The sequence below is a fragment of the Sus scrofa genome, chromosome 9, assembly GCF_054392235.1.
Source record: "Sus scrofa isolate SSC_HxYL_T2T_F1_AM1 chromosome 9, Sscrofa_HxYL_maternal_Yorkshire_Landrace_v2.0, whole genome shotgun sequence".
Lineage (NCBI taxonomy): Eukaryota > Metazoa > Chordata > Mammalia > Artiodactyla > Suidae > Sus > Sus scrofa.
Genome location: NC_139391.1, coordinates 72176606 through 72246721, shown reverse-complemented (window position 1 = coordinate 72246721; position 70116 = coordinate 72176606). Strand labels below are relative to the sequence as shown.

At 49.1% G+C, this 70116-nt stretch overlaps 3 protein-coding genes across 5 annotated transcripts; 2 read left to right on the top strand and 1 right to left on the bottom strand.

Moving 5' to 3' along the window:
• The first annotated feature begins 3992 nt into the window (after positions 1-3992).
• On the top strand, positions 3993-25585 carry PIGR (polymeric immunoglobulin receptor). 2 transcript variants are annotated; one of them, XM_021102216.2, is made up of 11 exons: positions 3993-4186; positions 13592-13686; positions 14884-15228; positions 16154-16795; positions 18527-18859; positions 19403-19726; positions 21055-21235; positions 21603-21724; positions 22318-22449; positions 22590-22648; positions 23991-25585. In XM_021102216.2, exons 2-11 carry the CDS (start codon positions 13644-13646, stop codon positions 24084-24086), a joined length of 2277 nt encoding a protein of 758 aa, XP_020957875.1. In that variant the 5' UTR covers positions 3993-4186; positions 13592-13643; the 3' UTR covers positions 24087-25585.
• A 6748-nt stretch (positions 25586-32333) lies between these two features.
• Positions 32334-46711, top strand: FCMR (Fc mu receptor). Of its 2 annotated transcripts, none has more exons than XM_084976909.1 (8): positions 32334-32457; positions 38142-38374; positions 39214-39348; positions 40606-40828; positions 42431-42567; positions 42928-43086; positions 43381-43439; positions 45681-46711. In XM_084976909.1, exons 2-8 carry the CDS (start codon positions 38248-38250, stop codon positions 45855-45857), a joined length of 1017 nt encoding a protein of 338 aa, XP_084833035.1. In that variant the 5' UTR covers positions 32334-32457; positions 38142-38247; the 3' UTR covers positions 45858-46711. The 2 variants fall into 2 exon arrangements, with proteins under 2 accessions (XP_084833035.1, XP_003130501.1); XM_003130453.6 differs by having other exon boundaries at positions 38142-38477.
• Positions 46712-47967: 1256 nt separating this feature from the next.
• IL24 (interleukin 24) lies at positions 47968-55134 on the bottom strand. The gene is made up of 6 exons (XM_021063319.2): positions 55067-55134; positions 52578-52728; positions 50904-50966; positions 49861-50019; positions 49037-49111; positions 47968-48142 (listed from the first exon to the last, which is right to left on the bottom strand). The coding sequence occupies exons 1-6, from the start codon at positions 55132-55134 to the stop codon at positions 48059-48061; spliced, it is 600 nt and encodes a 199-aa protein (XP_020918978.2). The 3' UTR covers positions 47968-48058.
• Positions 55135-70116: the final 14982 nt, after the last annotated feature.

Here is a 70116-nt window from a genome sequence, read left to right as displayed (position 1 = left end):
AGAGCCAAGCCACCTCTGCAAACTATGCCTCAGCTTGCAGCAACACTGGATCCTTGAACCCACCAAGTGAGCCCAGGGATTGAACCCACATCCTCGTGGTACTAGTCAGGTTCTTAACACGCCGAGCAACAACGGGAACTCCCTGTTTTTCTTTTTATGGCCAAACCTGTGGCATATGGAAGTTCCTGGGCCAGGGGTCAAATCTGAGCTGCAGCTGAAGCCTACGCCATAGCCATGGCAATGCCAGACCCTTAGGCTACTGAGAAAGGCCAGAGATTGAAACCACATCTTCACAGAGACTATATCGGGTCCTTAACCCACTGGGCCACATTTCTGTTGTTTTAAGCTACCAAGGTTGTGGTAATTTGTTACAGCAGTCATGGAAACGGATGCAGTACTCAATCAAAACACAGAATCCTAGAACTGGAAAAGCCTTGCTGACCATTTGGTCCAGCCTCCCATCTAACAGATGAAATAACTGCAGCCCCAAAGGGGGCAGTGACTTGGCGAAGGTGGCTCAGCAAGTTAGAGCTGGAGCCAGGGGGCTGGTGTTCTGACCCTAAACCAGGGCTCTGCTCTTCCCCACACGGATGCATGCTGAGTCCCAGAGTCGTGAAAGTCAAATGAAAAGCTGTTCTTATTACTGTGTTCTTCTTGCATGATTATTTCAAGAGGGAGGGGAGATTTTAAGCAGGGGAAGTGATGTCAGTTTGGAAAGGTAATTCCTGCCGTTAATCATCATTGCTATTGAGTTGGGCATTTGGCCTCTCTTGGCCAGTCTCTCTTCCTCCAGCCTGGGATGCAGGTGGCTTTGGTTTGGGGCCAGTGGATTCTGGAAGGGAAACCACGGTGAGCAAGGAGAAGCTGGGGGACCACAGTCACACCACTAGCATGTGGCTGAGCCCCAAACAGTCCCGGCTTCTTGGCTCTTCCCTGGTTTCTACATCTCATTTCCCCTTTCCCTAAGCTGGAACACTAGGCCAGGTGGGTTTTGGTTATGCGCGCGCGTGCGTGCGTGTGTGTGTGTGTGTGTGTGTGTGTATTTGGCATGGTCTGCAAAGACAGTTTGTTTTTGTTTTTGTCTTTGTTTTTTGTCTTTTTAGGGCTGCACCTGCAGCATATGGAAGTTCCTGGGCTAGGGATCAATTTGGAACTGTAGCTACTGGCCTATACCACAGCCACCGCAAGCCTGATCCGAGCCGCATCTGCGACCTATGCCACAGTTTGTGGCAACGCCAGGTCCTTAACCCTCTGAGTGAGGCTAAGGATCAAACCTGAGTCCTCATGGATACTAGCCGCTATCATTACCGCTGAGCCACAACGGGAACTCCGTGGTCTGCAAAGATAGTTTTTTGTGTCTGCAAAGATTGTGTGTGTGTGTGTGTTTATCTGGCATGGTCTACAAAGATAGTTTTGGGGACTCCTGGGAACACGTACCAGGACACGACCTAGGAAACTACCGACCGTCTCAGACTACGGGAATGGGGAAGGAGACCAGGGCATCCAAGGCAGCATGAGGGGCAGCTGTTTCATGGACAAGCTTCCCTCCCTCCCTGAGAGCCTACACTTAGCAAGGTTCTGTCCTGGTACTCAGAGTGTCTCCCCTTACTCTCACTCCAGCCCAGACTAGACACAGCTGTCCCTGCTTTGGGGGAAGTGAGCTAATGAGAAATAAGAAAACAAGGAGTTCCCATTTTGACTCAGTGGGTTAAGAACCTAACTAGAATCCATGAGGATGTGGGTTCAATCCCTGGCCTTGTTTGGTGGGTTAAGGATTTGGCTTTGCCACAAGCAGATGAGGCTCTGATTCAGCCCCTAGCCCAGGAACTTCCATATGCCACAGGTGTGATGAAAGAAAGAAAAAAAGAAAGAGAAAGAGAGAAAGAGAGAGAGAGAGAGAGAGAGAGAGAGAAAGAGAGAAAGAGAGAGAGAAAGAAAGAAAGAAAGAAAGAAAGAAAGAAAGAAAGAAAAAGAAAGAAAGAAAGAAAGAAAGAAAGAAAGAAAGGCTTGACAATTGAATATCTTGACAATTGAATCCCATAGGAGAGAAATAAGAAGGAAAAGCTTTGAAAGGCACTCTCATCAAGCAGAACTGGGGTTATACACTCATTGTCCCCAAACCATTTCTGTCTCCCATCACATCTGCCACTTCATATTGACCTTGAAACTAGGGTGTGGATAGTGATTGCTGAAGGGAAAGAAAGATGACTGAGCTATCGCCGTGTCTCTGTGGCTTCCCACCCCACCACCATGGGGCTGTAATCGAGAAAGGAGATTGACAATGATGGCAAGGTTCAGACGTATTTGGAGAGGCCAGAGCCTAGGGGGCCTGTGCCTTGCTGGTCCTGCATGGAGCTCTGATGGCCAGCTCTCTTACCAATGTCCATTGCAGCCCCAGTTACATGGGAACGATCAAGCACAGACGACCACAAGGTGTGTTAGGGGAGAAGTCATCTCTGCTGCTCAGATAAGCAGACTTGCCGTCATGTATCCATAAGAAGGGCGAGGAAGGGCTGAGGGGGCCTTGGAGGTCCCACCAAAGGAGCCCAGACATAGGGACAAGAACACAGAGGGGACCACAGACCTCTCAGAATGGGCAGGGATAAAGGCCACCCACCAGCTGGTCACATTCGACCTCAGGGGACAGCAGCAGGAGACCAACACAGAACCATGACAAAGCAGAACCAACACAGGGCCCTCCTTCCTGCTGCATCCACAGTACCATGGGCCTAAGCTACTCCCTGACCCAGGCCCACTTAGTCCAGGCTTCACAGAAACACCAGAGAAGAGAAGGGAGGCAGAAAAGGAAAGAAAATCCAGAACGAGACGAGGTTTTAAATTGGGAGTAAAGTGACCAAGATATCATTGAATTGGACCGACTCCGCCCAGAAGCGACCAAGCAATTTTTTTCTTACGTGAGATGGTGAGTATAGGGTCTAAAATTAAGTTCCGTAACAAAAAATACAGTTTCTTTCTTGCCATTCAAACCGGTGATTGCGAGCTGATAGCCCCCGGCCTCCCCCGTGACCGAGTGGTTTACTAAAATAAGACCAAGGCGCTGGTCGCCTTGTGTTTTTCCGGGCCTCTATTTCCCCTTTCCTCCTTCCCCTTCTGGGGTTCAGCCTGTAGGACGCTGTAAAGAGAGCCTGGGCCAGCCCTCCATAGGTAGGACAGGGCAGGGTTCTGTGTGGGGGCACTGTGAAGGGTGGGGGACGCATGTGTGTTTTGAGGAGTGGGCTTCACTTGGGCGACACAGGACTGCTAAGATCATTTTGGGAAATCCGGGGGACCTAATTGGGTCAGGTCTGAGAACCCACCAACGGAGGCAGGGATGGAGGTTTCTAGCCCAGCTCAGCAGGTCAGCATCTTCTTTGCCACGTGCCAAGCCCAGGTCCCAGCAAGACTCTGAGGTTTGCCATTTTCACGGGGGCTCAGGGGCGGCCAGAGTCTCCAGTTCCTCTAACAAATGAGGAAGGGAGAGCACAGCCCCCCAGTCCCTGGGAGCGCCGAGGCTGGCAAAGGGGCTCTACAGAAAATGCATAAGTTGTGGACTTAATTCCAGCTGAGTAGCCCAGGGAGCCAGGGGCATGTTCCCTGTTGAATGGGGACTTGATGCTGAGGACCGAGAGCCGTTCCTGTTACTTATGCCCCATCAAAAGCATATCAATTTCACACCGTGCTCTGGGCCAGGTGGTTCACATGTAATATCAGGTTCTATCCTCAGCATGTAGGTTTGGTGTTATGCTCCCTCTTTTCCAGCCAAAAACAAAACAAAACAAAACCAACCCACAAAGGTCTGACTTGCCTAGGATCTTGCAGCTAGAAAGCGACAGAACAGGCTCTTCGTGCTTGATACCATGTCTCCGCATCCTGCAGCGGCAATGATGGAGGATTCCCGGGTAACAGAGCCTCCCCAAGGTCAAGGGGAAGCAAATGGAGCCAGCCAGGAAAGCCAAAAGGAAAGGAAAGCAAGAGATCTGTGGGAGTCACGTGCCACTGGCCAGCCGCCATGCCCCGGGAGAGTGTCCCTTTAAGAGCCCAGGTGTGGGTCAAGCACAGCACAGTTTCGGTTTTGGCAGCAGCATCCAGTGTCCTGCCCGAGGCTTCTAGAAAGGCAGGGGTTGCCGACTGGTCAACAGGCTGTGCCCCGAAACCGAGTCGACGGAATAGAAGGAAGTAGCTAAAAGTAAGTGTGGCTGCTCTGGGATCCCCGAAAGGATGCCTTCTGAGAAGGACCCGGGATGGTGACTCAGGCAGTGACTCCTGGTCTACAGAGAGTGGGGTGAGGAGGACGCGGCCGCTGCCTCCGTGCCCGAGGATGTGGAGTCGAGGTGCACATCCCAGAGGGATGAGTAAGGCTGAACGGAGGTGGGGGAGAGCTCAGCAGATGGGAAGCAGAAATGTCTGGGGGTCAGCGGGTCAGTCTGCGTCATTCGGCTCTAAGCGTGGTCTCGGAATTCCCTACCGACTCCTCCACAGTTTAACTGGGACCTTAGGCAAGTCACCTAATCGTGCTCTGAGCCTCAGTTTCCCAATGTGTAAAATGGGAACACAAATAATGCTTATCTCTTAGGGTTGACATGAGATTCAAATGAGAAAATATGTGTGAGGTTGCTTCGAAACCTCTGGGGTGAAATAACAGTGGTTTGGTGTTTTTCAGTTCAGTTCAGGACTTAGGGAGCCCCCAACAGATCCCGGAAAGGTAATGCGTATGCACTTACCCAGGTACATGGTGCAAGGCAGGTACCCATCTAGTCCTTGAAGCTTTCCACCTCCAGCTTGCTGATAAAAGCACATGCAGCCCCTTTGTCTGGGCTTTGAAGAAGCTCTGAGAGCCTTTCCAGTTTCAACCTTTCCAGCTTTGCTCCTGCAGATTCCCACCACACCTGGGCATGATGTCTGCCACTGTATTATCCTGCTCCTATTAAGGTGGGAAAAATGAGGTCCTTCCTGGGAAAATGAGAAAGGCTGGCAGAGCTCCCTCCCAGGCACAGGCAGCATCCCTGGTCCTGATGCTCCTCCTGGCTCTGCAGCCAGGAGGCCTCAGATGTAGGCTCTCCCTGGTGCAAGCCAATTGCATCCCCCCAGGCCAGCCTCCCACAATAGCGCCGCTGCCATGCAAGCGCCATCCTCCCCACCCCACTTCCCTTTGTGCACCTACCCCGGAGCCACCTCAGCTGCTGGCACTGTTTGGCACCACAGCCTCAGTCATCACTCTCCCCTTCCACTAGGGGAATTGCTGGTCCCCGAACATCTGGAGAGAAGATGTGCCAGATCGTGGGTTATGGTTAGAAGGTGGCTCTCTTGTCTGCCCACAGCCAGCTCTGAAACTCTTCCATCCATCCTTCTCCCTGACCCTGGATGTGGTGATGTAGACAAGAGAACGAAAGAGCATCAAAGCAGGATCCAGGAGAGCAACTAGCTGTACGCTCATTGCCTGCACCTCTAGACTCTGTGGCTTTATTTTACAAACAGTGTGATAGCAGCAGCTTCCAGATAGTAAACCCACTGAACCTGGGCATTCACAACTTCGTCTCCTTCCCACCTGAAACAAACCTGGGAGGTAGGCAGAGGAGGTATCAAAATCCCATTTTACAGCTGGAGAAATGAAGACTCTGTGAGTTAATGTGAGCGGCATAAGGTCACGCAGGAAGTACAAGTGATGGCATTTTGGTACAACCATCTTGATATGGTCATGGGGATATTTTGATATCACCTAAATAAACAAAATACCCAACTTTTTTAAAAGTAGCATTATTCATGCATGTGCTCAGCAGAGAGTATCCTCCAATTTCATCTATGTCTCAGCCCCTCTCTGGGTGGGCTGGGGCCAGAATCCCAAAGTCCCTGGCATGGACAGTGTGCACAGTGATGCAGTAGAAAGAAGCTTTGGAGGCCATACGTCTGATTACAGGAATCAAAGGTGACGTGACGAACACAGGATAAGTGCTAAATAAATAGAAGCCATTATTATTTGTCAGGAAGAAACTTCTCTGTTGGCACCAACTTCTGGGTACAAGCAGAGTCTCTTCACAGGAACTATTTTTCCTGTGAAAAGCAGAGAAGAGAGAACTGGATTAACTTCTCTAAGAATGTATTTCCTGGAGTTCCCATTCTGGCTCAGTGGGTTAAGAACTCAACTGGTATCCAAAAGGATGTGGGGTCGATTTCTGGCCTCATTGGGTTAAGGATCCATCGTTGCCACAAGCTGTAACATAGCTCGAAGAGGTGGCTCGGATCCGGCGTTGCTGTGGCTATGGCGCAGGCCTGCACCTGCAGCTCCGACTCGACCCCTAGCCTGGGAACTTCCATATGCTGTGGGTGTGGCCCTAAAAAGACCAAAAAAAAAGGAGTTCCTGTTGTGGCTCTGTGGTTAGCGAATCCGACTGAGAACCATGAGGTTGCGGTTTCTATCCCTGGCCTTGCTCAGTGGGTTAAGGATCTGGTGTTGCTGTGAGCTGTGGTGTGGGTTGCAGACGCGGCTTGGATCCCGCGTTGCTGTGGCTCTGGCGTAGGCCAGTGGCTACAGCTCCAGTTTGACCCCTAGCCTGGGAACTTCCATATGCCACGGGAGCGGCCCAAAAAATGGAGAAAAGACAAAACAACAACAACAACAACAAAAAGACAAAAAAAAGAAAGAAAGAAAAAAGAAAAGAAAAATATTTCCTGCTCCCTCCCCTCCTGGCTGCTTCCTCTCCACTTTAAGACACTTTGCAGTCCAGCATAGTAACTAAGAGCTTGGCCTCCTGAGCAAGAGTACGTGAATTTGAATCCCATCCCAGCTGTGTAACTTTTAGCAAATGTCTTCCTTCTCTGGGCCATAACTGTCTCATCTGTGAAATGGGTTTGCCCATTTTATTCTACCTCCTAGGGTGGCTGTGAGGATTAACACATGGAAAGCACTTGAAAAGGACTCAGCAGGCTCTAGTTATAATGATGATCCCTTGCTTCTAACCTAGTCCATGGCACATGTGTCCTCTTTCATGCCATGTTGGCCCAATCTGAGCAACTCACCCCACCCCCATCTTCAAAGGATGCTGAGCAAACAGACGTCCATTCTTCTCTCATTCTAAGACAGGAAAAAGAGAAGACCGTGTTGACTTTAGAGAGGATATGGGCAAGGAACTAACAGTTTTTAAAGCCCAACACCCAACTGAGGGCTTGATATATGATTTCATTTAATCCTTAGGGCAGCTCACTCTATTAGGTACAATAATCTCTGGTTTACAGATGAGGGGTTGGGGCTCAGCAAGGTTAAACAGCCTGCCCCAAATCATGCAGCCTCCAAGCGAGACAGCCGATGGCCAAGCTGAGGAGTCCGGGCTCTGTGCTACTCTCCAAGTACATGGCAACCGTGAAAGTCAAGTGCACAGATCCCCACCTTCCTGTGCTTAAGTGTAATTGTAAGGTCTTACAGTGGAAGTGCCCTTTGTCCTATCCAAAGTGCTTCCATATGCATGATCCTATTATCCCCCCACCATAGTCCCCTACTCAACAGTAGCCCTTCAATCTAGAAGAGTCAGGGACCATGATGCCCATTTTACAGATGGGAGAGTTGAGTTACCATATTTTTCCCAAGTGGTAGAGCTCTTCTAACAGCTTGTGACCTCTGGGTTCCCTCCCATCCTCCAGGCTCCTCTTCACACTACTGTCCCTTGAGTACCTGTAACCAAGAAGGCATTGGGCAAAGTGAAAGAAATCTGCCCCGTCTTTGCCCTTCTTAGGGAGGGAATGAGGACGTAACCATTTCCAATCCCATCAATCTTTGCTGAGCAGCTGGTCCTTGCCAAGCACACTCTCTGGAGATGGAGAGATGGATCTCCATTGGCCTTGGCTTCCAGGGGCTTGCCGTCTGGTAGAGTGGATGAGATAAACACCTGCATAGCAAGGTAGAATGGCATGGAGTCAATAACAGGGACTCTTGTCTTTGTTGAAAGGCCATCTAAGGAGTTCCCTAGTGGCTCAGTGGGTTAAGGATCCGAAGTGGTCACTACCGTGACCCAGGTTCAATGCCTGGCTGGGGTTCCTCCATATGCCTCAAGTACAGCAAAAAAAAAAAAAAAAAAAAAAAAAAAAGAAAGAAAGAAAGAAAGAAAAAAGAAAGGCCATCTGAAAGTCCACAAAGCTAAAAAAAAAAAGGGTGGGGAGAAATTCCCATTGTGGCTCAGTGGTAACAAACTCGACTAGTGTCCATGAGGATGTAGGTTCGATCCCTGGCCCCGCTTAGTGGGTTAAGGATCTGGCATTGCCATGATCTGTGATGTAAGTTGCAACTGCGGCTCGGATCCCAAGTTGCTGTGGCTGTGGTGTAGGCAGGCTGCTGCAGCTCCAATATGACCCCTAGCCTGGGAACTTCCATATACTGCAAGTGTGGACTTAAAAAAAGACAAAAAAAGAAGAAAGAAAAGAAAAGAAAATCCATGAAGCTTATTTCCCAAGCTTTATGGAACATGTATTCCCAATGCTTAATTTCTGCTGAAGTCTTGCATCCACAATTTTGACAGGGATGAGACCAGAAAGTCTTGGATCTTTCTAGCTCATACATTCTTTGGACCCCATGACTGCTCTCTCTCCATCTCCTTGCTCTCTGCAGCTCCAATTCCTTTTTTCCCACATTACCTCTAAAGACACTCCCACACTCCAGGGCTTAACTATGCTACATAACCTCTCCTAAGCTCCCACCTATCATTACAAGTCAAAGCCCCCTCCAAACAACACAGATTTCTCTCCCTCCCCTGGTGATGCTATGGCTTCCAGGTTTGTGCTTGGCCCCTACACCCATGGGAGATGAGAATGATAATCCCACATGGACCCCGGCAGTGCCTCTCTTGGCTGTTCAGTCCAGGCCAAGGAAAACTCCATCCCCAGCCAGGCCACACTCTCCCCAATCCTCTGAGCCCCACGCTTCCTGCTCCCTCAAGTTCACATTCACCAGAAGTGGTCAGAAAACTGCCTGCTTGACTTCAATTCTCCGTATTCCTGCTCTCTTTCTCCTCTAAAGCCCTGGGGACAGTGAGGGCCCCAACTGACCCTCTGCTGTGTACCAAACAGGTGAAGAGCCCAGAGTTGCTGGGGGCCACGTGCTCCCCAGCAGCCAAGACAGCACCTGGTCCAGGAGATCCCACTCCCTCCAAAAAAGGAGAAACCCTATTAGATGGACAAAGGTGTGATTCCAAACCACGAGAGCTGAAGATCAGTCACTCTAACTGAAGGGGCGCTAGCTAGATTAATTTCATAAAGAGATAGACTCTATTCTTCAGCACAGGCTACACCCTGCCCCAGTCCACAATTGTGTAGACCTGCGTTATGAATACATCAGGGGCAGTAACTCGGTAAAACGAGAAAGATCTAGAGTATCCCAGCCCCACTAGTGAAAGCACAACTCCTATTTCAAGGGCCACAAAATGTGCCCTCATGTGTGATATACTAACCTCCGTATATCCTGAAAGAACAGGCCTCTCTGTGCATCCAAGAAGTGATTATCAGGTAGCAATCTGATCCCACACTTCCGTGAGTCTTGGGGCCGAGAATAGCTCTAGCCGTTAGATTTCCCATCTGCAACATGAAGAGATTGCCTGGAAGAGATTGTCTTTGGGTTGCTGTGATGATGGATGAAGTCGTATAAGAAAGGAAGCTAGCAAAGCCTCTGGTACATAATAGGTACCCATAACATGCTTTTCCCTCCCTCTTTCCTTAAGCAATTCCTTGCAATTCAGCTTCAGCCACCATAAAACTGGGGCCTCCCTGAGACCTGACTCTCTCAGGTTTGGGAAAAAGTCTGGTTTGGAGAAGAAGGCAGTTCTAACGATTCTCAAAGCCCAGGGTCCTTTCAGCTGCAAGCAGAGACATTGGGCTTCAAATTTAGCCTTTTTTTTTTTTTTTTTTTGTCTTTTTGTCTTTTTAGGGCCGCACCCTCAGTATATGGAGGTTCCCAGGCTAGGGGTCCAATTGGAGCTGTAGCTGCATTGGCCTATGCCATAGCCATGCAACGCGGGATCCATGCTGAGTCTGCGACCTACACCACAGCTCACGGCAACGCCAGATCCGTAACCCACTGAACGAGGCCAGGGATTGAACCCGTGTCCTCATGGATGCTAGTCAGGTTTGTTAACTGCTGAGCCACGATGGGAACTCCTCAAGTTCAACTTTGAGCAGATTTCCTGCCCCTGAGAGTGTGAATACCATCGCCTGCCCATCATCTCCCCCGGACTGGACTATGCACTTCCTTGCCTCCGTCGTCAGCTTCTGCCAGATTTGCACTTCTAGCTGCGCAGGCCCGCCACTCTCACCCCTACTGTGAGGCTCAACAAAGGGTAGTGGGTACGCATGTGTGTCCTCCCTCGAGGTGGGCCCTCACAGCTATCCAAGCATGTCACAAATGAGAAGAGCCTGGGCCGGAGGTCAGGACCCCCATTTTGGAGAATCTGGCATCTGACTCTGTAACCAGGGACAAATGGCTTTTACCAATCCAGAGGAGGGGCTGCAGCCCCTAGCTCAGCCTGGGGTAGGTCCCACTGCAGTCTCCCAGAAGTATTAGGGAGCTTGCTGGTCTCGGGTGAGAACAGGGACCAGGACCACAGAGCCGCTCTTGGTTTGGGCTTCTCGAAGCACGTGGCACTGGGTCCTCCCACCTGAACCGCACCCGAGGTAGCGCACATGGCAGGTGGTAGGGACCCTGGGACTGTGCAGTGAGCCCATCCCAAGTGTCCTAAGAAGAGAGACTTCCCACCTCCCAGACCCCTGGTCCCACCTTGAGGTCACACCCATGGCCACCTGCAGTGCCCACTCAGGTGGTCCTCCACCCAGCATCCCCTGAGACCATCTGGGCTGGAGCTGACAATGGCATTTGGCTAAGGCCTGGCTCCAGAGGTTAATCATTGGCCGGGTATGAAAAGTCCAGGGCAATTAACCAGAATCAAGAGCGCCTCAAGCTGCCACCCAACACCCATATCTGTCCCCACCTCCCTAACCCACTCCGTTACTCTTCCAAAGAACTGAAGAAACAAAATACCTTTATCTATACAAGGAAATAAAAATGTTCTTTGCTGGGAAATCCCCCCCCACCCCCGGAAAAGAAATAACCAAGATAAACAGTTCTGTTGCCTTTGGCTCAAGCCATTGAAGGGCGTCTCTGGGAGCAGGAGCGCAGCCAAGGCAGTGAGGGGAGCTGGGGAGAGGGTTCCCCAAGCTCCCTGCTGCCTAGAGCGTCTTTATCTTTATGGATGCTCATTCCTGCCGGGCGCTTGTGAACAGTTTTCTCCTTTCACACTTTCATTGTCAAGTCCATTCTGAAGCTGGAAGCCTGTCAAAGTCCGTGGGAAGGAGGAGTCTCATCTTTCCTCCTCTCTCCTCCTCTCACCTGCAGCCTGGGTCCTGAGAACTGCTGTGGTCAGGCTGAGCCCTGGGCCTTCGACACCCGCCCCCAACCCCCCCCCCCCCCCCCCGCCACCCCCGCCACCACCAGCCCTGGGCTATGTCCACAGATGTGACAAGGTCCAGGAACGCTGCCCCCGTCTTAGTGGCTTTCCTTTGGATTCTCCATCTTCCTCTGCCCGACCTCACCTGGCAGAATAACAGAGGCTGTAATACCTACAATTTTAAACTTGACGTCATAACTGAGTCTCTGGGAAATGATGGGCGCATCACTCAGTATCTCAAGATCTTGATTTTCTTATCCTGGAAATGATTGTAATTATACCTGTTCTGTCTTATGTAAAGGGAAGCTATAAAGCTCCAGGGAAATAGTGTTAAGTGACAATGATTTGACAAGGGAAGGGGGCCCTTGAAATAACAGGAAACAGCATGAGGGATGAGCACCCCACTATATTTGAGGTGCAATACGGTGCAGTGAGAGAGGCTCAGAGCTTGGACACTGGTGTCAGACAAAGCTGGATTCAGGTCTTGCCCACCTCTTTCACCCCCCCACCCCAGCTATCCCCACACCTTATCTCTGTGTAATCTTGAGGAAAGCACATAACCTGTAAGCTTTCATTTCCTCTTATATAAAATGTGGATAAGAATACCCACCTCCGGGAACAGACTGTGGTTGCCAAGGGGAAGAGGGCTGGGGAAGAATGGAGTGGGAAGCTGGTTTAGAAGAAGTAAACTATTATACACAGAAGGGATAAAAAAAACAAGGTTCTACTATATAGCACAGAGAACTATACACAGTGTCCTGTGATAAGACAGAAGGGGAAAGCATATTTTAAAAAGAATGTATACATAGGAGTTCCCGTCGTGGCTCAATGGTTAACAAACCCAACTAGTATTCATGAGGACATGGGTTTGATCCCTGGCTTCGCTCAGTGGGTTAAGGATCCGGTGTTGCCGTGAGCTGTGGTGAGGTCATAGACGCAGCTCGGATCCCATGTGGCTGTGGCTGTGGTGTAGGCTGGCAGCCACAGCTCCGATTGAACCCCTAGCCTGGGAACCTCCATATGCCGTAGTGAGGCCCTAAAAAAACAAAAGACAAAAAAATAAAATAAATAGAATAAAAAGAATGTATATATACATATATATGTATATATGTGTATAACTGAATCACTTTGCTGTGCAGCTGAAGTTAGCACAATACTATAAACCAACTATACTTCAATTTAAAAAAAACCTCGTCACAAGAACTAAATAAAACAAAAAAACAAATAATACACTTTAAAATTAAAAAAGAATACCCACCTCCTCAATTGAAATTTTTTTCTTCTTTTAAGTTTCCTTGACGTGTAGTTGATTTACAAAGTTGTGATCATTTCTGCTGTACAGCAAAGTGATTCAGTTATACATGTACACACATCCATTCCCTTTCAGATTCTCTTCCCACAGAGATCATCACAGAATATTGGGTAGAGGTCTCTGTGCTATAGAGCAGGTCCTCATTGGCTAATCATTCCATATACTTCGGTGTGCATATGCCAGTCCCAAACCCCCAGTCCCTCTCCATCCCCACCTGTCCCTTTTGGTAACCATAGGTTTAAAAAGAATATCCAGCTCCCTCCTCAATAAAAAAAAAAATTTTTTTGAAGAATACCCACCTCCTAGAGGTGGTATCAAGTTTAAATGAAACAATACAAATACCGTAATTTAACAGTGCCTGGAACATGGTACAAGAACAGTGGAAAGTGGCTATGACCTTTGTGGTTACATTTACGATTTTAATCTGCACTAGCCCCCCTCTATGCATCTCAATTTATACATGTGATGCGCCATACAATACACCAACCCCCTCCACCTCCCAGGGATGTAGGGAGGGCTGCTGAAACAAAGAATCGGGCCACTTCTTGGTAGTCACCAATTATCCAGCAAGTTATTCCTGATCTTATGGATCCTGCCCAGGATTGTGCCTTCCGGTCAGGGGTACCGAGGAAATGACACCTGTGCCTTTCTCAAAGGAACTTGCCTCTTAGTTGCAAAGATAAAAATCTACTTACAATGATTAAGGAACAGAAAGCATTGTGGGATGATGGGACTTTGAACTGTAATGGGAAAGGTGGAGCCATGAATTCCGTTACTGGTGATACAAAATCAAACAGGACCTCCAAGGTCAATCAGTCTTGGAAGACAAGGCATTTCATCACCTCGTGCTATTGTCTTTCAGCAACCACGCAAGAAGGTGGTCTGGGCGGCACAGCCTTGAGGAGCCACAAGCCATGACACGCTTCTTCTACGCCTGCCTGCTGGCTATCTTCCCAGGTACGTCCACCAGGTCCCAGCCCAACCCACATCTAGGACCCGGTTCCCTGGAGACCCTGAAATCAGGTCCATCCCCAAGAATCTCCCTCACAAAGCTTGCACTCCTTCGAGGAGCAGCCACACAGAGAAGCCACATCTGAAAATGGATGGGTGAGCGAGCCCTGGGAACCAGGAACAGAGATGGAATTCCCTCATTATTTCTTTTTTTTTTTTTTTTTTTTTTGTCTTTTTGCCTTTTCTAGGGCCGCTCCCTCGGCATATGGAGGTTCCCAGGCTAGGGGTCAAATCGGAGCTGTAGCTGCCGGTCTACACCAGAGCCACAGCAACATAGGATCCAAGCAGCGTCTGTGACCTACACCATAGCTCATGGCAATGCTGGATCCTTCACCCACTGAGCAAGGCCAGGGATTGAACCCGCAACCCCATGGTTCCCAGTCATAACCACTGAGCCATGACGGGAACTCCGGCATTTCCTCATTTCAAAATGAGGGGTCTGGTGAAGGTTCTCCACTGGGAATAAAGAAAAAAAGACCTTGACCTTGAATGAAGCATCACTATGAGTTGTTTCGGAGTTTGGGGGAAATGACTTATCCTTGTGGCTCTCGAAAATTTTATCTGGAAAAAAGAGAATCTATAAAGCATTTTTAGAAATATAAGGAACTAACAGGGAAAAAATGCAATAGTGTAGCACTCCCAAGGATGGCTTTTTTATATATGTAGACAAGGGGTATCATTAAATACATTTGCCACTCCGTTGTCCTTAAGATGGTTATCATTGATGAATTACAATTCGAATTTAATAATTGTTTAGGGAGTTCTCGTTGTCGTTCAGTGGGTTAAGGACTTGATATTGTCTCACTGAGGATGCGGGTTTGGTCCCTTAACTCACTCAGTGGGTTAAGACCAGCATTGCCATAAGCTGCGGGGTAGGTCACAGATGCAGCTTGGATCTGGTGTTGCCATGGCTGCGGCATCGGCCTTAGCGACAGCTCTGATTCAAACCCTAGCCTGGGAACTTGATATGCTATAGGTGCAGCCACAGAAAATCATCATAATAATGACAACTGTTTCATAATTGTGCAATTTAGCAAGTATAGCTGTAGTACATGATAGTTAATCCAGAGAAGGCACATGTGTTAGGAGGAAAATTTCATCTCCTCCCACAGTCTCAGAAAGCCTCTGTTTCTGTCCCCACAGTGGTCTCCATGAAGAGTCCCATATTCGGTCCCCAGGATGTGAGCAGCGTGGAAGGCAGCTCGGTGTCCATCAGATGCTACTACCCAGCCACCTCCGTCAACCGGCATTCTCGGAAGTACTGGTGCCGAATAGGAGCCAAGGGCCGCTGCACAACCCTCATCTCCTCGGAGGGCTACATCTCCAAGGACTACAAGGGCAGAGCCAACCTCACCAACTTCCCAGAGAACGGCACCTTCGTGATGGACATTGGCCACCTGACCCGCGGTGACTCTGGGCTCTACAAGTGTGGTCTGGGCATTAGCAGCCGAGGCCTGTCTTTTGATGTGAGCCTGGAGGTCAGCCAAGGTGAGCATCCTGGCTCCTTAAATTTCCACGGAAAAGTGAGAGGGAGTCACCTCAGGTGCAACAGGAAGGCATGGGGCAGGATTTCCTGAGGAAAGGATGTCCTGGCATCGGGTAGGAAAGCTTTTGGGTCCACCTGCAGGGAAGGACTTTGCATAACAGAACAGGGGAGCAAGAGAGATGGGACCTACTTGGGAAGACCTTTCTAGGTCTTCAAGGCCTGAAACACTTCAGTGTTTTACTGAGACTCTAGCTTAGAAGAGCATCAGTGCAATTTCCCTCGTTGTGCTTGTTTCAGGGGACAAAAAGTCCATAAGCAGGGCAAGATTCATGGGGATCCTTGAATGGATCCCTTCAGATCAAGAACTCGGATCACCAGGAGGCTTCTTTTAAAGTGTATTTTTTTGGAGTTCCCACTGTGGCACAGTGGGTTAAGGATTTGGCATTGCCATAGCCGTGGTGTAGATTGTAGTTGTGGCTCGGATTCCATCCCTGGCCTGGAACTTCCATATGTTGTAGGTGCAGCCAAAACAAAACAAACAAACAAAAAAGATGTAATTTTTTAAAGATTTTTAGGAATCATTCCTACAGTTGGCTAAAATGTATTTTTTTAACCTGAGATCAATTGGCCCATCAACACTCTAAGCATAAATTAAATGATCAATTCTTGCCCCAAAACCACAAGATTGGATGTCATAAGTGACACAGGTGTGAGTATCAAGAGAGAACAGAGGAGGAAGCCTCCGGAAGGCTTCGTGGAGGAGGCAGCAGTAAAGCTGGGCCTTGGAAGACATATTCAGACAGTGTCCCGCTGGGGAAGAGGGCACACCAGGTGACAGGCATACCCAGTCCCTCATTGGGAACGTTGAGGAGTCCTATGTTGCAAGAAAGTAAAATCACAATTTGTCCCCTGCCCCTCATCCTGCAGGTCCTGGACAGATAGGTGATGTCCACGTCTACACAGCAGACCTGGGCAGCACAGTAACCATCAACTGCCCTTTCAAGTCTGAGAATGCTCAGAAGCCGAAATCCGTGTACAAGAAACTGGGCCAGATCCGCGTCCTGGTCATCGACTCCAATGGGTATTTGAACAACAACTTTACCAACAGAGCACATCTCAGTATTCAGGGTACCAACCAATTAGTATTCAGCTTTGTCATCAACCGAATCCAGCTCCGCGATGCTGGGATATACATCTGCCAGGCTGGGGATGAAGAGAGCAGCGCTGACCTCCAAGTGCTGAAGCCCGAGCCTGAGCTGATTTATGGAGACCTGAGGGGCTCGGTGACATTTGACTGCGCCCTGGGCCAGGAGATGGCAAATGTGGCCAAATTTCTGTGCCAGCTAAAAAATGGGAAAACCTGCAATGTGGTCATCAACACCCTGGGGAAGAAGGCTCAGGACTTTGAGGGCAGGATCCTGCTCACTCCCAAGGAAAACAGCCACTTCAGCGTGCACATCACCGGGCTGCGGAAAGAGGACGCAGGACACTACCTGTGCGGAGCCCACCCTGACGGTGAGCCTAAGGAAGGCTGGCCGGTCCAGGCTTGGCAGCTCTTCATCAATGAAGGTGAGACCAGAGGGAAGAGAGGGAAGAGGTGGACCATCTGGCAGGTGAGCGCCTCACTCACTCCCTGTGATGCTATTTAACATCCATCAATTAGTTGACAACATCTGCTCCCTGACAAGCCCTGAGTAGGATGCTCTGTGAGCAGCTTTATGCGGGAGTGATAAGATGTAGCCTCTGCCTTTGCTATCTCCTAACTCTTCTTCTCTGTTCTCAAAGGCTTTTTTTTTTTTTTGGTCTTTTCGCCTTTTCTTGGGCCGCTCCTGCGGCATATGGAGGTTCCCAGACTAGGGGTCCAATCAGAGCTGTAGCCACTGGCCTATGCCAGAGCCACAGCAACGCAGGATCCGAGTCACATCTGCAACCCACACCACAACTCACAGCAACTCCGGATAATTAACCCACTGAGCAAGGGCAGGAATTGAACCCGCAACCTCATGGTTCCCAATCAGATCCGTTAACCACTGTGCCAGGACGGGAACTCCTCTCAAAGGATTTTTTTTTTTTTTGTCTTTTGTCTTTTGTCTTTTGTCTGTTGTTGTTGTTGTTGCTATTTCTTGGGCCGCTCCTGCGGCATATGGAGGTTCCCAGGCTAGGGGTTGAATCGGAGTTGTAGCCACTGGCCTACGCCAGAGCCACAGCAACGCAGGATCCGAGCCGCGTCTGCAACCTACACCACAGCTCACGGCAACACCGGATCGTTAACCCACTGAGCAAGGGCAGGAATCGAACCTGCAACCTCATGGTTCCCAGTCGGATTCGTTAACCACTGTGCCAGGACGGGAACTCCTCTCAAAGGATTTTGATGGCTGACCTGACCAGTAGGAATAAGGCAAGTGAAGCTCTTGATCGAATCCAGACCTGTAGATTGTCTGGGTTTCATTGGGCCACGGCGAGGACTTATCGTGGCTCTCCCTGAGAGGCAGGATGGCCCCTCATCCTTGACACTCAGATGGAAGAAAGACTGCCTTACATTGGTCTCAAAGCTTTCCCTGGAAGCCAGGGCTCCAGCCTCTAAATTTCCCCCTCCAACCTCTCTTAGGATTATTTGTTATTCAGCACAAATACATCCCGGCTCCTTCTCACCCTGGCATACCCTGCAGAGTGGGACCCTCATGAGAAGTTGCAAACCAGTCCTTGCATTTCATGGTCACTGCCTTTGTGACGTTCCCTCACATCATTTCTGCATCAGCTCAGCCCCTCACCACCTCCCTGAGCATCCACTGTGGCCCAGGGTTCTTCCAGAACCTCGGCTTTCACTTCTTGGAGAATAGCTTTGCATCTCTTGGATGCCTTGGGGTCCTCAACAATTAAAATTATCTCTGCTACATAGTGAATATGTTAAAACATATTTTCTTAATATGGAGAAAAAAAACCCATCAGATCATTTTTGTGGAACCATCTAATAAAACCAACAAAAACTTCCCTAGGGGGAGATTTTGTAAGAAGCCTGAGGAGAAAGGCGGATAGTCTCTCTTTAAATGCCTCACATTCTCTGCTCAGAACTAGGTGGGAAAGGGAACCAGGTGGCCAGACCAGTGGGGAAGGTCCCTGCTGTCTGCATGAATGGCTCTGACTCTGGTCTCTGGGACACCTGGAAAGTCCTTTTTGTTTTCTGAGGAGGGTGGGGTGACGGGTCTAAACCCCACTCCCCCTGCCCCCAGCTGAGCCCAGGGGGAAAAGCCTGCCAGCCCACGCTGCATTCGTCCATCCCATCCCTGTCTGTGCTTCTAGATACTATGATTCCCCCAAGATCCTCCGTGGTGAGAGGTGTGGTGGGAGGCTCCGTGGCCGTGACCTGCCCCTACAACCCGAAGGAAACAAACAGCCTGAAGTACTGGTGTCGCTGGGAAGAGAATGAAAACGGCCGCTGCCCGCAGCTGGTGGAAAGCAGCGGGCTAGTGAACGAGCAATACGAGGGCCGGCTCGCGCTGTACGAGGAGCCAGGCAATGGCACCTTCACGGTCATACTCAACCAGCTCACCAACCGGGACGCCGGCTTCTACTGGTGTTTGACCAACGAGGACTCTCGCTGGAGGTCCACCGTAGAGCTCAAGATTGTTGAAGGTAAGAGCTGAACTGGGACACGAGGGAGGGCATCAGCCCCTAGGACACCTCCAGTCAGCAGCAGCATCACCCCCACCCCCAGCTCAACCACTCTTCCTCCCACCTACCCCACCTCCATGCTGCTGGGATGGGCCTCCACCGAGAGCCCACCTGGTCACACCTGTAACAAGTGCCCTTCTCTGCGCATGCCCCACACGTAGCACTTGCTGTTGGCAAGAGCATCAGTTTTGGTCTATGTGGCATCCGCTGGAGCAGTGTGCGGCTCGTTGCATTGAGTCAAGGAGAGGAGATGCCAGCCAGGAAAGCAAACTGAAGTCATTGGCAAGGTCTATGGTCTGTGATAGACAGGACTGACTCACAGTTGTTGGCAGCAATTCATTCCATAGGCACATAAAGACGGTACCTATGTGTTCAGGGTGGTGTATTTATTTACCACACTGTCCAAAGAGAATTCAGGCTGTGGACACAGACCCCCATCCCAATCCTTTCCCTGCAGTGTCTGCTGACATCTCTGCCCTATTTCCCCCTCCCTCTCTGCTCCAGGAGAACCGAACCTCAAGCTACCCGAGAATGTCACCGCTTGGGTGGGAGAGACCCTCAAGCTCTCCTGCCACTTCCCATGCAAATTCTACTCCTACCAGAAGTACTGGTGTAAGTGGAGCAACACCGGCTGCAGGGCCCTGCCCAGCCAGGACGAAGGCCAGAGCCAGGCCTTTGTGAACTGTGACAAGAAGAGCCAGATCATCTCCCTGAACCTGAACCCTGTCAGAAAGGAGGATGAAGGCTGGTACTGGTGCGGGGTGAAGGACGGACTCCACTATGGAGAGACTGGGGCTGTCTACGTGGCAGTGGAACAGAAGGCAAAGGGTGAGTCTCCCAGGGCCTGGCCCACGTCCCCAGAGACCCCAGAGAAAGAGCATCTCCATCTGAGTGGCCCCTAGGTTTGGCTATAAAAGGTGGGCTTAGGGGGGAGATTTGGATCCCAGCCAGTCTCCTTTAGCCCCCAAAAGGACATCCCAGGAGTTTGGTGGCTTCACAGCCAAGGATCTGGAATAGTCACTGCCATGTCACTGCTGTGGGAGACATAGACACGGAAGTCAGCAAGGAATTGGAGTTCCCGTCGTGGCTCCGTGATTAACAAATCCGACTAGGAATCATGGGGTTGCGGGTTTGATCCCTAGCCTTGCTCAGTGGGTTAAGGATTCAGCGTTGCCGTGAGCTATGATGTAGGCCGCAAGACGCGGCTTGCATCCTGCATTGCTGTGGCTGTGGTGTAGGCTGGCAGCTGTAGCTCCGATTAAACCCCTAGCCTGGGAACCTCTGTATGCCACGGGAGCGGCCCTAGAAAAGGCAAAAAAAAAAAAAAAAAAGAAGTCAGCAAGGAATAGATCTCTGGCCTCAGAACTTCCGCATGCCACAGGCACAGCCCAAAAAAGAGTATCCTAAACAAACACACGAACTAATTAAAAAAAAAAAAAATAGTAGATTTGTCATTTAACCTCAGTTTCGGGACAAGCCCCATAGTTGCCCCTTCAGGCCATTTTGAAACCCTTTTTTAATGTAGAGACCTTCTCCTATATTGAGAAATGTCCATGTCACTATCATATGTATCATATTCTACCAAAGTCTGCTCAAAACAGGGCCAAATGGTTTTCATGTATAAGCCCAGATAAAGAAAAGTAGGGCAACCTCTTATATTGTTTGCATTTAAGCCACTTTTTAAAATATCACATACCATGTTCTATCCCTGATGAGGGTATCTTTAGTCCCTCTAGAAGTTTCGCTTATGTCAGCATCCAGCTGGTCGGGCTCACTGACATAGCCCATTGCCAAGCTACCACCAGGGGGCAGCACTGTGGCGCCTAGCCCTGCAGCCAGAAGGCCTTGGGCAGGGCTTCAAAGTTATGAAAAAGCTCCCTGTCTTCAAATGATGGGTCCGCCTTCTTGCAGAGCTGGATCTATGACACGGATCCTTGTAGAAAGAAGTGAATTCGGTATGAATGGGACAGAGACCATCTGTGACAAACTAGAGAAGAACTCCTCTCTTTCTAGTGTCCTCAGAGACCCTATCCTAACAGCCTTGAGATCTCACCCTGACCCTGGGATTCCTAAGGAAGTCCCACATCTCTGGCACAACCTCAGGGACAAAAAATATAGAGAAGGAACCATAATCCAGCCCCCTCTGCTCTCTCCAGGGTCGGGAGATGCCCGTCTAGCAAATGCTGCTCCGGCTCCTGCTGAAGACGCAATAGAGCCAAGGGCCAGGGAGACTGAGAACGAGGTCCTCCTGGATCCCAGCCTCATTGCAGAGGACAGAGCAGTGAAGGATGGTGAAGGCCCAGCTAGTGGGAGTGGAGTACCTGCAGCCCCTGGCAGGTGAGATTTGGGGCTCCCTGCCTGGAGAACAGTCCAAAAGCCAAGGACCTGAGACTGGGCCACCAGGTCCAAGGTGAGCCTGTCCACCTCTGGACAGTGGGCTGTGCTCACTGCCCCGGCTGGGGCTCTCTGCCCTTCTCCACTGCCCAGGGTGGTGTTTACCATTCAGATCAATTTCCCCCTGGGATGCAGAGAAAGCCCAGTCCTTGCCTTTCTCAAGTCTGGGAGGGCTTCTTAGAAGAATGGAACTCAGGGCTGTAGCAGGAGGAGGGGGAGTGGATTCACCCAGGAGGAAGCCAACCTGCCAACCCCTCCTGGGACCCCTGGTTTCTCTGGCAGTGACTGACTAACTTCATCCCTCCTCCAGCTCTGTGGGCCAAGGCGGGGGCTCCAAAGCGGTCGTCTCCACCCTGGTGCCCCTGGCGCTGGTGATGCTTGTGGGGGCTGTGACCATTGGGGTGCTCAGAGCCCGGCACAGGAAGAATGTCGGTGAGTCCCTGGGAGCTCCCTGACCCCCTCCTCCACCCCTGAGTCTCCGGTCCTGGCTCAGGGGCCCTTAGGGGAACTGGCACAGTCCTTTCTCTTTTATAGGCTCAAAGGAAGGGTCCGGGAAAGCGAGATGGGGAACCATAAACCCCCATGTGCCTCAAATGTACATTACATGCTGTCCAAATGCCGGAAGCCCATCAATTATTCAGGGTCTAAGTTCAAAGGCAGGGCTGCCAGGAAAAAGGGGTGCTGGGACCCCTGGTGTGAGAACCACTCAGCTGTGTGACTCCGGCTGTCCTCGTTTCATACCTCTAGACAGGGATAATAATAACCAAATCCAAGGGCTGATGTGGGGACAAAACAAGATTCTTCGCATTGACAGGTCGCAGCGTGACAAAGGTCAGGGATTGTGGAGTCTAGATTGTCCGTGATGAAAGGGGCCTGATGGGGAGACTCAGCTGTTTCATTCCGCCTTGGGTGGTCTCAGAGGCGAGCAGCAGGGACCCTGCCCCGGGGGCTCTCCTGTGGGGCTCCCCCGCAGGGATGGGCAGCCCCTCCCTAGTGTCACATCATCTCCTCTTTCTCCCGGCCAGACCGGATTTCAATCAGAAGCTACAGGACAGACATCAGCATGTCAGACTTTGAGAACTCCCGGGATTTTGGAGCTCATGACAACGCGGGAGCCACTCTAGACACCCAGGAGACATCTCTTGGAGGGAAAGATAGTATGTACCTTTCTTGAGGGAATGCCCAGTCCCCGGGCGGCAAGAGTTAGCCCAGACTCTGCATCCAGGTGCAGGGGGTGGTGTGGGGGGGAATAGGAGGCCAAAGAAGGCTGATCCACCCTCCTCTGCTCTTCATACAGGGTTCACCACCACTACCGAGAATACCATGGAGGACAAAGAACCCAAGAGGGCGAAAAGGGTAAGAGTGTGAGAGGGAGAAGGATGCCTTACATGGATGATGAGGAATCGCAGCATGAGAGCCTGCAGTTAGACATCAGGAAAACCAGTCTCAGAGTGGAGGCTGGTGCCAGAGCAGGGAAGAGTGTGTAAAAAGTTTTCAGCAGGGGAGTTGCCGTCGTGGCTCAGTGAGTTAAGAACCCAAGAGTGTCCTTGAGGATGCGGGTTCAATCCCTAGCCTCACTCGGTGGGTTAAGGATCTGGTGTTGCCCATGGCCATGAGCTGCAGTACAGGTTGCAGATGCAGCTTGGAGCTGGCGTTGCTGTGGCTGTGGTGTAGGCCGGCAGCTGCAGTTCAGTATGACCCCTGGCCGAGGATTTTCCATATACTGCAGATGTGGCCCTAAAAAAGAAAAAAAAAAGTTTTCAGGAGGACTATTTAGGGCGAGGCATGATCTTTTTTGTTGTGGTGCTGTGTAGCATAGGCTGGGGCAGGGGGTGAACTGCGTTTCTAGGTTATAAATAAACAGGCAGGAGAGAGGGAGACAGGGGTGGTAGGGGAGGGCGGGGGGGGGGGCGGGGGAAGAAAGGCAAATGCATTAAAGATTCAGCTGCAGGGTAGGCAAGTCAAACAGCAAACACCGGGGACTGGGTGGGGGCTCTTCCCTGCCACCGCGGGACCCACAGACTCAGGTCACCACCCTTGCTCGATGGTTTGCAGGGACCAGATTCTCCCCTGGTGGGCCTGGAAGACATTTGCTCGTGGGGGGCAATGCCAGCTCCTGGAGGTCCCTTCCGCCCCCACCTGGCAGTGTCACATTACGTGAGCTCCTACCAGAGGCAACGCCTGCCTTTGGGTGATATGTTACCCTCTCCTTCTGCTTCCCTGATGTCAAGGCACTAATGCTCATTATCATGTCTACCCGCCCTGGAGGCAGCAGAGACCCCAGCATTTGGAACAATTAGGGGACGGGTCAGTCCCGGGGACAGCTTTCCCCTGCCAGCCTTGCATTGTGTCTCTGAGCTACTAGAGGAAGGAAAATGTAAGCCTCTGTGCCTCATGTCAGCCCAGGGCACCTTGGCCGTGACTGTGGGCAGGGCTTCCGGGGACAGGCCCCGGGGCCACAGAGGTGGTTCCACTCCATGTGTTGGAAGGCGGTAGTGAGACGGGGGAGATATTTTTAGAAGCTGCAACTTTCCATTTCTCACAGTCCGTCCCTCTCAGTGAGGGGGTCCACACAGGCTTGGGTTTGTAGGCTGAGATGATGAATTTAGGAGGCTTGGTGCAGCCCCCACCCCACACTCCAGCCCCTACACCCTGAGCCCGAGCCCCAAACACTGACACCTCTCCTGTTGCCCCCTAGTCATCCAAGGAGGAAGCCGACAAGGCCTTCACCACCTTCCTGCTCCAGGCCAACAGCATTATCGCCGCTACCCAGAACGGCCCCAGAGAAGCCTAGACAGAGCGCTGGCTGCCCCGTCCCTGAGCATGTGGCAATCACCTTCAGAATCACGTTGATCCTCAGGGCCCTCAGCTCCGGGGGCTCCCCTGCCTGCACGCACACACCCCACCTAGGCTTTTGCTACCTGTCCTCAGAGGGTGTGTCGGTCCCTTCTCGGTGGCATCCAAGCCGGCTTACTTGTTCCTGTTGGGGCTGAGGTGACATGAGGAATTTCCACATGCGGCTTATTTCTAACGAGAGAACGAAGGTGTGGAAGGAGATTAAGATCCTAGCGAGGCGTCTCAGAAGAAAGAAAAAAAGGGGACCAGGGTGGATGGGGAGACGATTTCAGAAAGGAAGGCCATTCTGGGCTTCTCTGCACCCTTATTTGGAGATGTCAGTGGGATTCTCTCTTCCACTCCATCCCTGCATCTCTCCATCTCCCCTCGCTTGCATCTTCTCTTCTTCTTTCCCTCTGAAACACCTGTGTGTGTGTGGAGTTCCCATCATGGCACAGTGGAAATGACTCTGACTAGGAACCCTGAGGTTGCAGGTTCAATCCCCGGCCTCGATCAGTGGGTAAAGGTTCTGGCGTTGCCGTGAGTTGTAGTATGGGTTGCAGATGTGGCTTGGACCCTGCATTGCTGTGGCCGTGGTGTAGGCCAGCAGTTGTAGCTCCGATTGGACCCCTAGCCTGGGAACCTCCAAGGGCCGCAGGTGTGGCCATAAAAAGAAAAGGAAAAAAACAAAAAACAAAAAAAAAACCTGTGTGTGGATACTCACTAGAACCCAAGCGCTTTGCTGGACCCCGGGACAGACAGGCTGCAAACTTAGCCAGCAGGCTTTCTGTAAACATCACCACATCCTGGGAAACCACAGCATCTCTATGTGTTTATACTCACTGACATCCTTGTCAGGGATACTCACCGCTGCCTGCTTTGGGAGAAATTATAAAAGGTCTGGAGTCCTAAGGCCTTAGGATTATGAAACGTTGGGCATAGGTACAAGGAATCCCTAACACACATTCTTACTCTTCAACTTGAGAAAATTGAGGTCCTGAGAGGCAAAGAGGTTTTTCTCAAGGGTAGCGAGGGAGATCGTCCAGCGTCCAAGCGAGATTTGGCATCTCTTGTCTCTATACAACACCCCCTGCTTTCCTGATAGAGATGGACTTGTACCCAAGGAGGAAGAGGAAGAGAAAAATAGACACGAGTCTTTCGCACGCATGCCCCCCACCCCCGGGGAAGACAGCTCTTTCCCTTTCAGTCACTCTCAGAGACCTAAGAGGATAAAGGAATGTCCAAACACTCACAACGCCTGTATTTGAAGAGTTCTGGGTAGACGTGGGGGAGGGAAGAGGTTTGACGGTGCCAGGGAGGGGCTGATGTCCCAAGAGCTAAGGTTTAGGGTCTTTTTCCCTCTAAGCTCTGCACTTCCACTAGCACCTATGAGCTAGCACTTGCTGACAAATCAAAAATGTGAATTAATTAATCATTAAAGACCGTGATTGCCATCAAGAAGGACCCGAGTGCATTTGTTTCCCTGGACCATCTATTTCCCAGACGACCCTTTCAGAGTACATTCAGGCACCCCAAAACATGTGTCTGCACCAGTTTCCCCCACCTGCAGTTATGGGCTGAGACTGCCCGCAATGGGAACCAAGATTATCTTCACTAAAGGAATAATTTGGGGTCTACCCCAATGGCCAAGACCCCAAAGCTCTGTCTTAGAAAATATAATTAAGATTATTTCTGATGGAATAAACTGAAAGCAGGCATAAGCTCCTCGTAGACATAAAAAAAAACCTTAGTACAGCATCCATGGAATACTTGGCCTTGAATGGCATGCCTTCCTGGGGTATCCTTGAAGACCAAAAAGCTGTTAATCAGAATTCAAGTAACCAAATGAATAAACTCCCGCTATAGGACTACCAACTAGAGGCTAGTTAGACAATGACTTTTTTAATTTTTTTTTCGGTCTCTTTTTTTTAGGGCTGTACGCATGGCATAGGGAGGTTCCCAGGCTAGGGGTCTAATCAGAGCTACAGCTGCTGGCCACAGCCACAGCCACAGCGATGCCAGATCCAAGCTGTGTCTGCTACCTACACCATAGCTCATGGCAATGCCGGATCCTCAACCCACCAAGCAAGGCCAGGGATTGAACCGGCAACCTCTTGGATCCTAGTCAGATTCATTTCCGCTGCGCCATGACGGGAACTCCTAGATGATAACTTTGGTTTCAAAAGAGTTAACCCAAAGTCTCTTGGGAGACAGTGATTAGATGAAGGACCCTCTTGTCTACCAAGGCCATTTCTAGGTTCTGGTGCTAAACCTTATAAGCCCCCATGCCACCCCAGAGTCTTCCTCCTCCTTATCTGTGTGTACAGATTTCTCTCTAAGAGAGAGTTCTCCCCAGCCTCATATCCCACCTGATATGGGGCAGAATTTTGCTTCTACCCAGGTTTTGAACATAATGCTTTCCATGCTATGTGCTTCCCAAGTCTGATAATAAATCATTCAGGAAAACCAAAACTACAAAGTAGGTCAGAGCTTATCACTGTTTTACCCCCAGAAGTGGCTCTCGGACCCACCAAAGAGTCATGGCTGCGGCAGAAAAATTAAGATACAGAGTTCCATTGTGGTCGAGAACCCAACATAGTGTCCGTGAGGATATGGGGTTCTATCCCTGGCTTTGCTCAGTGGGTTAAGGATTTGGCATTGCTGCCAGCTGTGGTGTAGGTTGCAGATGTGGCTTGGATCCTGTGTTGCTGTGGCTGTGGTGTAGGCCGGCAGCTGCAGCTCCAATTTTGACCCGTAGCCTGGGAACTTCCATATACTGCAGGTGTGGCCCTAAAAAGAAAAAAAAAAAAAAAAGATACATCTTCTGTGTTAATGTGATAACCTACAAGCCAACCCTGAGCTCAGGCAGCCTATCCCAGTTCCTAGACTCAAAGACCAAGAAAAGTCCCTAAGGTTTCAATCCTATGTTATTCTTAACTGACGTTGTCAATAGGTAACAGCAACTTTAATAATATATCCTGCCCCAAATCCACCTACTCCTCATGCAGTATGTTGGACAGAGAAATGCTTCTATGAGGAAGGAAGCTGGTCTAGAGCCTAAATGGAATATTGAATAAGTTAGAAAGTCACCAGTTTATGGGCGTATATTAATTTCCTAGGGCCACCCTAACCATGAACCAGGTGGCTTTAAATGACTGTATTTTTTTTTTTTTCACTGTACAGGAGGCTATAAGTCTGAAGTCAAGGTGTCAGCAGGGTCAGTTCCTTCTGGAGACATCTGTTCATGTCCCTCCTTCCTGGCTTCCAGGATGTTGCCAGCAATGCTTGGCCTTCCTTAGCTTATGGCTGCATCCCTCCAACCTTGGCCTCCAACATCACACGGGGATCTCCTGGTGGGTCTCCCTGGGTCTTCGCATGACCTTCTTCTAAGGCCCCCAGTCACTGGATTGAAGGCCCACTCTAATCCAGTATGACCTCATCTTCACAAATCTTATCTTCAAAGTTCCTGTTTCTGATTCATTTTATTTTTATTTAATTAATATTTATTTTTTAGCAGTGTCCATGGCATGAAGAATTTCCTGGGCCTGGGATCAAACCCGCCCCATAGCAGTAACATGAGCCACAACAGTGACAATGCCGAATCCTTAACTGGCTGAGCCACCAGAGAATTGCAAGTTTCTGTTTTTAAACAAGGTCATATTCTAAGGTTCCAGGTGGACATGAGTTTTGGAGGGACACCATTCAGCCCAGTACGGGAGAGTAATAATCAACCATGGGGTTGAGGATGATAAACCAAATAACAGTGATCTGAGAACTAAATAGTTTGTTTGTTTGTTTGTTTTTGCTTTTTAGGACCTTGCCCACGGCATATGGAGGTTCTCAGGTTAAGGGTCTAATCAGATCTACACCTTCCGGCGACGGCCACAACCACAGCCACAGCAACTCAGGATCCAAGCCAAGTCCGCAACTTACACCACAGCTCACAGCAACACTGGATCCTTAACCCACTGAGCAAGGCCAGGGATCGAACTCACAACCTCATGGTTCCTAGTTAGATTCATTTCCACTGTACCACAATGGGAATTCCTACTTTCTGATGACAAGAAAATCTTCTGCAAGTTCTTGAAGTATCTCGCTTTTTTTTTCTTTTTAAAAACCCATTATGCCATGATGATTATGCGTTAATAAAACCCAATAGTGGAGTTCCCATGGGTCAAGAATCCAGCATTGTCTCTGCAGTGTCTCGGGTCGCTGCCGAAGCATGAGTTCACTCTCCAGCCTGGTGCAGTGGGTTAAGGATCTGGTGTTGCTGCAGCTGTGGTGTAGGTCACAGCGGCCACTCAGATTTGACCCTTGGCCCGGGAACTTCCATATGCTGTGGATAAGGGCAAAAAAAGAAAAAAAAAAATAGTGGTTGAGAATCTGCTTGTAGCAATTGCTTTTGGTTTGTAAAGATACATAGTTAGAGATATAGATACAATATTAAATATGTATATAATTTATCCAAGACTTTCCCAAGACCCAGAATAGAGTATCTCGCATAAGAACAGCAGACAGCAGAGGGGCTCTGACTGTGATCTGTGAGGCTGGTCCCCAAGGCAGAGAAACAGGTAGGATGCCCCTGCTCCCAAGCTTCTCTGAAATAACCAGCTCTACTGTGGAGCCTTTCAATAGAAATAATAAGAGATCATCTCAGAAACGCTACATATCTAAGCAGACAGAAGCACATCAAGGGAGACGTCAGACTGGGAGCAAAGTCCCTAGCTGACCAAGGAGCTGAAGCAGGAAGGAAAGGAAGACAATCCAGCTATAAAACTCAAGGAGTTCTAGAAACTTGTAAACCTTGCCTAAGCCTGATAAAGAAATGGTCCATCCACTCTCACTAGAACCAAGGGTCTTTGTTTAAATGCATGGAGGTGAGGAGTTCCCCAGTGAGTCAGCAGATTAAGGATCTGACATTGTCGCTACTGTGGTCTGGGTCTCAGCTGTGGCTCGGGTCGCTGCTGTGGTACAGGTTTGATCCTGGCCCTAGAACTTCATGCTGCAGGTGTGCCCCCTTCCCCCAAAAAAGTGTGTGGTGGTGGATAATCTAAAATCCAGGTGTTTGAAGAAAAATCACATTAAAAGTCATGCAAAATGCCCTCAGACATGAGTTCTGACCTTAGAATGCCAACAGGAACATGGCCATATTTAGGAAAGAAACTTTACCAAAACGATACCATTTCTTGCAACAGAAAGTCATGTGTCTATTAACTGTAAAAATTAACCTTCCCAAAGCCCCATTTCTGCAGGGCAATGCCCTCGGAGGCAGGCAAGCCTGTGGTCCAAGTTCTCAGAAAGAGGGAACTGCAGGATGCTGAGCCAGGTGCCTCTACCTGGCGGGCTCCCTAGTGAGTCCGGCAGGCAGGGGCCTCTCAAAGTCTGTCCCTGGGAGAACAATGTTGGGTCATGGCCAAAGCCACCTGAGGGTCTTGGCCCTCCATCTGGAAAGGCCAGGAGATGGCCCTTTGGAAGCTGGCCACAGGGAAGGTCAAAGCAGGGTGATGCAAGAACCAAAGAGAGCCCGTGAGGACAAGCTCCACCTTGATGACAAGGGCTAGTCTCTTTGGTGCTTCCACTGTATTCCAGCCCTTGGTAAGGCCTGCCTCATCCGCTCGCACAGAATCTCATGAGAAGTGCATTTCTCACTGCAATTGCAACAGAGGGAGACTAATGAGACCTCAGTTGTTACAGAGAATAAATGAATTGACCTAAAGGACTTAGCGCACTTCCCAGTCTCTCTGGCATTGGTTATTCCCTCCACCTTCCTGTCATCGGGCTCTGAATTCTGTCCATTGAGTTCATTCCCTCTGGCCAAGCCTTGGCCCCAGAGGACATGAGGCCGAGGGTTCCTGCCTGTTAGTGCACTGCAGCTCCTCGGGGGGGTCTCCCCCAGAGTGGGAGCGCCAGGGTCGCCAGGGGCCCCGTCGGTCAGAAAGGAGAAATACAACGTGGATGGGCAAGGACGGAGAGAGGAGAGGGAGGACTGCACACTTTTCCCACCAAGCGATTTGACCGGGGGGTCAGTCTTCCCTTGGGGCCCAACTCTCAAGCCCCAAGGGTGACACCTGGAGGTACAGACGGGACAGGCCCAGATCTGCAGGCTTTGATCCCTCGGGCGCCAGACATTCACCCACCTGACCGTCCTCAAGTCCCTGTTTCTTGCTCTTAACAACCCAGTGTGACGTTGCTACAGGTTTCTTTGGGCCACACATGATGCGAAAATCTCTCCTACACACTCTCATCTCACACACCCCTGCACTGCCTGCAGACCCAGCCACAGCGCAGGTGACACGCATCTTCATCGCCACGTTCACATGCACGGCAGTGCACACTCACACACCACACACTCACAACCACACCCAACACACTCAACGACACACCACACAATTATACACTCACGTCCACACGCCACATACCACACACTCAACTACACACCACACACAACCACACACTCACAGCCACACACAACACATGTTCAACCCCACATTCACAGCCACACAACGCACACACACACGTACGACTACACACTCACTAACAGCATATACACAACCAGGAATCCACGCATCACACACCATCACACATAACACATCTCCACACCACTCCTTACACTGTCACATGTGACACATGCTTCACACACTGACACACACGGTCATATGCCACTCATCACTCACACATCCCTTACCTCTCACTCTTACACCCACACTCACCCACACACATTACATTCATTCATTTATTCGCTCTCTCTCCAAGGCATGCCAGGCCTTGAGTCCAGCAAATCCCAGAGCCCAGCTGTGGAGCAGCTGTAAGGAAAGGTGGAGGCTGATGGGACTCCTCCTCCACCACAGTCCCCCACTCTAACAGGGGCCCTGAGGCTGCCCCCCAACACCTCGGCTGATGGTGGTTGGAGGAAATTACAACTGCAGCTGCCGGCTGGTGGGGACCCAGAAAGGCGTGGGGGCAGGCTGCCCGCTGCCACCCGCGCTTCCTCTACACCTGTTCTGAGCCTCATACTCCGCTTCCACTGCGGATGTTGTCGCTTGTGTTTTGGTGAGCACATGACCAATGTGGGGAGTGGGGGGCGTGGGGGCTTGGAGGAGCCTCCTGGAAAGGCGTGGGAACAGCCTGAGTCTCCTGGGGACACAGGATTTGGGGTGGGGGGCTGGGAACTGACCTGTGGACAACCTCCAGGCATGAGGACCAGGGAGTCCTTTCACCAGGAAGAGCCTCCGTGTGAGGGGTTCAGAACAGCCTCCGTGTAAGGGGCCCCTGCAGGACCATGGCTTCAGCTGGGCCCCGGGGGCACCACGGGAGGGAGGCGGGGTGGGCATCACCCCCACTGCATCCAGAAGAGAACTGAGGCCCATGCTAGAAAGTGCCAAGCCAGGACCAGAACTGGAATTGTGCACAGGGGCCCAGAGCTCCTTCCAGGAGGGCTCGTGGCTACTTCCCTCAATGTCTCAGCCCCAAGGGATGGCTGAACCAGGCTGCTGTGACTTTTGGCAGAGTTGCTGAGTGACCCATCACTCCCTCTGCTGGCATGGCCCCTGTGGTCTCCGGACCGGGCCCGGGATCCCTGCCAGAGGGCAACACCTGAGGGAGACAGTTGGGGGAGATGAGCGGTGGCTGATCTGAGGTGGCACGAGCTGCGGTTAGGACCCCGGCCACGATGTCTTGCAGAAGTGATGTCGGGGATCTAGGGCCACCTTCATTTTCCACATAAAGGAATCTGGGCTCAGAGAAAGGGAGTGGAATGGCTCAAAATGCATAGTATTTCTACCCACTAGAGGCTCAAAAGCATTTGTCAAACCAGCACTTTCTGGACCTCAGGCCCCAGTGTCTGTCCCAACAGCCTTGCTCAGATGGAGGAAATTGACAAGGAAGCTCTTGTACCCTGCAGACAGGCACAAAGCTCCAGCCCATGTAAAGCATGGGAGGACCCTCCATGGCAAAGAACTCACAGGCCTGGCAGTTTCTAAGAGTCTCTAGAAGCAGCCCTGGGGTCCCCTGGACCTGGTGACCCCTGCTCGCTCAACACAACATGTTTTCTCAGTTCCTGACTTCCGCTGTGGTTTGCTCATGTCTTCTTTTTTTTTTTTTTTTTTTTTCTTTTTAAAGTCTGACTCGTAAGCAAACAAGGTGGGTTGTCGCTTCCTCATTTTCAAGTCCTGCTCCTCATGGGAGCCAGAAATCTCTTTCAAGCTTCACATCACAAAGGGCTCCCCAGTGAGCAGTGGGTCTCCGTCCCCCTCTCCAGGGGCCCTTGGATGGGACCTTGTTCTGGAAAGGAGCCATGGACCTCTGGCTTTGGTCACTGTACTTCCTGCCAGGTGAGTGCTATGGGGACCCTCCTCAGACGTTGTCTGAGGGTTGACTTGGCCACAGGGAGGGGAGCAGGCAGGTATTCCCAGCTCTGATGTTTCTGGAGGGATCTGTGTGAGCCAGTGCCTAGGACAGGACAAGGTGGAGGCCTTCCCACCTGCAGCAGGTGCCTCTCTCTCCACGCCACTCAGATTCCTCCTTGCCTCAGGCATTGACTCCTACAGGCAGAAGGTATCACCTCTCTCAGACGTTATGAGCCGATTAAGATGAGATCGCAAAGCAAATGCCTCCAAAGTGCTTGCCTCTACCATGTCTTTCTTTGGATCTCTTTCACTCCTGAATTTTCAAAGTTCAATCCAAATGAAGACTCCCCACCCCGTTTGGTGGCCCTAACCCATTTCCTGAGCTCCGTGTCTCCGTTTACCACTGTGCCCTGGGCACTGGCCCTTCCATGTCCCATTGAGATCAGATGTGCAACAGGCCTAACACCTAACCCCAGATTCCTCACTGGTCACCACCCAAAGCAGCAGCTCCCTCTGTCTTAACTACCTCTGACATTAGCCGCAAAACACCAGAATAGCTTTTTAAGACCTCTTCCTATTTATCCCCCACCAGACTTGGACCCAATCAATGGCCAGCACACAGAGTTTAGAAACTTCTTATCCTGGTAAGCTTCACATTTACCAGACAAGGAGCAATGGTAGCTCCTACTAGAGCTGTAACAGAAGGGATAGAAAGGAAAAGAACACTGGATCACCTCTTAACTGTCTCACCCACTTCATCCAACTTGATCCACCTGGAGCTCCAGATCAACCTTTTTCATCTTGACTCTGATCATAGGGTCACCCTCTCAACAACCTTCAACGGCTCCCACTGCCTACTGGATCGACTCCCATAAACAAACCCCTCCCTGAGCCTCCCCTTTTACAAGGGAGCTTACCACACTCCCCTGTATTCCCCTAACCTCTAGCCAACCAGGCTTGTCCTTGAACACACGCTGGACTTTCCTGTCATCAGGCCCTTGCCCATGCCATCCCTTCTCCCAGGAATATCCTTCCTCCGTCTCTACCATTTAGGGGGCTTTCAAAGTCCATCTCAACCTCCCCCTCCTTGTATATGTTCCAGAGCCCCTTCTTCTGAACCCTGGCAGCCAATCTCTCTCCTCTCTGCCTTGTTTTGTGGTTCAGGGTGTGTTGACTTTATTTTATTGATTCATTGGTCAGCTTCTTGAGGGTTGAGCAGTGTTTTGGTTTAGTTTTTTGTTTTCATCTTGTGTTTATTGGCCACACCCAAGGCATGCAGAAGTTTCTAGGCCAGGGATCGAACGTATGCCACAGGGGTGACCAGAACCACAGCAATGACAATGCTGGATCCTGAACTGCTAGGCCACAAGAGAAATCCCCAAAGTGGTTTTTTATTCATACTTGCTTTCTTTGGAAGAGAGTCAAATGTTTGAGTCAAAGATTGGAAAGCCCTAAAAGCCCAAGGGAGTGAAGTTTCAAAGAAACAGACTGAGAGGGAGTAGGACATGAGTGAGCCCTGTGGATGGTTAGCTAAACATAAGCCTGAGAGAGAAGAGGGATCGGGTGGACATGGACGATCTCCAGGAGGGAAGGGTACCTAAGCTGTACCACCACAGTCTGTCCTGAGCAATAGGGCCATTCTAGCCAAGCCAGACAGGTCCTTGCTCAGGGCCTGGGCCTTCTCCATTGGTGCCCATCCACAGGGGAGGAGTTCAAGGCCCAAAAGGATGTGCCCACCCTAAGCCTCCACCCACAACCCCTCTTCTAGACCCCAATTCCCTCTCCAAAAGACTCTGGACCCACTTTCAATGACTGTGTGAGACTCTATCCTGAGTCTTCTATCCTGGGTGATGCTTGGACTCTAAAAGGGTAGATACAAGTGGTTGTTTGGGAGGGAGGTGGATGGAGCTTGTACAAGCAAGCTGGGTCATCACCATGTATATACCAGGATGCTCTATGGTGCAGGGAGGAGCCAGGGATGAGAACAGAAGGGAGATAGACCAAAGGCTGGAGCCAGGAAACCGGGGGCCATTTTCTCCCTACATAGCCATGTTCCAGAGTGGACATCCACTTGGGACCACAGCTCAGGGTTCCAAACATATATTTATAGCCAATTATATATTGAGAGTGACTTTTTAAGCCACATGCATCCCTGTCCCCTACCATCACCACTGAAAATCAAGTCACCAACTTGAAGAGTAACAGTACTTGGAGGCCCCTCTACAATACTGATATTAAATAGGTTGGTTCCTCCTTCCACTCCTTCCTTTCCTGGAATCATTTGGAAATGTAGTTATAGAGCCAAGAAATGCAAAAAATTCAAGGGCACCTGGCATGCTTAATGAAGAATGCTAGAGTTCCCATTGTAGCTCAGCAGGTTAAGAACCCAACATAGTGTCCATGAGGATGCAGGTTTGATCCCTGGCCTCGCTCGGTAGGTTAAGGATCTGGTGCTGCCACAAGCTTCAGCATAGGTCACAGATATGGCTCGGATCTAGTATTGCTGTGGCTGTGATGCAGGCCTCAGCTGCAGCTCTGATTCGACCCCTAGCCCAGGAACTTCCATATGCCACAGATGCAGCCTTAAAAAACAGAAAAAAGAGATGCAGATTCATAGGCCCCCTCCTAGACAGATATAATCACCAGGCCTAAGGGTAGGACCAGGTCATCTGCATCCTAGCAAGTTCCCCCGTAAGAGTCTTACACATACTGTGTCGAAGTCCTAAACCTGGAGGTTGCCTCTATCTTTTCTTCTATTTGGGAAATCTGCTTTTGGTGAGATGCTACTGTGAACTCCAGGGAGCGTGGGATCTGGTCATTTTCACGCTGTCAGTGAGTGTTTCCTTGGGACCACACTTCAGGGTACCCAGTGGATTTCCTTGTGCTTCATCCATCCAAAGTTCACAATGAGGATGCCTTAGCTCAGGCTGCTGTAACAAAATACCGTAGAAGGTGTGACTTGAATAACAAACATTTAGGAGTTCCCACTATGGCACAATGGGTTAAGGATCCATTGTCTTTGCAGGTTCCATCCCCAACCCAGTACATTGGGTTAAGGATCCAGCACTGCTGTAGCCATGGCGTAGGTCATAGCTGGGCTCAGATTTGATCCCTGGCCTGGGAACTTCCACATGCTGTAGGTGTGGCCAGAAAAAGAAAAAATAAAAAGACATTATTTCTCATAGCTCAGGAACCTAGAAGTCCTAGATTGAGGTGCAGACAAGTATGGTTCTCCCCAAGGGCCCTCTTCCTGGTTTGCAGACAGCTGCCATCTCCCCGTGTGCTCACACAGTCTCCCCGCGTGCATGGAGAGAATAAGGACACTAATCGCATTATGAGGGCTGCACCCTCATGACCTCATCTAACCCTGCTTTCCTTCCAAAAGCCCCACCTCCCATTGCTATCACTTTGGGGGTTTGGGCTTCCACACATGAATTTTGGGGAGGCACAAACAAAGAGTTCATCATAGAGATCTGGGCAAAGCAAGGGGTCACCACCAGCAGCTCATCGCTGAGTGGAGTGAGGCCACGGATGGGGTCTGCACAGGTGACGACCCCTCTCAGCTCTGCCTTGCCCTGCCCACTTTACAGCATCACATCCTTGAGAAAGCAGCAGGCATGCCTTTTTCTGGCTGGGTTGGTTCAAAAACATTTGTGTGCTCACTCTCAGGTGCTGGGTGTCACACACAGGTGTGGCCTCTCTGGATACATGGGGCTTCCCCTGCCCCCCTCGATTGTGTCTTTGTCCTTTGACACGTTCCATTGGCACGGTCCAGTCCACACACCTACCTCGTACCTCTCAGTTTCCAGCGGATCTGAAGCAGAGTTGGGTCGGGTATTTCTGTGAGGGGTTGCGTTGTCAGCTCATGCATGTCTGGCGGGCCCCTCTGCTTCTCCCTACCATGCTCACCAGCTACGCTTTCAGATCCTAACGTGTTCCCATGCATGCTCCCCATGCAGCCCTTCTCTAGCCTCTCCTGTACCCCTGTCTACTCTCCCACAGCTGTTTCCATCTCTTTACTGTTGTCCACGTTCTTCCCTCTCCCAGAATGTCCTCTTTGGGTCTCTCTGCTCATCTAGAAGCCTCCAGCCCCACTTCTTTCCTTGACCCTGTTCATTTGACCAAATGCCTTGGAGCTATCCTTAATGTGTGGTCTGCAGATGAATTTCTAGAAGTTTTGTGAACCTCCCTCCTTGCCATGAACACGCCACATACACGCCACATCCTCTCTCCTGTACCGGCCTTTTTTTTTTTCTTTTTTTTTCTTTTTGTGGCTACACCTGCAGCATATGGAAGTTCCCAGGCTAAGGGTCAAATTAGAGCTGCAGTTGAGGCTGATACCATATCCACGGCAACAGCAGATCCAGGCCACATCTATAGCTTATGGCAATGCCGGATCCTTAACCCGCTAAACAAAGCCAGGGATTGAACATACATCCTCATGGCGACCACATCATGTCCTTAACCTGCTGAGCCACATGGGAACACCTCCCATCGCAGCCTTTATGGGGGCTGTTCTCACTGTCTGGAAGGGTCTCTCCTCCACCCAGATCCCCCAGCCCCACCCCAACATACACACTTCACCCTCTGAATCATCTTCCCAGAAATATACAGATGCTTCTTGGGACCCACTTAGGTGACAGTCACACTTGGCCTTCCCCTCGTCTCCAGCTTAGACCCATCAGCTAAAGCATAAACTGTTTGACATCAAGGACTCGGGACCCACATCTTTTATACCTCCTGGCTCCACACCGTCCCCGGTGCCCAGACAATGTGCACACACAACCCAGTACACCCTTGGTTCCCTCTGGGTTCCCTTCATCATTCTCTCAGTGGCCCCCGACCCCCAGCCCTTCAGGTCACAGCTTACACATGACCTCTTCCAGAAAGCCTTCCTCGAATTACATCGACCTCCACAACAGCCTGGATCAGGCACCCTGACTGGCTGCTTCCAAGGAGCCGTGTGTATCATGCAGTGGGGTTCGTTACACTGCGCCGGAGTGGAGTGGAGTAGAGTGGCTGTCCATTTCTATCTCCCAATAAACAATTTGTTCTGTGAGAGAGAGAGGCCAGCTATCTTCCTGTCACATGAAAGGCACTCAATAGATCCTTGCTGAAGGACTGAATAAAAGAAATAGAGGACAGAAGTTGTTTTGGTTGGATGGATCTGAGCAAAACAAAATTGAACACAAAGATCTGCTGTAGCAAATGGTACTATGCCTCCCAACACGACAGTGAAATCGCTTGGGGAGTCATGTGCTGGTTGGGGGTCAACCGGGGCATATTCTTTCACACGGAGTAGGGCGGTGCTTTTGACTATACTCTCAGGGATTTGCTGCCTGGGTCCCTGTGGATTCAGGTTTGGTGCTGAGGCTGAGGATTATATTAAGGCTTGGGCTGAGGAGAGACTCAGCCTTGGGCATGGGGCTGAGGCTGGACAAAGAGCTGGATTAAGGATGCAAATAGGACTGGGGATGGGAAGAGGCTGAGGATGAGGCTAAGGCTAGGGACTGGGAGAGGTCTGAGGCTAAGGGCTGGATGAGGCTTGCTAATGGGGCAGGGGTTGGATCTAGCGCTGAGTGTGAGGCTGTGTTGGAAAGAGAGCTGGAATTGGGGGTGTGGCTGGGGATAGGGCTTCCCCTACATTAACTCCCTCCCTTCCCTTGCAGTGTCTGGTGCTCTGAGAGTCCTTCCAGAAATAAAGCTGGAAGGAGTGCTGGGAGGATCCATTGTCATCGAGTGCCCACTTCCTGAAACACCTGTGAGGCTATATCTATGCCGGACAATGGCTTTGTCTGGAACCTGCACCACCGTGGTGTCCAACAAGAATTTTGTCCTGGAGGAATTCAAACACCGAGTCACCCTGGAGCTGTGTCCAGACAGGAAACTGTTCCTGGTGGAGGTGACAGAGCTGACCGAGAGAGACAGCGGGGTCTACGCCTGTGGGGTGGGCATGAACACAAATCGGGGCAAGACCCAGCAGGTCACTCTGACTGTTCACAGCGGTAGGTGCCCCGCCCCTGGAGGCTCAGGACCCCCGCCCCCTCTACCTCCAGAAAACATTTCCACCTGGGAAGGCTGGGGCAACCATCAGGCTGCTGTCAGCCCCAGATTCTGACACCGCTGCCAACCCAGTTGGATTTGTAGAGTTGAAACCTCACAAAGTCAGTGAACCTCGTGGTCCACTGAATTTCCTATGCAAACTGCATAAAAGGAGCAGGATGGGCAGCTCCTTGTGTGGTACTGTACCAGTCCTACCACGGGGCCAGGGAAGTGGGGTTGAGCCGGAGGAGGGGCTCTAAGACTAGAAGAAACTGGAGGCAAAAAGACATAATTGTCCCCATAATGGACTCCTGAGAATATCAAGGATACGTATAAAGGAAAGACGAGAGGCGTTGGCCAAGCCTGCTACTTTATGATCGGATCCTTTCCTTATTTCTCTTGATTCCTTCCTTTCTCCTCCTCTTCACTGACTTCCTCAGACACACGTAACACTGATTCAACAACCTAGACTGCCAGTGGCCTCTGATGGTTTTGCAGGGAATGCTGAGAATAAGGGAGTATTTCTTTCAGGGAAGCCTCCAGCCCAGTTCTTTCTCTGCTCCTCCTGGGACACCCCTCCCTTGTCCCCTCACTGCCCTCTGCCCCCGCAGAGCCAGCCTCAGCTCACACCCCCAGCACCTTCCCTAGGCCTCGGTCACATCTTAAAAGACCACCAATGACTCCTCTTGCCTTCGGCAGATTACAGGCCATTCTGGGAAGAAGATCCGATGCCGGAGCCTCCAGCATGGTTTAATAGGTTTCTCCAAATGCATATGCCTCCTCCTTGGTTCAAGACGCCTGCATATGCCAGCCCTTTCGAATTCATACCCAAAGGTCAGTTCACCAAAGCCAGGGTATGGGGAGGTGGGGGAGATTCTATGGCACTGTGAAAATAAGGAGGAAGGTGTGCAGCTCACAGAGTGGTTGGCAGAGCAGAGCCGAGTCTCAGATGTGTATCTCCCTGCCCGAGGGGAGGGTTCATCGCTGAGAACCGCCTTCCATGTCCTTCAAGCCCATCCTTCAGCCTGGACACATGGCACTAGTTGCAGAACTGACCCATCACCACCAGGTGGCACCACAGAGTTTGTGTTTCATTTACAAAATCTAGCACTTTTACGAAGGACTGCCGAAACCAAGAGGGGGCAAATCTTTCCCAAGGTTTCCCAACCTTGCCTCTGGCTCTCCATAAGGCTGTCTTCCACTTGTTGGCATACAGTGCTTTCACAGCTCTAATTTGTCATAAAAAGATTAATCATGATTATACTAAGGATACTTATACGCGTCTATATCGGCTTCCTGTCTTCAATGCATTTTACGTGCAATAATTCCATCATATCTGCCCATGAGGTGGGTTCATTAATTGAATATTGTTACACTAGAGGACTCTGCTGGTTGTCAAGAGAGGGATAATGTAACTGAGCTCCTTATGTACCCAAAGATGTGACTGACAGGTGTGGAGCGGGGGAGAAAAGGCAAGCACATAGATGGAATACAGGGCAGCATGGGACTTGAACTACCATCAAGATTTTCTCCAGGCTCAGAGGAGGGCAAGGTCTTCTGCTTGGGAAGTCAGGGAAGGCTTCCTGTAGGAAGCGGAGTTTGAAGTAAATTTATTTATTTATTTATTTATTTATTATTTCTATATATATATATATTTTTTTTTTCGGTCTTTTTCTAGGGCCGCGCCTGCAGCCTATGGAGCTTCCCAGGCTAGGGGTCAAATCGGAGCTATAGCTGCCGACCTATACCAGAGCCACAGCAACACGGGATCCGAGCCACATCTGCAACCTACACCACAGCTTACGGCAATGCCAGATCCTTAACCCCCTGAGTGAGGCCAGGGACCCAACCTTCGTCCTCATGGCTCCTCGTCAGATTTGTTAACCACTGGGAATGCCATGAAGTAAATCTAGATCACATTTTCTAGATGCAGATGGCATGTTCAGAAGGCATTTCAGGCTATAAGAACTGCAAGAACAAAGGTAGTCGGTAAAGGGGAAGAATATGTTCAGAGAAGAAATGGTGGACCCGTTGCTGCTGGCAACTAGAGTGTCTAGATGGAAGGCCACTTTTTCCTGCTGTTTTCCGCAGAAACCTCACCATCTCAAAGGACCAAGGCCCCTCCAGCACACCACACCTCCCCCACCACCTCAGTCACCCACCACCCTCGAGTTTCCAAGGCATCTTCGGTAGCAACGGCTGAGCCCACAACCCTCCTGCCACCCACCACAGCCTTAAAAACCTCAGCCCGGGAAACATTGCTCAGGCCCCAGACGGCCAGCTACAACCATCAAACCCGGCTTCACAGGCAGAGGTAAGAGGCTTCAACCAACCAAGGTGGGCTAAAACCAGGCAAAATAGTCTAGAGTTAGGAGATCCACTGAAATCTTCCTGAAATGTCTACCAGCAGCGATCCTTCTTGGCTTTGTCTCTAGAAGCCGCTGTGAAATATACCACCTATGTACACAGCACTTTAACTCACTGGTCGTATTAGCGAGAACACACTGGTCAATGCCCCAGCAGGAGATCTTGGAGAAGAGAGACCCAAATCTTTCAGTCACTTGGTATTTATTCAGATCTGTTTTGATGAAGAACTAAATGAGTATAAAATTAGCTACTAAACTATTAACAATTAAAATCACTTCCCAAAGTTCCCTGGTGGCTCACCGGGTTATGGAATTGTCATTGCTGTGGCTGGGATCACTGCCGTGGTGTAGGCTCAAATCCCTGGCCTGGGAACTTCTGAATGCCATGCGCGTGGCCAAAAAAATTAAATTACCTCTGCATGTTTCCTTTCATTTTTTCATTGTGGCTCCTAGAAAACTTAAAATTAGCTATGAGGCTCACATTATATTTCCATTGGACAGCACTAGTCTATAGGCTGGGGTGCAACCCAGGAAAGTGCTGCTATCCGCCACTAGGGGACAGCATTGGAGCAGACCCCAAAGAAAACTGATCATCCCTATTGGAATTATTTTTGCCTAAGCAAAGACATACACCTTAGTGAAGAAGGAGCTTCGAACACCGTTTGGAGCTTATAGATGGGAAACTGAGGCCACGAAAGCTAAGTGGTTCCACATAGAACCAGGACTCCTGATTCCTAGTTCATTAAACTATAACCAGTGGAGCAGAGTTCTAGTCAACTCAACCAACATTTTCTCAAATCTCTATTAAATGCCAAGCATCAGAGTAACATCCTGGAGATGGAAAAGTTAAATAAAGAAAACAGGCCTTATCTAAGTCTTATTTACTAACTAATGCAAGTCTGACTGTGATAAGGTTGTAAGCAGTTTATACAGGAAAAGTGGTGACACAGAGAAAAAAATTGATTCTGTTTTACTCTGATTGCAGAAAAAGAGGACTTATCTATTGGCCCGTTAAGGAAAGTAAGGTTTCAATATGTAGAGAAAATGGAGGGAGAGGGAGCATCATGCACAAAAAAATCCTCTTTTCCACAGCTCTAAGAAACTCATTTAATATTTGTGATATTCTTGTGAGGAAACTGAGGAGCAGAAAGTTGAAAGCAGGAGTTCCCTGCTAGCCTAGCAGTTAAAGGAGCTGGCGTTGTCACTGCTGTGGCTTGGACCACTTCAGTAGTCAGTTCCAACCATGGCCCTGCAATGTCTGCCCACTATTTGGTTTCATCCTTAAACAGTTTTGTAAAATAGGTTTTACTAAGCCTATTTACCAGGAAACGAGGCTCAGAGAAGTTAGGAAACTAATTCAAGATCACACAGCCAGTAAAAGGCCGAACTTATATCTGAAGGCAAGTATTTCTGACTCTATAGACAAGCTCTTGGGGCGAGGAGGGGGAGGTGAGGAGTCTATTAACAAAGAGACAAACCTGTGAACTACCTCCGAAAAAGCTGGCCACTTATGTGCTGCTGCCTTAAACCTCCCTCCTTTCCCTCCTCAGAGCCTTCAACCAACGCCTAGGTCCGGTGTCCAGGATGCGAGAGCAAGGATTCCACGTACTGATCCCTGCCGCCCTGGGTTTCATCCTGCTGGCACTTCTGGTGCTGCTGGCGAGAAGGGTCTTTCAAAGGAGGAAAGGTGAGGGGGTCGGGCTGGGTTGGGCTGGGTTGGGCTGAGCTGCCCAAAGAGTCCGGAGCATTCAGACCCCTCTTCTCTCCCGAGGAGAGTCGGGAGTTTTAGATGAGCAGGCTGGGGTATGAAGAACGTGAGATGGGGGTCAATGGTTTGGAAATGGGGACGGGGAGGGGTGAGGCCTGGGCCCCGTGGTCATCAGCGGAGGGCAACGCTGAGCCTCTTATATTCTGAACATGTCAGGCATTGCCAAACACTGGGGAAGGAGAGAGCCTTTAGTTTCCAAAGACCTGAGGGCGGGGAGTGGTTAGCCTTGGGCCTCTGACGCCCTTTTTCTTGCTCTTTCCCTGTGGCTTTGCTGAAAAGCTCTCTCCAGGCGGGTCCGCCGACTGGCAGTGAGGATGCGCGCCCTGGAAGCCTCCCAGCGGCCACGCATATTGCAGAGAGCGCGCACCCAAAATAATGTCTACAGTGCCTGCCCTCGGCGCCCTCGGGGGGCGGACGCTGCTGGTGGTCAGCAGGCAGGTAGGTGGGGGAGAGCAGGGCAGGTTGGGGAGAGCGGGGCGGGCAGGAAGCTGGGGGGAGATTAGGGTGCGCGGGGATGTGGAAGGGAATCAGCGGGGCAGGGCGGAACGGCCGATCGCCCGAGCTGGAGCCTCAGCCACTGCGTGCATCAGGGAGGGAGCCTCTGGAGCACCGCGCCTCCAGGGCAGCAGCGTGCTGCGGGAGGGGCTCCTGGCCCCCGGGCTTCGGGCAGAGCTGGGGGTGGGGCTGGCCACTCGGCCGAGCGCTCAGGTCTTCCCTCCTCTTTACCTTTAGGTCAAGGGGCGGCACCTCCACTAGGCTCCGCAGCGCTGGCGACCTCGCCCCCTCCGCAGGTAAGCTCCGCCCCGCCCCTGATTGGCAGGTGCGGCCCCAGCCCGAGCCTTGGAGCCTTGGCTGAGCTGGACCACCCAGGCTTTGCCAGCGGCTCTGGGTCCCAGAGGCAGGGAACGAATGAGTACCAGCTTCCACTTTCGTCTTTGGCTGGTGTCCGTAGACGGCCACCCAGCAATTGTGGTGGACAGTTACATGGCTTTGAGCTAAGCATTTTTCATGGGGTAAATGGGAGCTTAGCAGAAGACGATAGATGTTAACTTTACAGATGACTGTGAAAGGCTTTCAGAAGGAAGAGATTTGATTTCTAGGAGGTCTTAAGGAGGTGGAAGTTACCCAGTTTCACCTTCATATGAGGAAGAACTTTCTAGTAAACTCTCGAAGATGAAAGGAGGTTGTTGACTGAAGGCAGGTAAGCTTAGCCTAGAGATATAGGTAAGATTCAACACTGTGCCTGAGGAAGATTCCTCTTGAAATCTAGGAATGGATGCAGGGAACTCATCTTTCTATTTTTTTCTTTTACTCATCTTTCTATTGATGGCCATTGGCAGATGGGTGAAAAGCCTTTATCCATTCATCTTTGTTTTCCCCAAATTAAGAAGAGAAAACATTTTATTCTCTAAATTAGCCCATAGCAGCTAAAAAAAAAACTTTATTACTTTAGGAACCAGAAAAAAACTGAAGTGCACAAATGTCCCTGTTTTAATTAGGGTGTAGTCTAAGCTAATGCAGCAAACCCTAAACCACAAGCACATAAGATGGAGACCTGTTTTCCTCTCAAGCAAAGGCAGGGAGCCAGGAAGGGGTAGCCTGAGCTGAGGGGTCATCCAGGGCCTTAAATGCCTTTGGCCTGTTGCTCCACTGTCCCGTGGAGTCTTGCTTTGTCCATGGTCAATGCTCAATCAATCACCAGCAAGGAGTCTCCATCCCAGCCCACAGAGGAAGAAACAGAAAGCTGCTTCTTTTAGACCAGGACTCTGGCGTTTCCCATCACTTCCACTTGCATCCCATTGGCCATAATTTAGTCACATGACCACGGCTGCCTTCAAGGGAGGCTGAGAACCATCTCCCCAGTTCTGCAAACATGAGCCTCGCTAAAAAGGGGAGCGTGATGCCTGGCAATGGGCACAACTCTGCCCCAGTCACATCCAGTTTCTCGACTTGGCCCTCATTCAGCGCTTCTGGAGAAGGTTCACAGGTCCGGTGGCTAACTTCACATGGGCCCTTTTCTCTTGAACTGCTCTGTGACCACGCCTGGGCCTGTACCTTGCTCAAATTTGACTCTTCCTCCCTGCTTGAAACTCACATTCCCACTCTCAGAGACACAATTTTTGATGGAACAAGTTCAGGAAAAGGTGCATATGCTTCATGACTGAATATTTTAGCCTTCGTAGGAGGTATCTTAATTTTTTCAAGCCAAGTAAATCAATCTCAAATGGTGAACTGTAACAGGCAGCGGGAGATACATTTTGTTGTGATTCTTTGTTTGTTTGCTTGTTTGCTTGCTTTTTAGGGTCGCACTTGCAGCATATGGAAGTTCCCAGGCTAGGGGTCCAATTGGAGCTGCAGGTGCCGGCCTATACCACAGCCACAGCAACGTCAGATCCGAGTTGCATCTGCAACCTACACCACAGGTCACAGCCATCCGGATCCTTAACCCACTAAGCAAGGTCAGGGATCAAACCTGCGTCCTCATGAATGCTAGTCAGATTCTTTCCCACTGAGCCACGATGGGAAACTCCAGGAGATACATTTTCGAACTCAGCTGCTGCCTATTCCTTCTCTAGTAAAGTACAAAAAGTATCAGGTCCTTTTAAGTGAGCACTTACTCAGTGCCTACTACGTTCAGGGATAAAAGCCCTATGGAGGTGCAGGTGATGACTCATCCTACTTCTAATAACTCCCTAGGAAGATGCATATTTATTTCACAAATCATGTCACCTAATCCCAGAGTGGAAACTCCTTTGGCAGCTGGTTCTCCGTCAGACCAGTGCTTAGTCACATGATTTCAGTCTGAGCCCCCTTTAAGGCATTTCCTGCCACATTAGATCTAAGTCTTTTCCAGTTATCTAGGCTGAGACACCGCCCTGAAAATCCCCAGGGCTGAGCCACCCAGTGGAGCTCAGCCACCTCTGTGTGTTGCCTTCTAGAAGTCAACAACCACCAGCACGCCCCTCATGGCCCACTGTAGCTGCTGCAATCACCATACTCAGATACAGTGACGCTTCTTTGGTTGTTCCCAGGTGACTGAAACTCCCTGGCTCCATGCCCCGTCTCTGAGGATCGGCTGTGAATATGTGAGATTTTACCACCAGCCTGCTGCCGAGATGGGGGACACCAATTCTGATGACTATGTCAATGTTCCCTGCCGGACCCTCCGCTCCAACTGTCCCCCTGGGCCCAGACCTTGGTGCCAATGAGTCTTGTCTGTCTGCTGGTTTCCAGCACCTGCTCCATCTGTTTTCCCAGCCCTCACTACCTCCCACATTCCACCTCAAGTTTCCATCTGTTTGCCTTGAGGCATAGCTCAGTCCCCCCTCCCCCAGATCTTCTTGCACATCTTGGCAGCCCCCTGTGGGTTTCAGGCGGGCTCTGGGAGCACAGAGCACATGTCCTGATGCCTCCTGCTTCCTTTCCAAGTCACGCAGGTTGTGGGATTTGCAGAGTGTCTTTTTTTTTTTTTTTTTTTTTTTTTTTGTCTTTTTGCCTTTTCTAGGGCCGCTCTGTCGGCATATGGAGGTCCCCAGGCTAGGGGTCTACTCAGAGCTATAGCCACCGGCCTACACCAGAGCCACGGCAACACGGGATCCGAGCCACATCTGCGACCTACACGATAGCTCACGGCAACGCCAGGTCCTTAACCCACTGAGCAAGGGCAGGGATCAAACCCAAAACCTCATGGTTCCTAGTCGAATTCGTTAACCACTGCGCACGACGGCAACTCCTTTTTTTTTTTTTTTTTTTTTTTTTTTGTATGTATCTTTGACCCCAGGGTCCTTACTGCCCTGGCTCTAGACCCCATGGCGTGGAAGCTGGAGCTGTTGCTTTGAAAGCCCTTCTCAGGCTGGAGCTTCACACCAATTGAAGGTGCCTGGACTGCTTTGTGAGGACATGCTTCAGCCTTGAGCTTGGAAGGGGCCTTGTTATGAAACACCCCTGACTTTGCCCTGACCTTAGGGCTGGCGCTTACTAGTGAGCTTCTATTCATCCTAAGTCCGATGGCCAGGGCAGTTTACCTTGATGTGATGAAGGGCTATAAATTTTCAGAACCGTGCTTGTTAGTGCTGGTGATGGATGTATATATCCTCTTTACTCTAAGTCTGCCTCCCTTAAGGCACGTAAGTACACTAACTCTGGTCTTTCCCTTCTTTTAGAAATAGAATCGTTTTGGTCATCTCTTTATCCTTCTTCCATAGCCTAGAACTGAAATCGGTGCCTTTATTCTAGCATTGGTCTATGTGAGCTGTCCAAAACCATTGCATCTCTGCTTTCAAAATGCACCTCATCCATTTGCTAGTCTAGGCAACTTAGAGCCCAGCGGGGCAGGAAAGTGATCTGGGATTCCCGCAAGGCCAGGTGTTCTGCAGTAGCACTCACGTCATGGAAGACGAGACATCCCACCTCCTGCACCTACTCATTCTCTTAAGTGTTCTGAGCAAGGGCAGAGTTAGGCAGACATTCTATCTTTGGACTGAAATCAGCTACCAAGTTCGGCCAGAGCTTAAGACTAGAGAATACCCAATCTTGCTTTTAGGAGGAAGGTCTTTCCCAGACACACACCTCAGTTTTACTGGACCCTTGTCCAGTGATAGAAAGGAAAGCCTCCCAACTTGAGGTCCCTGCCTTTTATGAGCAGGGGATGTCATCACAGGTGGGACAGTGCATCCAGGTATGATGACACCATCCACAGAGTCACCTTGGCACTGGTACCCTCCCAAGTGGCAGATAAGGGAAGAGTGAGTAGGATGAGACAGAGATTATCCAAAGGGCAGGGATGGCGGGAGTGTAGGGGGGAGGAGGGGGTAAGAAATGCTGTGTTTAGGGAGCATCTTCTTTGTGCTGGGCACCCCCCGCATATTATATCCTTTATCATTTATGTTTCAAACCAGCGCCCTCACCTCTGTTCCTGGAGATGTTATGACAGTGTGATTTCCATGCCCTAAAGTTCCACTTCATATCCCAACATTCCTCATTGTTCCTCAACCATTCAAAGACAGGTTTCAAAACATCCAATTTATTAAGCATTTACTGAGCACCCATCGTTACTCCACACAGCAGCAAGGATGGTGGAGGATGACAGAGATGTGTGGGGGCACCATCCTTGCAGCCTCCTCCCAACTTTCAATCTGACAAATAAATATGACATCAGTTAAAACACTGATAGGAATTAAATAGAGTTGTAATAAATAGAGGAATCTGCTCTGTAGACTCTTCACAGCATCTGAGGGACACCTCCCATGACTGGTTGGTGGGGCCACTTAAAGAACAAAATCTTTGAGGATAAGCCTTGGCCAAGAATGGGACCCTTGATCAAGGATGTGAAGTGCCCAGAGAACATCACGGAAAGGGACACCCATTTGAAATGACACGGAGAACAAGGAGGGTTTCCTGGTCTAGGCCTTCAGCGCTGGTAGAATGTCTCCATCCAGGTCAAGAGAATGTCCATTTCTCCAAAGGCTTTGGTCAGAGCCACTTCTCTGTCCAACTAAAAGAAAAGGCGAGTTGAAGATCTGTCATGTTAGTCACAGGATAGGTTTCCTTCCAACCCCGAACTTGGCCTGACTCCACATCAAGGGCTGTGTCCCCTTTGGGATGGCCTCTGTCAAGGCCACCGACCCATCCATTGTTCCCCATTGTGTGTGTTGTCTGCTCCGGGGGTGAGGACCAATGGGCCAGTGAGCAGCAGCAGATAAAGAGCAAGGGGAAAGCTTCTGGAGTCCCTGACCATGAGAATCAGAATCCCAGCGCAAGGTGGGTCTGATCCACCTCCTGAGTCTTCTGTGCAGATGATGAAACTGAAGCCCATGTGGCCTCTTTCCATCGTGTGTTATTGCTCTTCACCATTTATTTACATGCTGGTGCATCCAGTTCTCCAAAACGTGATCAAAATTGTACACATTTTGTGGGAGGAGCTGGGTATGAAATCTGGATTTTCTTTGTTGTTGTCATTTGGGAAAAGGCCACACAACTGAGCATTATGGAAAACACTGCAGATGTGTGTCAGGGTTGGTGGTTCTCCCTTTTTCCTCCCTCACTTCTGACTCCAATTACCCACCTCAGTACCCATAAAACTCTCACTGGGAATGTACCCGGTAGTGACATCATCTTGTAGGGAAATATAATAGCATTTTAAACGTGAAAACTGGCAGAAAAACAAGCCATGTCATGCATGATGTTGACATAGCATATATGGCAATTAATACAGCTATACCTGTATGCCTGCAAAGTCAAGTGACTTTGGGGCAATCTGGGTGGGGTCACCTGCATTGAATTCTGCATTGGATTTCCCTTGTGTGACAATTCTGCAGGGGCACCCTTGGGTGACAGTTCAGCTAAGTCTACCTCCGGCTGGGCAGCTCACAGTTCCTAGCCTTGATACCTGTTTAAATTCTCGCTGGAATAGCAGAAAACGCCTGCGTGCATTCTCACTGATGGGAAACATCTCATTTTCCTGCTGGATAATAGAAAAAATAAAAATGCCCAGTGTCAGGTAGGAACAGAGGCAAGCCCCCTCCCACAGCTTCCTAGTGATGCCAGGGGAAGTCCCAAGGGACTGCGAGGACAGCTCTAGATCCCACGACCCCAGGGTGGTGTTAATGCTGAATTACCACTGTGCGCTGGGGCAACCTCTTTTTTTTTTTTTTTTTTTTTTTTTTTTAGTCTTTTTGTCTTTTCAGAGCCATACCTGAGGCATATGGAGGTTCCCAAGCTAGAGGTCCAATTGGAGCTATCGCTGCCAGTCTATACCACAGCCACAGCAATGCGGGATCTGAGCTGCGTCTGTGACCCACACCACAGCTCCCGGCAATGCTGGATCCTTAACCCACTGAGTGAGGCCAGGGATCGAACCCGCATCCTCATGGATGCTAGCCAGATTCTCTTCCGCTGAGCTACAACGGGAACTCCGGGGCTGCCTCCTTGAATCCCCACAGCAGTCTTACCAGGTGGGGGAGATCATCAGCATTTTACAGATAAGAAAACAAAGCCCAGAGAGGTTGCCCACCTAGCAAACAGACACCCAGCTGGTTTAAAGCAGACCTGGACTTGAACCCAGAAGTGCTGGTGTCCTGAGCCTGCTCTCTTTCCCATGACCCCTGAAGTTCCCTGTCATGGAATAAAAGCCCAGAGCAGATATGGGAAGAGGAATCTTCCAAAAACACGGCCTTGCGTGCGTGGCCCCAGTCCCAGCTTTGTTCAACTCACACTGGGTTGCAGTTTTGACATGATGACCACAAAGTTGTTGGCCAGAGTAGAGAATGACCTCAGGATCCTGAACTTAACTGCCTTTTCACGGTAGTTTTTGAAGATGGTGTTCAAGTAGAACTTCAGCAGGGAATGGATGAGGTAGCAGCTTTCAGCCTCCTGGGGAGGGACGGGGTCACTGTGGAGCCGAGGCCTCTGCCCACCCCAGCTCTGGATGAACAACCCACCCCAAGCGAGATAACCACAGTAGAGGCAGGGACTTTCTCGGAGATGCTCAAAAATGCTAGATCTGAAAGAGCCTTCAGGCGCCTCTGTTGGCTGGAGGAACCTCAGACCCAGGGGAGGGACTTGCCCAGGGTCCCATGGCTGGACCCACTGGCAGGTGCACCCTTAGCCCCCGGGGACTCCTGACTCCCATTGCGTTAGTATACATTTTTCTGCAACATGGCCTCTCTAATAGCTACAGGAGGTGATGGACCTTGAAAAGCATCGGATCTTGTTTGGTTGAGAGTTGGCAGGGGAAAATAAGCCTTGGAAGAAGAAGAAAGGAGGAGAAAAGGAAACTAGCCCCCTGCACACAAGGATTGCACCCTGGTCCCCTGAGCTGTCACAGAGGGAAGCTCAGCATCTCTCAGGGCTCAGCGCTCAGTTGTTAGTGCTCACTGCCTAGATGGGTGATGAGTTATGGGTGAGAAAATAGGAAGGGCATGGAAGAGGCCTAAGCACACACCCACTGGGGCTGACACAAGCGAAAGAGAAATCAAGATTGATGGCAGCTCCGGCTGAGTGAAGACAGGTGTTTACGAGCCTCAATCCCCGTCCCTTGTCCCAGGCCATATAGTCACATACCCACATAGCTCAGATACTGGGGGGATGATCCCAGACTTGCCTTCTCTGGCTCACACCCCAGCCCTGTTCTGGGTACGTTCAGCCTGGACCAGAAGTAAAGTCTTCCATCAGCCTCCCCTAGGACCCCTCAGCCCCCGCCCATAGAAGATCAGCCACCCAGGGGGAGGCACCCCCTTTCCCCCGCATCTGATTACCGAGACGTTCTGCAGAACCTCCTTCCGCAGCAGCCGGACATTCGTGATGTTATCCTGAGCTTGCTAAGGGAACAAAAAGAGCAGGTGTCTCTGGGGGGGGGGGGGTCAGCATAGAAACCCATCCTGCAAATACATATGGCTTCCCCAGGCCCCTAAATCTGTCCAGTCTGAGATCTCAGAGGCCCACGGGAGGGCCCAGGAAGGACCATGCTGAGTTTGCCTCTGGGGCAGGGTATAAGGTTCCAGCCACCAAATGTCACTCTGAGGGGCAGATGGGATCCCAGGAGCTCTCAGAGCTTTGGTGAGGGGCCTGTTTGATCCATTTGGTCCCTTGAGGCAGGAAGCAATAAGCATTTGGTTTAAGCGCCTACTAGGGGCAGAATTTTCCGTCCAGACTCCATGGGAGGTTGGGAAGGCTGCACCTCAGAGCTTCCCCTGCAGCCAACCACTCATCCCAGTTCTTGGATTTTTGAGCCAAAGAATTCTTGAGAGGGAGGAACTTTAGAGCTCCTTCGTCTTACCTCCTCACTGTGCAATTAAGGAAACTGATGGAGGCATGAGTGACTGGTTCAAGGTCAAGATCACACATAGGTGCCCTGTACCCAGTACAGCACTCTCCCATCTCCCCAGGCTGCCTTGTCAAGCTCCCCCTTCCCACCTTGCAGCTGCCTTATCTTGTGTTTGTTTTTTTTGTTTGTTTTTGGGTTTTTTTTTTTTTTTTGTCTTTTGTCTATTTAGGACTGCACCCATGACATATGGAGGTTCCCAGGCTAGGAGTCTAACAGGAGCTGTAGCCACAGCAACGCCAGATCCAAGCTGCCTCTGCGACCTACGCCACAGCTCATGGCAATGCCAGATCCTTAACCCACTGAGCGAGGCCAGGGATCGAACCCAAAACCTCATGGTTCCTAGTCAGATTCATTTCCAGTGCACCACGATGGGAACTCTTGCATTATCTTTTAAGGAGTACTTGCCCCAAGCTTTGTTCATCATTATTTGTCAACTCAGCACTCAACATGCTTTGGACCTTGAGCTAAAGCCTAAGAAGGTGGAACAGACCAGCAGAACCTGGCAAAGCAGTAGGTGAAAATTCCAAAAGGTCTCAGAGGGTTTCCGGTGACTTCCCTTTGGTGGAGTCTCAGGTTCCCTGGGACACCGATGAAGCTGAAATGAATCAGGCGCTCTTTCTTCCCCATGAGCTGTGTTTCTTTCCCTATAGACCAGCTGCATCTTTCTGAGCCTCAGCTTCCTCAGGTGCACAAGGACATGTGGGCTTGTGACTCCCCTGACTTCACCAAGATCTGCAGGCTGCAAAGAGCTCCACGCTCATAAAATATTACCCTCAGAGTTCCCATTGTGGTGCATTGGAAATGAACCTGACTAGTATCCATGAGAATGCGGGTTCGGTCTCTGGCCTTGCGCAGTGGGTCAGGGATCCAGCATTGCCGTGAGCTGTGGCGCATACTGCAGATTAGGTTCAGATCCCACCTTGCTATGGCTGTGGCGTAGGCCAATAGCTGTAGCTCTGATTCGACCCCTGGCCTGGGCACTTCCGTATGCCACGGGTGTGGCTCTAAAAAGAAAAAATGAAATGAAATGATAAAATAAAATACAATAATTACCCTCCACCCAGAATCATAGCCACATCTGGGTCCAGAAGAGCAATTCACTCACCACAACATCCTTCATGTCCCAGAAGGCCTCCCATAGTTCCTGGAGAACTATCCCTTCCACTCGGCAGGGTCCAAATTGGAATTCTTGGCCCTGGACCCCTGGCCCCTGGCTCCAGAGAAGCAGGATCAGACCCAGGCAGGGAAGGGCAGCCCTGGGCGCAGGAGAGCCCATCTGAAAGAAAGGGAGGTATCCCACTGAGGTGGGCCTCTGCCCCAGCAGGGGTTTATCCCATAGAAATGCTCCTTAGCTCTGCCCTCGGCCAGTCCTGGGGGCCCACAGATGGGAACCCTGAGACTGGGGTGGGTTCCCAGGGTTAGAATATTGCAAACATGTTAGAATATTGCAAATATTGCTGGGGCGGGTCAAGGGCCTTTCTGCCCCTCAGTCTCACAGCCACTGGTCCAGCTATCCCACTGTGGTCCCCCAACCCCGCCCATCCATGTCACACACACACACTGCACGTCCTTCCTTGCTCCATCACGGTCCCCTCTAGCCAACAAACTGACAGTCCAAATTTGACCCCACAGAGAGAAGAAGTGGAGAATTATCATGTCACATAGGCAGAACCCAGATGCGGGAGGATAGAGAGCATAACTAGGTGTTTCCCTGTCTGAGTTCTGCCCTCTGTCCCCAGGTGCACGTGGGCAGGTCTTTGTTCCCTCCCCAGGAAAAGGCCACCTGGGACGCCTCATCCCCAGGGAGCCGTGGGATTACTCCTGGCCGACAGGGAGGGGCGCAGCGGGTAGGTCACAGTCACGGTCACAAGCTCAGCTGACCGACTCACTCTTGCCTCTGAGAATTAACTTTTCAGGTAACTGAGCCAGAGGCGGAGTCGGGTTTCCAGATGAATCACCTTGAAAACCGTCCACTGAATGACTGTGTGAAGAGCCCGGAGCCAGGGAAAGGGAAGCCCATTGTCTGTCTATCATAACTGTAGGCAGAGGCTTCTTCTCCCTGACGCTTTGCCCCTCGCTTGTCTTCCTTCCGTCTTCCTTCCCTCCATCCCTTTTTCTTTTCTTTTTTTTTTTTTAAGATGTTTCTTTTTTCCATTAGAGTTGATTGACGGTGTTCTGTCAGCCTCTACTGTTCAACACCTCTCTCCCCTTCTCACTTCCTGGCACTGGTTTGACACCTGAGGATGCTCAGACTTCCACCTTTAGCCTGGGCAGGAAGCAGAGAGAGGGCCTGTCTCTGGGGTGCCTGCCAACGCAGGGGCCAGAGAAGTGGGCCCAGGGCCAGCACCGGCCCAGCGTGCAGCAATACGCTTCAGCCTCTCCCTCAGTGTCTTTCCATTCCCTTTTTTCAAACCCCACAGGCTCTGCAGCTTCTCTTGCAAGTTCCTCTCTGGGCCTCATAATCCTCCTGCCCTTCTTCCCGTCCAGCCTAAATTTTTTTTTTTTTTTTTAGGGCCACACCCTCAGCATAGGGAGGTTCCCAGGCTAGGGGGTCAAATCAGAGCTGCAGCCACCAGCCTACACCACAGCCACAGCAACACGGGATCTGAGCCTCGTCTGCGACCTACACCACAGCTCACGGCAACGCCAGATCCTGAACCCATTGAGCGAGGCCAGGGATTTGACCCTGCAACCTCATGGTTCCTAGTCAGGTTTGTTGACCGCTGAGCCCCGATGAGAACTCTCCAGCCTAAATTCTTCTTGGTGTTAAACCCAAAAGAGCAGGTCTCTTCCACAATCTATCTCATCCTTCTGGAAAAGTTGCCTGTCTCCAGCCCCCAGCGCCCAGTCCCCAAAAGGCAGTGGTCTAAGGCTTCAAAGCCAAGTACTCCAGAGTCTCCATCACTCACCTCGGGTCCTGGCAGTGATGCCTGAGGATTTGCTGCGTGGCGGTGGCTGGCTCCCGCGGTAGAGGAAGAGGGCTGGTCAGGCACCCTTACCTGATCTCGGGGGATAACTGCAGGTGCCTGTCCCAGCTCTGGAAGTTGTTTCAAAAGCAAAGGTGTGCAGGTAAGCAGGGCTTTGTGGAGCTTCATATATATGGGGGCTGCAGGGGAGGGGCGGAGGAAGAAGAGGGAGGTGGAGAAAGGGAAATTGGTCATGCTTTCCTAGAGAATTACTTCACTGCCTAGTCACCCTTCACTCTGAGACAATGGGCAATGCAGAAAGCAGCACCTGAGGTGAGATGCGACCTGATCTGAGTTCTACTTCTGCTTCCCTGAGCCTCAGTTTCTGCATCCATAAAAATAGGATGAGCAAGCAAACAAAAAGCTGTCTGGCTACCCCCAGAAGGCAGTGCGAGGTGCAAAGGCGAAAATGACACAGAGGTGCTTTGTAAACCCAATACACCTGGAAATAAAATATTACTGTACAGGGTGCACTAGTCCCCTTACTGCCAGAATCACTCAATAATTATGCCCTGTTTATGATGCGACAGTAGCCCAGAGGCCAAGGATAGCCGAGAAATTCTCTTTCTTTAATCAGTCAGGGACAAGAATTTTAAGCGTGTTTCCTGACATACAGGTGTATACCCACCCTTTGGACATGTGCCCTGTCTTGGGTTCAGGAAGACTAAGGAAGCTGCTGGAAAGCTTGGGGACCATGGTGTGCTGATAGCCTAACCTCGGCCATTGCTGCTCGGCCTGGGATCACCCAGGGGATGTGGCAGTGTGGGGTGTCAGGAGCACCAGTGCCATCAAGCGACCTGGCCGTGTGCCAGCTAGCTAGGCGCTGAGGCTTCGGGTTCTCCGTGTGTAAAATGAGGGGCAGGCTGGAGCAAAGTCCCCAAAGCGTGTGCCACAGAATCCAGTCCTGAGGGTTGCTTGTCTGCAAGACTCTCTGTGCAACAGGGAGTTCACTGTCAGTAACTTAGAGAAGGCTGGCGTGTTCTAGCCCCTCTTGGAAGGCTGTAGTGCCCTGGAGAGGCAGGGGGCCAGGCATACATTTAACTTTCTTTTCTTTTCTTTTTTTCTTGCTGCACCTATGGCCTATGGAAGCTCCTGGGCCAGGGATCAAACCCGCACCACAGCAGCAACCCAAGCTGCTGCAGGGACAACACCAGGTCCTTTACATGGGAAGGACCTGTATGCCACAAGGGAACTCCTCTTTAACTTTCTTTAACCCAGGCTTTCCTACAACTATTTGACCATGACCCTGAGAAACATGTTTTGAGAAACACAGGACTCTGAATGAAGAATTGGCAAACTCCTGGCCAAGAATATGCTAAGAAGGGCTTAGCCCGGTGACGAGAGAATAGCTTTTATATGTGTTAATGATTAGGAGGAAAAAAATCCAAAGAAGAACATGTATTTGGTGACAATGAAAATATGTGGATTCAAAGCTCAGGGTCCATAAATAAATGTGAGTTGGGACACAGCCATCACCACTTGTTTACATGTGGCTTCGGGCTGGTTTGTACTCCCATGGCAGGGAGGGGTAATTTTATGACAGAGGCCGTATGACCACAAAGCCAAAAATATTTACTATCTGGCCCTTTACAGAGAGAGGTCGCCAAGCCCTGCTCTGAATTACCTCCCTGCACAAACATTCTAAGAGTTTCCTTTAACTTGTGTCCAAGCGAAGACACAGGAGTAGAAACATGATGGGAGTGGCAGGGTCACTGTCGCCAGCTTGGTGGAAAGGAAGAACAGGGGACAAATGTTGGGAGGAGCAGCCCTTTCCCATCTTTCCAGGTGGTAGACCCTTAATCTCTCTGGCACCAGCCCCCCTCCCCTCCATCACACACAATGTTGTTTGTTTTCTTTAGCAAATCAAATATGTGCTGAGGCCCCCAGGTTGGCCTGTTGGCCACTGCTACCACAGAGACCATACCCGGGTCCTTTGCTCTCGGAAGCCTGAGCCTTGTCCTCTAGTCCTAGACAGGGACCCACATCACCCCCACTTTTCCCCTTCAGTGTCTAGGTCATTCCTAAAAATCTGTAACTATCTATGATGGGAAGAAGATGCCAAGAGGCTTGGTAAGACAGAGGAGAAGGCAAGAAGATTGTGGCACTAAACCCTCCTATACTTTTGGTGGGAATGTAAATTGGTGCAACTACCATGGAGAACAGTATGGAGGTTCCTTAAAAACCTACAGAACTATCAAATGATCCAGCAAGCGCACTCCTGGGCATCTATCCAGAGAAAACCAGAATTCGAAAAGATACGTGCCCAGTGTTCATTGCAGCACCATTTACAATGGCCAAGACATGAAGCAACCTAAATGTCCATCAACAGAGGAATGGATAAAGAAGATCTGGTACAAATAGACAATGGAATACTACTCAGCCATAAAAAAAGAATGAAATAATGACATTTGCAGCAACATGGATGGACCTAGAGATTATCATATTAAGTAAAGTAAGTCAGACAGAGACAAATACCATATGAGCTCACTAATATGTGGAATCTTTAAAAGTGATACAAATGAACTTATGTACAAAACAGAAATGGCCTTGCAGACATAGAAAACAAACTTATGGTTACCAAAGGGGAAAGCGTGGTGGAGAGAAAAAATTAGGAGGTTGGGATAAATATATACACACTACCATATATAAATTAGATAACTAATAAAGAGCTATTTGTAGCACAAGGAAATCTATAGTCTGTAATAATCTATACATGGGAGAAGAATCTGAAAAAAATGTACTTATGTATATGCAGTACTGGTTCATTTTGCTGTACACCTGAAAACAATACAGTGTGTTGTAAGGCAACTATAGTCCAATAAAAAAATTTTTTTTTAAGGGTATTGGGGCAATAGAGGAGGGGAGGCAGAGGAGGGCTGGAGAAACTCCACAGTTAAGGCAGGAAGCTGAGGAGAAAAGTAAGCCCCTAGGGCAGCTGCAGTCCTAGACAACCGTCTGCTGATAGGCAGGAGGGTAGGAGGGATGAGCTGTTAGCAGGGCAGGCTAGGACAGAGGCATGAGGTCATGGATAGAGCTCAGTAATTCCAGGATATCCACCTGGGGTCATGAGCAGCTCATTCTGTCTAAGGGAAGAATAATGCAATATGGATATTCCAGGCAAACACGTGCCTGCGTCTCAGGCTTGGCAGGGCTTATCAGAGCAAGATTCCCCAGGAAGGGAGGGTAAGGGAAGAACTCAAGGACCTTGGCCCAACATCAACTGCGATCGCTGGTTACGAGTACGAGCTTTGCATGCAAGCAAACTTGGGTCCAAAATATAAGACCCTATGGGCTCTCTGAGCCCCAGCTTCCTCAACTGTAAAACCGAGTGCTCATGGGGCCACAGACACAGAGAGAACCTTGCTGCTCAACTTGTGGTCTGTCTGTGCTCCAGCAGAACAGCAATATCTAAAACCTTGTAAGGAGTTCCTATCGTGGCACAGCGGAAACAAATCCAACTGGGAACCATGAGGTTTCGGGTTCAATCCCTGGCCTTGCTCAGCAGGTAACAGATCTGGCATTGCTGTGAGCTGTGGCGTAGGTCGCAGACGTGGCTCAGATCTGGGGTTGCTGTGGCTGTGGCATAGGCCGGCAGCTGTAGCTCCGATTAGACGCCTAGCTCGGGAACCTCCATATGCCGTGAGTGCAGCCCCAAAAAGACAAGAAAAATAATAAATAAATAAATAAATAAATAAAAGCTTGTAAGAAATTGGGAGTTCCCACTGTGGCACAGTGAGTTAAGGATCCTGTGTTGCTGCAGCTGTGGCGTGGGTCACAGCTCTGGCTCAGAGTCAGTTCCTGGCCAGGGATCTTCCATATTTTATGGGGCAGCAAAAAAGAAAAAAAAAATAGAAAGAAATGCAAAAATCTCAGACCCTTCCTCCAACCTACTGAACCATAATATGCCTTTTAAAAGCTCCCATGGTGATTCTTGTGTATATTAAAATTTGATAAGAATTTACATAAAAGCCACAGAGGACCATCCAGTATCTTTCACAGGGTAAAGGCTTAACAAATGAGGACTTCAAGTGAAGAAGAAGGGACTAGAGCAGGGATACTCAATGGGGCAAGTTTGCCCCCAAGGGGCATTTGACAATGTGGAGATATTTTAGGTTGTCATAACAGGGATGGGGGTGGGAAGTGGAAGTGCTACTGACGGGTAGTGAAATGGGCCAGGGATGCTGCTAAAACACCCAGCAGAGCACAGGACTACCCCTCACCACAACGAGTCAAGTGTCCCCTTCTCCCAATGCCAAAAGTGCTGAGGTTAAGAAATCCTGGACTAGAGGAAAGTAGTGGCTACAGGGGAAAGATCTGACCTAGGAACAGAGAAGGATAAGAAGGGAACCCTTGCAGTTCCCATCAGCAGATCCGACTAGGATCCATGAGGATGCAGGTTCCATCCTGGGCCTCGCTCAGTGGGTTAAAGATCCTGTGTTGCCAAGAGCAGTGGTGTAGGTTGCAGACATGGCTGGATCCCGCATTGCTGTGACTGTGGCGTAGGCCGGCAGCTATAGCCCTGATTCGACCCCTAGCCTGGGAACCTCCATGTGCCGCGGGTGCAGCCCTAGAAAGAAAAAAAACTGGACCAGGAGCCGGGTGCCTTCTCCACTCCCAGGTAAGGCAGGCAGTAAATAGTTCACAGGTAAACCTGAATCCCCTCCCCTTCTTCTGATTGATGGAAATGCCCTGCAGGACAGAAGTGATGAAAATATGAATTAAGATTTCCTGAGCACCAAGAGATAAAAGAAAGTTACATCACCATTTTTCTTCCAGTGAACTGATTTAATCTTCAAAGATAGATTGTTATCTCCTTATTTGGCTGGGAAACTCACACACGGATAGACGTGGGATTCCTGGGCTTTTGTTAGTCCTCTCCCTGTGTCAGCTGCCATCGCTCCAGGAGCAGAGATGAGGGGTGGCTGTCCACTGCTTGGCCCCCTTACACTGTCACTCGGCCGTTCCACCTTGTCCTCTGTCACTGGTGTGACAAATGATTTATTATCTCGGGCATTTCAAATGAAGAGAGTGAAAACAAATGTAGACCATTCTTACATCTGTACGTCTTTTTTTTTTTTTTAACCACAGCTCATGGCAACGCCAGATCGAACCCGTGTCATTAACCGCTGAGCCACAACAGGAACTCCTGCACAGCATGCTTAGATGCACAAAATACCTCCAAGTAATCTTTCTCATTCGAGAGTGACCCTAGCCTTCTGAGAGAAGGAGGATAGATATTATGAGCAGTCCTTTGCAGATTAGAAACAGAAGAGTCACTCAGGTAGTCAGTGCAGGAGCGTGGACTTCAAGGCATTCTTTGATAGGGCTATTGATTAACATTTGTGGCTTAAGGGCTCCAGGGAGTAACATCCCCACAGGCCTTGTTTACTATAGGGAGTGTACCTACACCCAGATGGACATTAATCCCTAGCCCTCTGTGACTCAGTTTACAGAAAGAGAAAGGCAAAGAAACCATGAGACTTAGGAGACATTTCCACCCCTAAGACCCCTATTGGACAAGGACTGATAGAGGAAACTGGGCAAGGCCAATGGGAGAAAACCACATCTTTGTGGACCCCACGTTGGTACCCCCTCATCTTTAAGGGATAAACCCCCCTATAAGACAATAGAGAGGGGGGCTCTTCTCCTCCCTCCCAGCTGTCCTGGGAGCTGTTTGCTTTCCTGTAATAAAAACTTCACTTGCTTGCCACAAAAAGAAAGAAAGAAAGAAAGAAAGAAAGAAAGAAAGAAAGAAAGAAAGAAAGAAAGAAAGAAAGAAAGAAAGAAAGGAAAAGCAACAAGTCAGAAAAGTCGAATAATTTTTCCTGAGGTCACATAAACAAACAACAGAATCAGACTTAGAGTGCAGGTCTTCTGTTCTCAATCCAGTATTCTTTCCTCTTCACTACTATGTGTCAGCTTCTCAATCTTGTGTGTATTCCCTCACTTCCTGACCAAACAGTCCCTAAGCATCTACTGAGTGTCAGAAGAGGCTACACAAAGAAGTGAATGCCTATGATAAAGTTTATGTAAAATGCCAAGAAAAGACACATCTATAGAGACAGAAAATAGAGTACTGGCTGCCTAGGGCTTGGAGATTGGGGGACTGGGTAGACAGAAGGAATTGAGAGAGACTGCTAATGAGTACAAGGTTTCTTTGAGGGGTAGATAAGGAGAATGGCCTAAAACTAGTTAATAGTGATAGGTTGGTTGTTATTGAATCAATTCTTAATTTCAGAACCAGGTAAATTAATTGCATTTAAAGGGAAGGATAAGTTAAATGGATTTTTACTTTCCTATGCTCTTCAATTGGTTATTTCTATAAGTAAGAGTCCAAGTTACAGAATGCTATTCAGTCACTAAATATAATTTGTCTTTACGTTCTTAAAAAAAAAAAAAAACTTTTGTAACGTTTGAAGCTTAAAAACCAGATTGCAGAATGACATATGCAGTTTGGTCCCATTTTATAAAAAATAAAGTGAGCATATGTATGTGTTGAAAATGATCTAGAAATATAAATACCAAGATGTTGGAATTATTTTTGAGTGGTGAGATAATGACTGTTTTCCTTTTCTATAGCTTATCCATATTTCCTTTTTTTTTTTTTTTTTTTTTTTTTTGGCTGCACCAAGGGCATGCTGAAGCTCCCAGGCCAGGGCTCAAACCTGCACCACAGCAGTGACCGGAGCCACAGAAGCGACAACATTGGATCCTTAACCTGTTGAGCCACCAGGGAATTTCTCACCTGTATTTTCCAAGTTTACACAAGTTTAATACAAGTATAAGGTTTTTTAAAAAGTTATTTAAAATTTAAATAAATAATTAGTTTCACCATGGCCCACAGAAAATTATTGAAATTCCTGGCATGGAAGTGCACATTCTCTGAGACCTGGTCTACTCACCTTTCCAGCTTTATCTCTTCCCACACCTCAGTTCATCATGCTCCCAGCCAAACTGTGCTGCCCACCTCCACCTCCTGCTCCCAGAACCTGGATGTCCTTACCACCTGCCGAACAATAACCACCATCTGTTGCCTCCACATAGAAAGAGACAGTGAGGGAGTACCCCTTGTGGCTCAATGGAAACAAATCCGACTAGGAACCATGAGGTTGCCGGTCCAATCCCTGGCCTTGATCAGTGGGTTAAGGATCCAGCGTTGCCATGAGCTGTCGTGTGGGTTGCAGACGTGGCTCAGATCCCTCGTTGCTGTGGCTGTGGTGTAGCCCAGTGGCTACAGCTCCGATTCAACCCCTAGCCTGGGAACCTCTATTTGCTGTCGATAGGGCCCTAAAAAGCAAAAAAAAAAAAAAAAAAAAAAAAAAAAAAAGGCAGTGATATGTTGTTGACTGCCCAAAACAGATTGCATTTGTATATATGTATTCATACGTATACACACCTACACACACGCATTCTGTTAATGATATTTATTTTGAAGGAATAATATTACAGGCTGGTACATGTTTACTTTCATCTTTAAACTTTTTGTATATCTGGCATCTATAAACATTAACTTTTTGTATAAACAAAAGAACTCAGCAAACATCTACCATTTGAGAAAGAGAGAGACTTGCATTAGTATGTTACCAGTTTTTCAGGGTCTCTTCCTTGAAACCACACTCAAAAGCTGCAAGGAACTGTTATCACCCTTGAAGGCCACAGCGATTTGATTTTTGTGGCATCAAATCTCATCTCTCTCCTCCTTCCTCTTCCCTCCCTTCCCCCTCCTTCTTCTTTCCCTCCCCCTCCCACACCTCCTCCTCACCAAGGACCCTGGGTGGGCACAGGAACAGATACGTTTTTCTCTTTTCCTCACATTGCTCAGTACAGCAGAATAGGTTACTGAATAAATAAATAGTAAGATAATTTTTTTTTTTTTTTGTCTTTTTAGGGACTCACCCGTGGCCTATGGAGGTTCTCAGACTAGGGGTTGAATCAGAGCCACAGCCACAATGCCAGATCTGAGCTGCATCTGTGACCTACACCATAGCTCATGGCAACACCAAATGCTTAACCCATGGAGAGAGGCCAGGGATCGAACCGGTGTCCTCATGGATACTAGTCAGATTCATCTCTGAGGAACCGTGATGGGAATTCCAATAGTAAGACACTCAATAAGAAAAGTATTCAGAATGATGTGGAGTCTGCAGTTTGGTGAGTTAATCTCATCGCATGAATAAAGAATGCTTAAATCTCTGAAAGTATTCTAGGTGGGGTAGCCACTTGGAAGAAGGCAGACCCTGCAGCTGCTCTCCACGTTTGCAATTTCCCTCTTCTTTGAAGACAGGAAATTCGCACTTTGCTGCTCCACTGAAGCTCAGCTTGGCCATGTGACTATTTTGACCAGTGGAAAAATAAATAGAAGAATCATGTCTCCTTTCAGATAGAAGTATTTAAAAGCCAGTGTAGCTGCCTCCGTGTTCTCTCATCTCCTGCTTCGTTGAGATGGCAGCAGTATAAGGAAGCGTCTCCTTCTCCTGGGTCCCTGAGTGTCCACGATGAGCAGATTCTCCATGCTAACACGTATTGGACACAGAACATAAGAGAGAAATAACTATTATTGTTATAATAATCCACGAAGAAAGATTAAGGTATTGTTCACCACTGCAGCATAACTTAGCCTAACCTCGGAGTTCCCGTCGTGGCTCAGTGGTTAACGAATCCGACTAGGAACCATGAGGTTGCGGGTTCGATCCCTGGCCCTGCTCAGCGGGTTAAGGCTCCGGTGTCTCTGTGAGCTATGGTATAGATTGCAGACACGGCTCGGATCCCGCGTTGCTGTGGCATAGGCCAGCCGCTACAGCTCCTATTAGACCCCTAGCCTGGGAACCTCCATATGCTGGTGGGTGCAGCCCTAGAAAAGACAAAAAGCCAAAAATAAATAAATAAAAATAATTTAGCCTAACCTGACTAACACAGAAGGAATGTTAGCGGGGAGAGGGATTTAAACAACTTTAAATTATCTTTCAACCCTCAGAAAATGAGTGTAGACTCTGCCCCAGGCAAAACCGTTATTCAACATGCTATTTAGACAACTCATAATAAGTCACAGAGAGTCTCAAAATCCTTCTTTGATGGAATATACTGTGTTCTCCTTAAACGCTATGTAAACTATGCATGCAGCAGGATGAGATCAGGTTATAGCAGGACACTGACCACTTTGAGATCAAAGAATTGGCTGCTCCGTCATTCAGGAGTCACATAACGGGGCAACAGCTCTGGAATGGAGCATGGATGGAAGTCTGAAAACCTTACCTGCAGGGGAAAGCCCTGTGTTCTCAGCAGGAGTGACGGAACCTTTCTACTTGCAGGTGCCAGTGAAAAGTTTCGGAGAAGCCAACGCACATACAAACTCCCACCACACATGCTCACATTACTCATTTACTACATGGATTTTTTTTTTTTTCTTTTTTGCTGTACCTGCAGCATGCAGAAGTTCCAGGGCCAGGGATTGAACCCACACCACAGCAGTGACAATGACGGATACTTAACCTTCTGAGCCCACAGGGAACTCCACTATGTGAATTTTAAAACTGGCAGAGAAAGGCTAAAGTCCAGCAAGTCTGATCTTGCCCCAGAATGTGAAAAAGGAGCAATTGTATCCCTGAAAAGACTTACATAGTGTACTGGAAATGCAAAGTGACTTGAACTCTTAAACCAAAATAGATTTTTTGACAGCCTTTTTGCCCACAGGTAAATGATTAAATCCAGAGAATCATCAAAAGTCAATTGATTGGTGATGAATAGAAGCTGTTTCCAGCAAGAGTGGGCGGGGCTCTCTACCCAGACTCTGACTCTAACTTCCAAAAACTATCCTCTTGGAAAATGTATTACTCATGCAAGTGAAGAGAGGGTGTTTTCCCCGTGAGTGTTTCCTGCCTTGAAAAGTCACCTACCTCTTCCCAGATCGGATAGGTGGCCCCACAAGCAAGCAGATCTAATGGATCTCACTGCTTAATCCTGGTTGAATGGATTGCTTCCCAAGAATAAAAATAACCTGGATTACCAGAATCTGAATGTCCACCCTTCATTAACCTGTGATGAAAAATTAGAAATTAAAATTCTCAGGAGTTCCCATTGTGGCTCAGTGGTAATGAACCTGACTAGTATCCATGAGGATGCGGGTTTGATCCCTGGCCTCGATAAGGATCCAGCATTGCCGTGAGCTGTGGTGGCGGTCACAGATGCTGCTCAGATCCCATGTTGCTGTGGCTGTGGTGTAGGCCGGCAGATGTAGCTGATTCGACCCCTAGCCTGGGAACCTCCACATGCTGGGGTGGGGGGTGGCCCTAAAAAAGGCAAAAAAATAAAACACAATAAAATTAAATTCTCAAAAAACATCTCAAAGTGCTGCAGTCCCACATGTTGATGTAAAGCTAGCAGGCTCTTGCAGAGTTCTGCTCTCTAGAGTGTTTTGAGAATCTGCAAAGGGGTGTTTCTCAGAAGTTTATCCATGAACCATCTGTGCCATCAGGGCTGACTGAGCCAATGATGGCAAGCTCCAGCTGCTGCCCCAGAGATCTGAGAGTGGGATTCTCCTCACTAGGTACTCAGTGCCAATTGGTTCCAGCCTAAAAATGCTGCAAGGTCACACTCACCCCTCATGGAGTATTTGAGCCCAGAGTATCACAGAGTTCAGTAAGCAGCTTTCCCAGTTACACTGAGACTTTCTTGGCTCCAGGTGCCACATACCTCCAGAGTGATTGGTCTGGGACAGGTTCTGGTAGCAGGGGACTGGAATTCATCATTTCTTGGGGGTACCTCTCTGCCCTAATCCAATAAACCAGCCTCTTGTGTAGTAGTTTAGCAAATACTTCCACAATTTGATATTCACAAAACCCTTATGAAACAGAGGCTAGATCTTTATCTCCATTTTATCGATCAGAAAGCCAAGTTCACTCAACAGTGATTTGTCTAAGCTCATATTAGTAGCAGATGGAACCCTCTAGACTTGACCCCAGGTCTCTGACTCCAAGCCCAGGTGTATGGGAGCACTACTGTGCACTAGAAAGTGTGTAGCCATAGAGTCACACTCTGTGTGTGCATCCTTGGCTCTGCAACTTACTAGCTGTGTGACCTTGGGTACATCACTGGATTCTTCCATGTTTCATTTTCCTTATCTGGAAAGTGAGATAACAACTCTATCCTTTTCATAGGTATTTGTGAGGATAAAATGAGAAAATACATGCAAGGTACATAGAAGACAGCCTAACATATTAGGAAGTACAAGGAAGGGTCGCTATTATTAAAATATTACTACAATTGTTTTTTATACATTACCATAAAGGCTTTATTAATGAAAAGAGCTTGGGTGGCTACAAACTACTTTTACCCTCTAAGTATATGATCTTATACTTGGGAAGAGATTTTTTTTTTCTTTTTGGCCACACCCATGACATTCAAAAGTTCCCAGGCCAGGGATCAAACTTGTGCCACAGCAGTGACCTGAGCCACAGCGGTGACAACAGCAGATCCTTAACCCACTGTGCCACAAGGGAACTCCTGTTTAGAAAAAAAATTTCCCAGTGTTCATAATAGTATCTCACATGGAAACAGTATAATATACTAGATTATACTGCGACTAATCCCAGTTTTTTATCAGTCTATTTATGGAACAAAGTTGTTTTAAAATGACAATAGGGGGTAAGAGAAATAGATGAAGGTGATCACAGATACAAATTTCCAGTTACAAAATAAATGTCCTGCGTATGTAATTACAGCATAGGGAATATAGTCAACATTATTGTAATAACTTCATAAGGTGACCGAGGGTAACTAAACTGCTTATGGGGATCATTTCATAATCATTCATGTCATATGCCTGAATCTAATATATTACTGTATGTCAACTCCACTTCAATTAATAAGGAAAAATATTAAGAAAGCTTTAAAAAATATAGTCCAGCCCCAAGAGAAATCATATGAGAATACGATATGGAAACTTCAGGACCAGATTCATTTGAGTGGGCTCTTTTTTGATTAACAGTGGTAATAAAAGTACATGAGAACTAAATCATTTCCTAATAAGCCAAATCTTTTTGTACTAAAATCATTATACCCTAACTACCTCTACTTTCCTCTAAAGTTAGTTGATCTGAATGTTTTTATTTCATCTTCCTGTTTAAAAATAATAGGAATGGGGAGTTCCCGTCGTGGCTCAGTGGTTAACGAATCCGACTAGGAACCATTAGGTTGCGGGTTCGGTCCCTGCCCTTGCTCAGTGGGTTAACGATCCGGCGTTGCCGTGAGCTGTGGTGTAGGTTGCAGACGCGGCTCGGATCCCGCGTTGCTGTGGCTCTGGTGTAGGCCAGTGGCTACAGCTCCGATTCAACCCCTGGCCTGGGAACCTTCATATGACATGGGTGCGGCCCCAAAAGACAAAAAGACCAAAAAAAAAAAAAATCATCATCATAATAACAGCCTTGTTGAAATACAATTCACTGTTTTGAAGTGTACAATTCAGTGGCTTTCAATATGTTCACAGAATTGTGCAACCAGCACCGTTATCTGATTTCAGCACGTCTTCGTTACCGCCAATGGAAGCCTCATCCCCATCCGCATCACACCCCACCCCTCTCTCCCCTTAGTCCCTGGAAACCACTCATTTTCCTTCCGTCCCTATAGATTTGCCTGTTGTGACTGTTTCTGGGCATTGTACCTGAAAAATTATAAAAATATTTTCAAGTTTAGAGTATTATCTTCCTCGGAGGTGGATTTATATTTGCTTCTGGACAGAGGGTAGGGGATTGGTAATTTCATACTAGTTTAATCCAGTCATAGACTGAGATGATTCAAGGCTGATTTCCTGTCCCTGGTAGGGGTTACCATGGATTACCATGACGCCTAGAGGGTAGCACTTTGGGATCTCAACCCGAAGCTCGGCGAGGAAATTACTAGGGTCCCTCATCAGCAGACTCAGAGCACCCACTGTTGTTGCCCTGATCCTGTAAATTTGAGGTCAGTTCTGCACCTCTCAGTCTACCAACCTTTCATCAACTTTTCTAAATTTTGATGACCCCCCCCCCCCCCCCCGCCTCAGGGAAAAGCCATCCCCAGAGGCTCACACCTCTGGATTGCCTCCCTCCCAAATCTTGGCCCTGGAATTATGCTTGTCTTGTTTTTTTCTCTAAAACCTTCAAACGGGTTTGGGGGGGGGGTGTTTGTTTGTTTGTTTTGTATTTCCTGACTTTTCCTACTTTTCTTGAATTCTTCTCAGTGAATAATCTCATCTAAAAGCCAGCAGATGTTTCCTCCTTCAGGCAGAACAGATGAAGAAGAAGATTCTTCCACATGTTCACCAGCTCCCCAACAGCTTCAGAAAAACCATTGTATCCTGCCACTGGCAGGAGAGACATACCTGCCAGGCATGATCCACGAGGATCAAATGAGATAACCCAGACCAAGAGCTTTGTGAGTTTTGTAATAAACGTGTTTCCCTCTTTGTTCCAGCCTCAATACAGCTCAGAGCCAAATTTTGATCCTTCTAGCATCCTATGATTCAGAACTTTATGACACATCCTTTGTGGCACAATCTGAGCTCAGCTTCATTGTATTTGCTGTGTTCCAAGTGTGTCATCCAGTTCCCTTCAATCTTGTGTGTATCCTTATGAGGTATTCTGGATCACTTTAATAGAAGGTTGGACATAAATAAGTAAATAAAATAAGGTATTTTGAACTGCTGTGGGCTGTATGTGTGACAGTGAATACTGATATTAGCAGAAGACAGAATCACTTTCGTGGAGTAGCAGGACTTCAAGGTCCTTTGTCCTTTTATGCCACTCTCGACACCTGGCTCATCCTTCAAAAGCCTTCTGTCATCTCCCCACCTGGATGTCTTTCCTTAGTCACACTGAGTCTTATGTTGCTGGCAGTGACTTGTTACCAACGTCACTCTTTATCTGCCTTTAACCTCCACAATGCCTAAAAGGAGAAATTACCTCAAATTGAGTTATTTTAAAAGAGTTTTACTGATACACAACTGGCATGCAATAAGCCGCACATATTTTATTTATTTATTTATTTATTTATTCATTTATTCATTTTTGTCTTTTTGCCTTTTTCTACTCCTGCAGCATATGGAGGTTCCTGAGCTAGGGGTCTAATTGGAGCTGTCACCGGCCTATGCCAGAGCCACAGCAACTGCCAGATCCGAGCCACGTCTGTGACCTACACCACAGCTCACGGCAACACCGGATCCTCAACCCACTGAGCAAGGCCAGGGATCAAACCCGCAACCTCATGGTTCCTAGCCAGATTCGTTAACCACTGAGCAACGACGGGAACTCCAAGCTGCACATATTTTAAATGTACCATTTGATACGTTTTGGCATACTTAAATATCTGAAAACCCTTCACCGCCATCTAGATAAGGAACACATTCATCACAGTTGAACCATCATTTCTTGGTAGACATTAAGGTCGTTGCAAATACGGGGCTATTAAAAATAAAACTTCCGCCGGGGGTTGGGGGGTGCACTGAGGGTTTGGGATGGACATGCTATAAAATTTAGTTGTTGATGATCATTGTACAACTATACATGCAATAAAATTAATTGAGTAATAAAAAAAGAAAAAAAAAAGAAAGCTTCCGTGTGCATTCATGTACAAGTCTTTGCATGAACGTGAGCTTTCTTTTCTCTTGGATAAATACCCAGAAGTGGGATGGCTGGGTCATAGGGCAGCTGTTTATTTAACTTTTTAATAAACTACCAAACTACTTTCAAAGGGATTGCATCACCTTCACAACAGCAGTATATGAGTTTCAGTTCCTCCACACCTTCCCCCAGCATCTGGTATGGTCGATCTTTTTAAGTATACCCATTCTGATAAGTATGATGTAGTATCTCACTGTGGTTTTAATTTGTGTTTGCTTAATGACAAATAATGTTGAGCATCTTTTCATATGCTGCTTTTTTCTTGGCTATATATTTATCTTCTTTGGTGTCTATTCAAAGCTTTTATTTATTTTTTATTTTTAGGTTTTTTTTATCTTTTTGCTTTTTAGGGCCACACCTGCGGCATATAGAGGTTCCCAGGCTAGGGATTTAATCGGAGCACAGCTGCCGGCCTACACCACAGCCACAGCAACGCCACATCCCACCCTTGTCTGCAACCTACACCACAGCTCATGGCAACGCCAGATCCTTAACCCACTGAGCGAGGCCAGGGATCGAACCTGCGACCTCATGGTTCCTAGTCAAATTCATTTCTGCTGCGCCACGAGGGGAACTCCTTTTTTTTAATTATTATTCATTTTTTATTAGGGAATCTTCTTATAATTGAGTTTTGAGTATTCTTTACATTTTCTAGACATACATCTCTTATTATATACAGGTTTTGCAAATGTTTACTCTCAGACTATGGGTGCTTTTTCATTTGGTGTCTTTTGAAGAGCAGAAGTGTTTAATAAAGTCAACTTTATCCATTTCTTTTTTTTTTTTTTTTTTTTTGTCTTTTTTCCTTTTCTAGGGCTGCTCTGGTGGCATATGGAGGTTCCCAGGCTAGGGGTCGAATCAGAGCTGTAGCCACCAGCCTACGCCAGAGCCACAGCAACGCAGGATCCGAGCCATGTCTGTGACCTACACCACAGCTCACAGCAAAGCTGGATCCTTAACCCACTGAGCAGGGTCAAGGATCGAACCCGCAACCTAATGGTTCCTAGTCAGATTCATCAACCACTGC

Coding starts and splice junctions, on each gene's coding strand:
- PIGR (XM_021102216.2), top strand. CDS start 13,644: ATGACACGCTTCTTCTACGCCTGCCTGCTGGCTATCTTCCCAG. Junction 21,725..22,317: donor CCGGCACAGGAAGAATGTCG/GTGAGTCCCTGG, acceptor TCTCCCGGCCAG/ACCGGATTTCAATCAGAAGC. Junction 22,450..22,589: donor ATCTCTTGGAGGGAAAGATA/GTATGTACCTTT, acceptor CTCTTCATACAG/GGTTCACCACCACTACCGAG.
- FCMR (XM_003130453.6), top strand. CDS start 32,421: ATGGACCTCTGGCTTTGGTCACTGTACTTCCTGCCAG. Junction 43,087..43,380: donor TGCTGGTGGTCAGCAGGCAG/GTAGGTGGGGGA, acceptor CTTTACCTTTAG/GTCAAGGGGCGGCACCTCCA. Junction 43,440..45,680: donor CGACCTCGCCCCCTCCGCAG/GTAAGCTCCGCC, acceptor GGTTGTTCCCAG/GTGACTGAAACTCCCTGGCT.
- IL24 (XM_021063319.2), bottom strand. CDS start 55,134: ATGGTCCCCAAGCTTTCCAGCAGCTTCCTTAGTCTTCCTGAACCCAAG. Junction 52,729..55,066: donor ACAGGGCACATGTCCAAAGG/GTGGGTATACAC, acceptor TCCTGCGCCCAG/GGCTGCCCTTCCCTGCCTGG. Junction 50,020..50,903: donor AGGTTCTGCAGAACGTCTCG/GTAATCAGATGC, acceptor GTCCCTCCCCAG/GAGGCTGAAAGCTGCTACCT.